The 54,279-nt window shown below is 38.8% G+C and overlaps 4 protein-coding genes and 1 non-coding gene across 6 annotated transcripts; all 5 read right to left on the reverse strand.

Annotated features, from left to right (window-relative positions):
* Positions 1 to 1,982: 1,982 nt before the first annotated feature.
* Positions 1,983 to 2,843, reverse strand: LOC143889568 (uncharacterized). Its single transcript, XM_077393830.1, has one exon. The coding sequence runs from the start codon at positions 2,569 to 2,571 to the stop codon at positions 1,984 to 1,986; it is 588 nt and encodes a 195-aa protein (XP_077249945.1). The 5' UTR covers positions 2,572 to 2,843; the 3' UTR covers position 1,983.
* A 6,350-nt stretch (positions 2,844 to 9,193) lies between these two features.
* On the reverse strand, positions 9,194 to 10,146 carry LOC143890709 (PLAT domain-containing protein 3-like). Its single transcript, XM_077395388.1, has 2 exons — positions 9,966 to 10,146; positions 9,194 to 9,867 (listed from the first exon to the last, which is right to left on the reverse strand). The coding sequence occupies exons 1-2, from the start codon at positions 10,035 to 10,037 to the stop codon at positions 9,406 to 9,408; spliced, it is 534 nt and encodes a 177-aa protein (XP_077251503.1). The 5' UTR covers positions 10,038 to 10,146; the 3' UTR covers positions 9,194 to 9,405.
* A 1,978-nt stretch (positions 10,147 to 12,124) lies between these two features.
* LOC143889569 (plant/protein) lies at positions 12,125 to 25,228 on the reverse strand. The gene is made up of 4 exons (XM_077393831.1): positions 25,004 to 25,228; positions 24,788 to 24,914; positions 12,722 to 12,911; positions 12,125 to 12,482 (listed from the first exon to the last, which is right to left on the reverse strand). Exons 1-4 carry the CDS (start codon positions 25,193 to 25,195, stop codon positions 12,260 to 12,262), a joined length of 732 nt encoding a protein of 243 aa, XP_077249946.1. The 5' UTR covers positions 25,196 to 25,228; the 3' UTR covers positions 12,125 to 12,259.
* Positions 25,229 to 28,855: 3,627 nt separating this feature from the next.
* Positions 28,856 to 28,927, reverse strand: TRNAQ-UUG (transfer RNA glutamine (anticodon UUG)). The gene has a single exon. It is a non-coding gene; the product is annotated as a tRNA-Gln (tRNA).
* A 5,985-nt stretch (positions 28,928 to 34,912) lies between these two features.
* LOC143890710 (putative trehalose-phosphate phosphatase J) lies at positions 34,913 to 38,607 on the reverse strand. Of its 2 annotated transcripts, XM_077395389.1 has the most exons (12): positions 38,464 to 38,607; positions 38,043 to 38,345; positions 37,210 to 37,350; positions 36,802 to 36,873; positions 36,594 to 36,674; positions 36,404 to 36,460; positions 36,204 to 36,305; positions 36,042 to 36,119; positions 35,816 to 35,885; positions 35,623 to 35,693; positions 35,403 to 35,495; positions 34,913 to 35,280 (listed from the first exon to the last, which is right to left on the reverse strand). In XM_077395389.1, the coding sequence occupies exons 2-12, from the start codon at positions 38,343 to 38,345 to the stop codon at positions 35,212 to 35,214; spliced, it is 1,137 nt and encodes a 378-aa protein (XP_077251504.1). In that variant the 5' UTR covers positions 38,464 to 38,607; the 3' UTR covers positions 34,913 to 35,211. The 2 variants fall into 2 exon arrangements, with proteins under 2 accessions (XP_077251504.1, XP_077251505.1); XM_077395390.1 differs by lacking the exon at positions 35,403 to 35,495.
* Between the last annotated feature and the right edge of the window lie 15,672 nt (positions 38,608 to 54,279).

Raw genomic sequence — 54,279 nt, forward strand, 5'->3', positions numbered from 1 at the left:
ACCCCACTTCTAGCCAACCCATCCGCCTCCCCATTAGCACTCCTCCTCACGTGATCAAAGGTAATAGACGAACCCAATATTAGATCCTCAATTTCATCAAAAAGGATAAAAATCTCCAAGGAGGCAACACTACTCTTTTCAACCATGGAATCACATTGAGGGAATCACCCTCCACAATGGTATTATCCAAACACTCACTATCTAATCTCTTAATACCATGATACGCCGCCATCACTTCTGCCTCCGAGGCATCACATCTCCCCAAAGTATTTTTTACTTGTTCATATCAACATCATAGGCCAAAGAAACTACTTCACACATATTGGAAGATTTCTTCGTCGTTGCATTATTCAATAATGAATATAGTTCTATCCCGATGTATCGTATCTATGGATGATATTGTCATGTTTTCTTCCTTTCCTTTTTCTCTGTTGCTAGACTGCATTGCTAGCATAGGAATGCATTGGAGCAGAACTGTTCACCAAATCCAACAGGTCTCTGTAAATATCAACCTTAATTGTAAAGTGCAGACTTGGGGGTTTGTGATCGGAGCCATTGATCTAGTGGGCTCACACGATGTTTCATCAGCGAGTATTTTCAGCTACAGGATCCTAGTCAGATTCTTGTCTCATGTTGTGTCCCCTGATCTGGCATGGGGCTCCCAGCCTATCAGTTTCCTTACATTTGAAACTCTATCAATATGATTCCTCTTTCGAGGCCGGGATGATCTAGTAGGGCCTGGATGATCTGGTACAACTGGGATGACCAGAACCATTTATCCCTGTAACCTTACCACAATAGACGTTGCATGCTAATGGAAATTGATCTTTCTTGTGGGGCCCACTGTCTGATCTTTATTGTGGGGCCCACTCTGAAGTGTTTCTGCGGCCCTTTTTTTTCATTAGGCTTGGCGCAATGGTAAGGTTGCTCCATTGTGACCTGGTGGTCACGGGTCCGAGTCACGGAAACAGCCTCTCTGCAAAGCAGGGGTAAGGCTGCGTACATCTAGCCCTCCCCAAACCCCGCAATAGCGGGAGCCTCATGCACTGGGCCGCCCTTTTAGGCTGTGTTTGGTCGCTCCACCTGCCTTGGAAAAAGGAGGGAAAACAGTGAATTTTGCTGTCAAAACCTCTTTGACTGGTTGTTCAGTTGCTGTCAGTGTTAGGGCGAAATCTTTTGGCTTCCATCGGCTGATGTGGCAAGCATATTCTTTCAACCCCTTTCTGTCTTCTGTAAGAGGAAAAGGGGCAGAAATCGATGGAAAGCGCTCTCTCCTTTTGGAATGTTTTTAGAATCCTCCTTTCTAGGTCTAGGTTATCATCCATTTCGTTTTGAATCGAGCCGTCCCATCAGTGTCATAAGTCCTACTCATGTTGTTCACAATTAGAGCTTACGATTAGGGGAGAGGGTCATTGAAACAAAATGTTATTTGTTGTTTTAAGTAGGGTTTTTAAATGTTAGGAAAATATCCCTCATAAATAGACATGAATAAACAAAAATTATGAAAGCATTTTTGTGCATTGGTGCCATTGATTTGGAATCTCTATCACATTTTATGGCCACATAAAAATTTTTGGACCTAAGATATGGATCCATTAGACATGGTTCGGATCAGCTGTTGTTCCCAATTCTGATCCATTTACATTTAGATCATTTGGATCCATTTGGACTGTCTGGGTCCATTGACATCCTTACATTTAAGGACGGATCATATAACCTTCAAAACCCCGAAAAGGAAGAAAACATACCCATTTGAATGAATAGTCGAAAGGACAGAAAAATTACAACACATACTTGACATCAGAGCCTTTCCTTGATCCTTCCATCTTCTTATGAAAAGAAATGTACAAAATAAGAATCCCAAATCTCTTTAGAGCTTGGATTCTCCAGACAAATAGCATACCCAAATGAGGAAAACAAGGAAAAATCAAAGAAACGCAAATAACAAGAACAACAAGAACTGAAATACCATTATCATCACCATCATCTCTTCCAACTTCGACTCCTCGAGAAAGGATCTGTCCTTCCAACAATCCATCTTTCCTTTGCAATATCAGATGAGAGCTTGAAGAAATCAGGTGCATAGCTCATTAGAACCAGCTCCTCTCTCTTCTTCTCTTCCTCTAATATTGTCTTTGCACCCCTCCTTTCTTCTTCTTCTCCTTCTTTCTCTTCCAACCACTGTTTAGCAGGTGCAGAGCTACAACGCATGAGCAAAAGAGTATTGGAAGGAGCATCAAACCCTGCCACAGAAGACCCATCTCTCCTTTTCTCATCTTCTTTAATGAACCCGTGATTCGGGTTTTTTTGCTCTAGCATAAACCATTTGGAGAAAATCGTTCTTGAACCATCGCCACCCTCCAAACCCACCGCATTTCCTTCTTCTTCATCTGTAGAGCTATCAGTAACATCCACAGAGCCATGAAAGGATCCAAAACACCTCAAATTGAAACGTAGGCTTCTTAAGACAGTTAAAAACTGCATGATGTCCTTCTTAAAGCCAAGGGTCTCAAACCAATCAGGTCTCTTCCTCTGTTTTTGATGGCTGTGGAGCATTTGGAACTCTTCCATAACAAACTGCCAATTCTTGCAGTTATTGGGCTTGGGCCGGGCCCGACCTTGATCTGCCCCGAGCAGGCTACTTTTGGCAATGTGGGTTCAGATGTATTCGAACCACTGGACCTGGTCTGGGTCCGAAACTGAGGACTGGCTTGTCCTCTGCTGTTGGAATTAGTTTCAAATGGGTTCGAGAAGAGAAACAAACAGTAAGATCTGTTTGAGAATTTCCTCCTCATTCCTCTTCTTCCTCATGGTGTTTTTTATTTCTATTGTCTTCTTTGTTCTCTTTCTCTTGTGTGGCTTTTGGTCTGGTGTGTTTGAGTTCATGTTTTTTTATAGGATTTTGCCAGCCTTCTCCACTTTTTGCTACTTTTCTAGCTATGTTCCCTTGTTTCATCATCAAATCACACACCTACTTACATGAGATTTGATTACTTTAATGGATATTTTGATTAATTTTAGTTAGCTGCTATCTTGTTTTTGTAAGAAACTAATGACCCTTAATGTTGCATACACCGCAGCTCAATGTACAAACCATGTGTATTAGGTTAATTGTTGGGCCATCCATCTGCTGTTTACAGCCTATATTTCAAATAGGTTGATGATCTTAATCACTTTTTGGTGTGCAACAAATTGCAATTTGGGTGCAATTTGGCCCTTTTAGAGTGAGGTTTATATGCCCAAAAAAAAAAAAAAAAATGCAATCTAAAAACCCCGGATTGCAGTCATATCAGTGTGGCAAAATCCAGACTCAAGGGGAGTCAGACTCATGTGAGACAATGATGACACTGTTACATAACTCGGGCAAGTAGAAGGAGTTTTGATTCTTGATTAACTTGGTAGGGCAAAATGCAGAATCAAACAAAAACTCAGGCCAAATTAAAAGGGAGTCGACTTGGGCGAGTTGCATAGAATTTAAGTAGCCTGTGCTATTTTAGACTTTGCTTATATTTATTAAGAGTAAAGCAACATGACCCAAATTTTAAATGTATAAGATTTGATGAAAGGAAGGGTGCAATAATGGAAAGTATAATGCAATCAAGAGCATGGGAGGATGACCCTTCTTTAGAGTTGATTCCTACCTCCTTTCCGTGGGGTTTCGTACTTTTTTGCAATGTTTTCAGAGAAAGGTATAGGTAGATGGATGCCTATGGCTGGTGTGTTCACTGATATTTCCTCTTCATCTTCTTTTGTTGGAAGACTGAAATATGTTTGCCTTTTGGGTAATGATATATTCTCCCCCTTTTCTAACTTGGGACAGCCCCCTCTAGTGTAAAAGAGTAGTCATAAATACATTAGAAGGAGGCTGACCCTTGCGTTTTTAAGTGAATATTTTTTTGTTTATAGTAAGCAAACAGTAGGCCATAGATGATTGTGTAATGTTCTTACACTTAAGGAATAAGATTGCAAGGACCTTTTAACTTTGAGAAGAGAGTTTTAGAATGAAAAATTAATTTTCCTATTCACAAGCATTCACCCGTTGCCATGCCGTCGGGTACAACACTGCCATTGGGATGAAATTGTCGCACCCAGATTCCTCACTACAGGTAGACAGTGATGGGAACTGGCTTCTCTTTCTCTTGTGCCGCGGAAAGAGTATATATATATATATATGAGAAAAGTGTCGGTGTGCTTAAGTGAACTTATTTTTTGGTGCGCTTAAGTTGTTATAACGTCTTCCATTGGTGCACTTTAGCGGGACCCAACGGGACCTAAACATTTAAACGAATGGGAGGCGTTATAACAACTTAAGCGCACCAAAAAAATTGTGCACCAACAGTTCTCTCTCTCTCTCTCTCTCTCTCTATATATATATATATATATATATATATATATATATATATATATATTCGTTTTTCTAGTGTGCATGAGCCGGGGGGGTGCTGGGGATCTCTTTACAGCTTTTGAGATAAGAGAGTGACACTGATTGATGAATTTCGTTTCGTTTTGTCTGAAACAGATGAAACATTTTGTTCTTGACCAAAATCTAGAACTGAAACAGTATTTTTATCATTTTGTTCCATTTAATCTGTTTCTGATGAAATCCAAACGAAACTAGGTCCGAAACACCGCATTTTAGTGTTTTTCTTCTCTTCTTATCTTTTTTCAGTTTTCTTCTCTTCAACTTCTTAGTATTTACATGTAAAGTCATTTAAGTAGATGTATTTACTATTTTTAATTTTCGTTTACCTAAATGTCTTAAATTAGTCATTTAAGTAAATGAACATTAAAAATAGTAAAGACATTTAAGATTTACATGTATAAGGGAATGCCCTTCATATAGATTTATTAACAATAATTTCAAGACCCAATTCTAAGATGATAAAAAGACAACATTCTAGTTCTAGTAAAAAAATTGAAAAAATTGGGTCGGGTCTAAATCTTAACTTCCCAACGATGTGGTATTTTCTCAATTTTAAAAAGGGTGATGATAAATTTGCACCCCCTAAGATAATCCACACCCCTTTAAAGGAGGGTATGTGGCAGACAATGCTTTTTGACATCAATTCACGTTAAAAGGGGTGCAGAATATCTTACAGGGGGTGCAAATTGATCATCACCCTTTAAAATTCATAATTTCTCTTATGTCTAAACATTATTAAATTCCAAAAGTACAACAAAATCTCATAATTCGGTCTTAACAAATTTTCATCCAGTCGTGCATTGGTCTAACACATGCATTTCAATTGGTAGTATTTTCCTTTTAAGTAAATGCTGGATCTTTACAGTCTTGATGTTATGATAGTTTGGGTGTAGACTGTAGATGCTGATCCTATGCCCAAAACGAAACAAAACATAGCCCACACAAAATTTTGATCTAGATGATGGCTTGGGTGTAGATAATGATCTTTACAAATTCTCTCTTTTTTTTCTTCTTTTTTTTAAATTTTTTTATTCGTATTTTTAACTATTAAAAAAATTCAGTCTTCATAGCCCACCGAAACGACCGAAACAACAAACAAAACAGCCGATATATCAAAGTATTCTGTTCCGGTGCCCAAAATGAAACAACAAACAAAACGAAATTCATAACTTAGGAGTGACATATCACATCTCTATTTAAAAGGAGTTTTTTTTATATAGGGAAATGATTTCAACACAAACATGTTTTGATACAAGACGCTCATGTTTACTTGTCCTTTATAATTAAAGACCCATAAGAGGGTTTTTACTGTCCCTAAAAGCACTTACCTCACAATTAAATGCTAAAAGACAAGAAGCATGAGCGCATGTATCAAAACATAGTTGTGCTGAAATCATTTCCATTTTTATAATGTGGGCATGAAGTCCAGTTTTTTTCCAAAAAAGACAATGGGCCCATTTCATTGCATGATCCAAACCGTTAATTTGCCGGCCCACAACGCAAATAGGTTGTACCTTGCGGTTCATCTCTGTAAGGATAGCCTAATCCACCAATCTATGGAGGTTTCTATAACGAGCAATCTATTAATAGGCTAGGTCCTTTAAACCTGTCTCATACCAAATGCTAGTACCTAAATTATATGCCGTTTTGCTGAGGCCCTTTAAACCTGTCCCATACCAGGCTGGACCCACCTAATCTCGCCTATCCCTCACTTAGGATCATAACATCTGCATTGGTTTAGTACCTACCATTTGGCATCAAAGTTGATAGAAAAGTAAAAGAATACTCCATGAAATAATTTTTCATGGAATATTCTGCTAGGCCCTACTGAGGAGTCAGGAGTCAGGACCGGACCGAGCAGAATATTCCATGAAATAATTTTTCATGGTTGCCAAACATGTCCTAAGTGTCCATTTAAAAGCCATAAAAAATAGGGTTTTGCTAGGGCACTCGTTAAGAGCATTAAAAGCTCTCTTTTTTACTCGTTTTTAGATGCCAGCCTCTCTTTTCCCACGTTTCATTAAATACCCGCTACTTTTGTCAACATCAAGAAAAGATTGAAGCTTTAGAGGGGTGTCTATATCAAAAACAGCTTTCTATTATTAGCATAGTTAAATAGTAAGAATAGTTGCTTTGATATCGACACTCCTCAAAAGCTTCTCTTTTCTTACCCCTACCTATAATAGAGTTGGTTTAGGAAAAGACAAACAAAAGGATGGAAATTCAGGAAAAGGGGTAGAAAAGAAATCATGTGATGGGTGGCCATACACACCCGTATTTTTCAAAATGTACGGTTTGGCCCACTCCATAGGATGTTTCAAACCATCCATTTGTTGGGCCACAATGTAAATAGCATGTGCCCCAAAAATCATGTCCATAGGCTGATCATAACCCACTGATCCATAGGATGATCCTGAACCTTCAATCTATTGAAGTTTGCTATGGATCGGAGGGATATGATCATCCTATGGAAATGATTTTTGGGGCGCAACCTATTTACGTTGTGGTTATGTTGTGGCCCATTAAATGGACGGTTTGGATCATCCTATGGAGTGGGCCGCATCGTACATTTTGAAAATTACGGGTTTGTACTGCCACCCATCAGCCCATCACAACTAGAAAAAATGAAAAATAATGACGATAGATTTTTTGTCCATTTTTTTTTACTTTTACAGCCCCGTCCAGTGCATTTATGACTCATCTTTTACGCTAAAATGGGTGTCCCAAGTAATAAAAGGGTTGAATATGTCATCCCCTATATTTGAAACCGGAAACTTCTCGTTTAGGCACAAAAACCGCATCATCTTATTTTGTAGAACGAATGGGACATTGGGACCTAGACCTGGCAAACGCGACCTGTGCCCGCGGGTCGACCCAACCCACCCGCAAATTCGCGGGCACAGGTCGGGGTTTTAGTGACCCGCCAAAACCGATCCGCGGGTGACCCAACCCACAAAAACACGGGTCGGGTCGGGTCAACCCGCGGGCACACGCGATTTTTTGGATTTTTTTAACATTTCTTACTTTGAAATAGAAAATGAGATCAAGGGCTAAGAGCATCTCACTTTTTGAGCTGGAATAGTGCACTTGTGTTTGGAAATCAGCCTTTCTAATAGCATCTCACTTTTTGAGGACTCCCAACTTCCAGCAGCTCATGAGCATTACTAATTTACTATGCATGAATACACTCCCTATTTTTCAAAATGGATGATTGGAAGGTACAGCCCACACCATAGGATGATCCAAACCGTGCATTTGATGGGCCATAATGTAAAATAGGTTGTGCCCAAAAAATCATTAGGATAGGATGATTCTAACCATCCGATCTAAAGAGGGACTGAAAATATGGAAACTTCTATAGATCGAACGGTTGAGATCGTCCTATGGCAATATTTTTGGGGCACGAACTATTTACGTTGTGGCCCATCAATGGACGGTTTGGATCATCCTATGGTGTAGGCTGTACCGTCCATTTTGAAAATTAGGGGGTGAATTCATACATAGAAGGGGGTGAATTTATCACCGTTAAGAGTGTCAATTTTGGCTCGGGCTCGGAAACTCGCTCGAGCTCAGCTCGAATCCTTAACGAGCCGAGCCGAGCCGAGCCCAATTTAGGCTAGGCTTGGCTCGGCTCGGCTCGTTAAGAATTTAATATATTTATACATTAAAAGGGTTGTCCAGGGAGTGAGGGGGGGGGGGGGCAAAATATGTCACTTCATTTTTGGAACCTCATTTGTCACTCGGTCAAGTCCCCCCGACTCACCTTTCACTGTGGTAGAAAACTCCCTTAGAATATGATCCAGCTATATATATATGGGAGACCCAGCTATATATATGGGAGACCCACTTTTGTTTTGATATGGGCACTCCTCTCTTTAATAGGTAGGGGTAAGAAAAGAGAGGCTTTTGAGGAGTGTCGATATCAAAGCAACATTTCTTACTATTTAACTGTGCTAATAATAGAAAGCTGTTTTTGATATGGACACCCCTCTAAAGCTTCAATCTTTTCTTCATGTTGACAAAAGGAGCCGGGTTTTAATGAAACTTGGGGAAAGAGGGCTGCCATTTAAAAAACGAGTAAAAAATAGAGCTTTTAATGCTCCTTAACGAGTGCCCGCAAAACCCTAAAATATATGGTAAAGGGTTGTCCGTGGATGTTTGTCCCAATCCTAACTCCAATAAGTCCACCATAGGGACGGTCAAGATCATCTGACGACTATAAAGCTATATTAATAGCGATTGACCCGAGACCCACAGCCATAGAAATAGAGACTACGACAACGTAGAAATCCTTTAATATGAATTTATGGCCATTCATGGAGATCAGGACAAACCCCACCGACCTCCCAAATGATATTTGCACCCCAAGTCTCCCATCGCAAACTCAGCTTGTCTTTCTTTTTTCTTTTTTCTTTTTTTTTAATCGGCTTCCGAGAGCTTTTTGGGAAGGGAAATGTTATCAGCACCACATTATTTTGATATTTGCCCAAACCCAGCTGTCTTTTCTTCTTTAATCGGCTTGTAAAAGCTTTTAGGGAAATGTAATAAATAACCTTTTGACAGCTCTTTAAATAATAAATACTAAGACAAGATGGCCTGTGAAAATCATCAAAATATGGTTGTGCTGATATCATTTCTATTTTTGGGAAATATTTTTTTTCTACTGACAGCTGTTTAAATAATAAAAGACAAGACGAGTTAGTGCAATTATCAAAACATGGTAGTGCCAATATCAATTGACTAAAAACAAGCATACGTCACTTTCAGAAAGAACAAACAAAATATGCGGGAATGCAATTATCTTTTGAGAAGAGACAAACAAAAGGGGGTGAAAATATCATTTCCACAAAGACCAACTATAACATCACAGACAGAAAGAGTCTAAAGATATGTCTTATTCTCAGACGTCTTAAAGTCACTAGAGAGAGAGAGAGAGAGAGAACCAAAATCCCTTACCATACAGAGAGACCATCATCTTTTCCTCAGACGTCTGAGAATATCTCTGAGAATATCTTAATCTCAGACGCAGCATCAGTACTGTTCCCACAGAAATCTCTAATGGCCGTGAGCTGATACGGTGAGACGTCTCGCCCGAGCCACTGTTCCACCGTAAAAAGTTGCTGCCCACATGGCACGTGTGGGCCAGTCCACGTCACCTCCACGTAATTACAATACCACCCATGGTGTGAGCCCGACCCATCAGAGGTAAGGTTCATTACACACGCGGGAGAACCCAAGCACTTTCCCCGGCCGGCAAAAATGTCGAGATTACCCCTCTCAAAATAGTCATGAGTGGGCCCCATCAGACCTCCCCATGTCTCCAAATTTGATATCTCCACACTCCCCCCCTTTGAATTGTTTAGGGTTAAGCTGATGATCGAGTCGGTCCCACCTTTGAAGATAGATCCTGTTCGTATGTATACTACGTAGACACAATCATCTCCCTGCAAAAAAAAAAGAAAAAAAAAAGAATGAATAGAGGTTAGTAGGGAAAAGGGGGTGTAGAGGGGGGATTTGGGGGGTGGGTTTTGAGTATTTTTACAGTTGATTTGGTGAAGAGGAAGGAGGAGGAGATGAGTAAGAGAAGGAGAGAGATGGGTTTGACTCCAACCATCTTTTCCTTCTGGTTTTTCTTCTTCTTCTTCTTCTTTTGGAGCTTTTGTGGGGATTATGAGATGAAAGAAATATGTTTGGATTAGTCCTTATAAATGTTAGGGAGGCGTGGTACTGGTGAGAGAATTGATATCTAATGTGTTGTGGCCCTGTTGGGTTGTCTTTTTCCTATGTTTTACTTATAAGGGGAAACATAGAGTGACGCTGTTTTAATGTGAGAATACAGAAGCTTGACTTGGGCCCACGAATTTTAGCATGGTCAGGATCCTTCAACTGGGGCCTTCCTTATCATGAAAATCCCTCCCTTGAAACATTTACAACCCTTTGATTATAAGAGATTTTATATGTTTGTTTCAAAAAAGTAATGTGGGGCCCACTTCGTAGGGTGATCCAAACCGTTCAATTGATGAGTCGTAATGTAGATAGGTTGTTCCCTATAAATCATCTCCATAGGGGACGATCCTAACCCTCCGATCTATAAAGGGACTGCACATTATAGAAACCTCAATAGATCAGAGGGTTAGGATCGTCATATGGAGATGATTTATATGGTACAATCTATCTACATTATGACTCATCAAATGAACAGTTTGGATTATCCGAAGAAGTGGGCCTCACTATACTTTCTGAAAAATACTGAAATTCAAGCTCACATCTAAGGGTGTCAATTTTGGCTTGGGCTCGGAGGCTCGCTCGAGCTCGGCTCGAAAAAAGCTCAGCTTGAGCTCGGCTCGAATCCTTAACGAGACGAGCCGAGTCGGCTCACCAGGCTCGTTAAGCTTAACGAGCCGAGCCTAATTTAGGCCAGGCTCGGCTCGGCTCGTTAAGGCTTGTTAAGAATTTAATATATTTAAATATATATATATATATATATATATATATATATATATATATATATATATATATATATATATATATAATATATATAATATATTAATTTATACATTAAAAGGGTTGTCCAGGGGGTGAAAGGGAGGGCCAAAATATGTCACTTCATTTTTGGAACCTCATTTGTTACTAGGACCACCCCCGTAGTGTAAAAAAAGTAGTCAAATTACACTAGTAGGGCTGTCCAGGGAAGATAAGGGGTGTGAACATAATATACCCCGAGCTCGGTAAGGCTCGTGAGCCTGGCCGAGCCTGACCGAGCCAAGCCTGGCCTGGCCAAGCTCGGCTCGTTTTACACCCCTACTCACATCATATAAAATCTCTGATTATAGAACTAGAATTATGGAGTTGTTACTTCTCCTTGTCTTAAGATCAAGTGGTTTTCTGATCATGTCATCTTCATCATATAGTGGGGCCTACAATTGAAGGAAGGGTCCAGATTATGCTATTATCATTTGAGTGGGCCCATGTCAAGCTTCTCATATTAAGCCTTGTCATTGAATCATTCTCTGTTTTATCTTTTCTCATGTTTTGTTGTGGACAGAGATCTAGAAAGGAGATGCGGGGATATTTCTCCACCCATGTCCTTGATGTTTGAGTTGGTATTTGTACCCACGTGCATTGATATTTCCACCCATCTTTATTACTAAATTTTCTCTATTGCTTGCCGACTTCCTTTTTGTTGTGTGCAAACATCAAAAGACAGAGAACCGATAGCACAACCATATTTTGATATTTTGCCTAACCCATCTTGTCTTATTAGTGTTTAAAGAGCGGTCAGAGGTTATTACATTTCCCACGAACCACTTAAAGAACAAAAGACAGCTTGGTTTGTGCAAATATCAAAATAAGGTTGTGCTGATAACATTTCCCCTAGAAAAAAAAAGTGAATTCTTACAAAGAGACACGTAGAGGCAGCTCAATGTAGGCAAAAATTTGTGTTCTACCAAAATGGCCATCAATTCCACCCGTTGATTCCATTCATTTTTTAAGCAAATGTTGGAATCAAGTGGAATTGGAATCAGATCCCACCTCCGGCGCCTGATTCCGGCAACCCAAAAGCAATAGAATTATCATGCAGAGAACTGCCCAATTTATTATTTTTGCCTGTCAGTTATGGTGATCAATCTATTGCTTGTTATAACATACAGATTCAAGATCTGAAACTAAAGTGTTTCTGCTAAGTCTAGAATTTGATCATTCTGCAAGTGGTAATGAGCAATTAAAATTATTTGAAGTACAACAGCAAGCAAAATTAAGTTAAATTCAGAGAAACAGTTAGCTAATCTAACACTTTACATACACCACTATTTCGGCAATGCTCTTTGAACTCTGTTAATCAAATTGCTGCCGCAGCTGCATCTCAGTCTCGCTCTTCCAACTAGCGTGACTTGACTGGCCTTTCATCCTCTTGCTCTTCTCTTTGTCTTTGATTGTTGATCCCTTCTTTTTTTCGGCCTCTTTGTTCGGGTCTACAGGAGGGCGATCCCCACATATAGGGCAGACCATACCTCGTGCGCTGGAATATGTCTTCGGTACCCCACACTGTAGGCACATCCTGAAATAGAAATTTCTTCTTTAGATAAGTCGGAGATATGGGTGCAACTTGGGTCGAATCAGGTTGAGATTTTGCTAAAAAAATGAATTGGAATCAACCCAAACCCGACCCGTACTTATGGTAAAAACTCAATCCAAATTCCCCAAAAGAGAAAGATAATTAAGACAAACAAACAAGGAATATAAGAAGTTTCTGGGTTCATTGGGTTGAATACCATCTTGAAAGAATAAGAGGTGTACCTGAGGAGCTCTGCGGCATCTTTTGGTTCAGGAATTGTTGCAGAAGCCACACGTTTGCTTTCCCCGGTTATTATGGATATAGAGCTCTTTGGAGGTGGCATTGCTGATGAATTGGGTAAGTTCCCCTCCACGTCACTTCTTACTCGGTCACGAATTCCGACCAGTTGAGCTTTGGCCTCCATAACCACGCCTGAAAACAAAAGATGATGGAGTTGAAGAGACTATTTACATATAAGCAAAAGGAAATATTCAAATACAGAGGAAAGCATAAAAGTTCAAGATCAAGGAAATATGTGAAGAGGCTGTTTGATGAAGGATAGATTGTTCTGGATAAGATGTAGTCCACAACAAGAGCTATCCATTGTTTGTTGCACAAATATACAGTCTATCCCCATAAAAGCACTTCACCTTCAAAAAGGAAAGATAAATCCAATTCCAACCAAAATGTGAGATTCTATTTATCTTTGTTTCTAAAGAAAAATGGATGAGAATCCTATGGGCTAAAACCTACCCAGAACAACCCTTAGCTGTCAAGGAGATTAAAACTTCTAAACATGTAAAGCTTGTTGGTCTTGTAGTTAGAGAAAGAGTTAGATGTTACAAAACATGTACTGCTTTTGGTTCCCATACCTAGATTAGAAGCTTTAAGGACACCTATAAATATAAATGAGTTAAGATATAATTTTTTTGTGCGTGTTTCAATTTTACCTCGTAATCTTTGGTCGAATATGACATTTTTAGTAGATTGGTTGCACATTATATAGTTAGTTCTCCCTCACTGATGGAATTCATTTGTATATGATAATACAAAGTGTATCCATATCTTTATAATAAGACTTCTATCCATTATCATCAGCTCATCGGCCACACAAAAATAAAGTACTTTATGTCAGTACAACCTACCTTACTTATGTGGTTGTGCTATTGTGATCGTATTAGTTATAAATTTTAAAAGTAGTATGAGTCACACATGCATTCAGAAGTTCAGACAGATCAAAGATGTCAAAAGCTCTAATAAATAATGGATCATGGTTTGAAATTTCGGCCGACACCGAAAGTACCTAAATCGGAAATTTCACCTGCGACGAAATTTACAAGATTTCCACTGATATTTTAAAAATTTCCACTGAACTTGCCGAAACTTCCAAAATTTCCACCTAAATCTTGTAAGACACCGGAATTTTTTTCTGAAGTTTTACATGATTTCGGCCGAAACCGAAATTTTCTGTTTCGGTTGTGGCTGAAACCGACATTTAAAACCTTGAAATGGAACATGAAAAGCATTGTAAGGGATTGGCATTTTAACAACATGAAGTCAGTGATAGAATTCACTTATGGATTTTTGAGGACCAAAAGGGGATTGAAATTTGAAATCAAACTGAAACATAAATATGATCAAACGATTCATTGTGATAGTAAAGTGAAGAGAAACACCGAGAAATTGATATCAACAAACAGCTTACGGTGTAAAAAGAAAAGCAGCACATTGGGATGGGAGGAGGAAACCATTGATTTTCTGATTCCCAAATGGAAGAGAAGGGGAGGGCTAATGGAGATGGAAGAACCTAAGAAAATTCATGTGCCCACATGCACAACCATCTTACTTGGGTAAGTTTTCTATCTCTCTTCACTCTTTACCATCACTTTCAATCAAGATGGATAAGGATAAGATATTGTTTCAATCAGGCCAATACATTGTGCAGCAGATTTTTCTTCAATTTTCTTTGGGGCTTCGTGGAGTTACTCTTTATGGGAATAGTCCTCATTTTTCCTTACTCTCTATGCCAACAACAATTGCATTTTTCTGGTTGATAGTGAGAAGACGAAACCACCCACAGGATGAAGTAACATTAAAGTACAGATCATATGGGTAACAATCAAAATATAGAGGTTAAGAGGATCATGGGAGTAAGAATCGCAAGATGATTGATTTCCAAAAATAGTAATTGCATATAAAATGAGAGTCACTTTTTTTTTTCTGCACACTTTTGGCCTAGCAATGCAAATTGCCTTATTCTGGTGCCATCCGTGGACAACTCATAAGCTATGAAGCACCGGTAAGGGTACGACACGACACGGGTACATGGGTACGTGACTTTCCAAAACTTTGGGTGCCGATACGTTCGGGTACGCCGAATATAATAATATATTTTAAAATTTTATTATATATTTATAAGAATTCAAAAAAAAAATTGGAGAGCAATCAAATAACAATAACATCACCAAAATGGAAAATTCTAATATTACTCTTCATTTCATAAGTGATTAAGTTCCATATTTTTCATAACACGAGGCATCAATACATCATTCATTAGAAAAAAAGTTTATCGCCAGTGTGTTGACCGATGTATTGACCAGTGCCTGATAAGATGAATAATTTTTAGAGACCAAATTATGAGATTTTTATACCGGACTTTTGAGATTTAATAATGTTTGGACATGATAGATGAATCTTTAAAATTTGAAAAATACCCAACCGTTTGGAAGTTAAGAAAGTTAAAATTTTGACCCGACCCTTTTTCTTCGGATATTGTACTAGAACAGGAGAGTTGACTTTTTTTCCTTGTAGTTTTGGGTCTTGAAACTAATTTTAATAAATCCAAATGGGGGGTATTCCGTTATTTACATGTAAACCATTTAAGTAAATGTCCATTTACTTAAATGGTTTACATGTAAATACTAAGTACAGGAGAGGAGAGAGAAGAAGCACAGGAGGGATTTACACAAGATAAGAGAAGCAGGAGGTGTCAGGTACGCGTGGGTGCGCACCCTAAACGCACCCGACACGCACACAACAACAAAAATTGGGGTTTTAAAAACAAAAACAAAATGGGGTACGTACCCAGGACGTACCCGGGGCGTACCCGAACGTACCCGCACCCCATACGCGTCGGGTACGGGTACGGGTACAGGAGAGTACCCGTGCTTCCTAGCTCATAAGCATACAAGTTTGCATGAATGTGAAGCATGTCTTCCAACAAGTACCAAACTGAGACCAACTAACCCAGAAACCGAATAATAACTTGCAAAAAAGTCCGAATATAGAAAACTAACTACCACAAATCTGTAGCCATGAGCAATGCTCAACAAGAGTAAGAAATGAACTATAATTAGTAAAAGGGAAAAAAATAGCAATGTCATTAAAGCTAAATGCTAAAATTATCATCGTTATGTCTGTTTCCACGCGATAGTCAGGTTCTGCAATACAAGAATTCCATACCATCATGAAATCCCAATAAACTATTAAACAAATAAATTCTAAACAACACATCAAAAACTACCAGAAAATTTAACTGATACAGCATACACCTACAATTCTTTATCTTTTCAATGAAATCCTAATAAACTTTGAGACAATTAGATTCTAAGAAACTATGTTTTTAAACAGATAACTACAAACAAAAGTAAACAAAAATTACAACCTAATCATTCAAAAAAAAAAAAATTACAACCTAATAATAAGCATATATGTTACCCGTGGGTAGAGGTTTCCCAATGACAAGATTAAGTCTATTTACACAGGATTTTACTAATCTGTAAGTCACCAACATTACGAGGAATGCGCATCAATGTACTCTTCTCGTCCCTGCATCTGTCCCTAATTTCATCAATAAAAGGAGCCAAATGCCACGGACCATGACTTTCATCTTTTTCCCAAGCGATGACACTAGCCGAGTTCCCTTCAACTTCCAATCTACAATTGGGCCTCTCTAGTGATTCTCAAAGCGAAAAGGACATCCCACACTTGAGCTTCATTAGAATCAGTCTTCACTATGGGCCCCGGAATAGGAGTACGTGATGCCATCATTAGCGTTTCTGATCGAGCTCTCAAATGCCATCAGATGGAATGTCGACTGAACAACCATCAAAATTCAATTCCAACTACCCTTCCGTGGTGGTTTCCAGTGGGCCCCAATGGTCTTTTTATTTTCGTGAGACCATAAGTATTTCATCCTCTAATCAGCTCAGAAAAAGAAATTCCCCAACTATCTCGTCTGCAGTTCACACACCAAATAATCAGTAATTTGACTGTCAGCAACATTATGCCTTTAAAAGAAGCCTTGCCTTGAAAGTTTTGATGTTCCTCTCTATCCATATAGACCTAACAATGGCATATGGAGCAGAGAACCAAAGGATCCGAAAGCCCAAACCTTTAATGTTCCAGCTAAGGAGGAGCTACTTAATTGATTTAGGAAAGACTCAGCTTACTCCAAACCATCTGAAATTTTATGCCAAAGCCAAACCCATTTGTTGAATTTGTGGACAGGATGATGGTTTGGCAATTTCCCCATCAGCTTGGCACCCCTCCTTCAACCATAGAGCTTTTGAACTTTGTCTCCACTTAGTTTCCTCCCTTCTAAGAATGGTTTCTAACTCTGTTATGGGCTTATGGCTTTAGCCCTTTGAGCATTCTGCTGCTCATAAGAATACTATGGCTTCTACCGCCTCAATTTATATGGGGCAATAAATTGCTATCTTTGTCGTGAAAAAAAAAGGATACCTATGGATTCCTCCTTGTCCAGCTCCTTGATAGTGATCATAAGTTCACCCCAAATTGGAAACCAGCCCAACCATTGCTTTATCTTCCTCCCACCATTTTTTCAGCTCCTTTTAACACCTGGTATGCTCAGCCATAAATTGTAAAATTTGAATGGTCTCTTAACCTTACAACTTTGATCACATTCTAATAAAAGAGGGTAGTGATCAGAGAATAATCCACGCAAGATTCTCCTTAGAATCAGCAAAGGCTTGACTCCAATCAGTGGAAAGCAACACCCTGTCCAATCTAGCCAAAACTTGAGTGCTTCTCTTGTTAGTCCACGTGAAATTAGATCCACCAACTGGGAGATGATCAGGTTCTACTAGTCCATGAAAATTTTCGCTGATAAGAACTTTTCTCCTACAGTGTTTCCTCTTCAAGAAATCTTATTGTGTTGATATCTCCCCAAAAGCACCACAATTTATCATTCCATTTTCTAGCATCCTCCAGCTCCTTCCAGAAGACATCTATAAGATCTATTATTTGGACTATAAACCCCCAAAAGTTTCCATTGGAAGTCAAATTGTATGTCCTTGAAGGCCACTGAGAGCATAAATCTTCTAGTTAGGTATCTAACAGCACCCATTGAAATACCTCGCAAGGACCCAACCATTGGAAACAAAATCTACTTAACATGATTGTTACCGAAGATGAAGTTTGCCAGAGCTTGAAGGAATTCGTTCAACTCGGTTTCCTGCGTAATCAAAATATCCCCTCTGTGAGCCACTGCCTCCTTCACCATTATTTTCTTTTCATTCGCCCCTGTTGCTACCCCCTAATGTGACATGAAATCATCTTGAAAGTAAGCAAGGATCATTGATTTTCACTCAGATTGGATTAGTCTTTCTAGTAGCTATCCTTAATTCTCTCATCTCTTGAACCTATTCGGCATTTCCCAGATCCAAAATTGACCCCTCCCGCGAAAGAGTTCGGGTTGTGAGACACATTCAAATTCAATATGAGTCGAGTACCCCACTACACTCCCGCTCCAAGCTACACTTGCTGAGAAAGATGCATTGTGATTTCCTCTTCTGTAGACGCACCAGAGCCTCAACTCACGATGACCTGAGCCCGGGACGGGAAAAGAAACACTTTTTTTCTCTGGCGGGCTTTCTCTCTTTTCATTTGTCCCGTCCCTACCCCTTAATGTTCCACGAAATCATCTGGAAAGTAGCATGGATCATTGATTTTCGCTCTCTTCCCCCTCTTCTCGTAGTTCACAAGTGTGCTCATATTCTTCATTCCTCTGTCTAATTTGATAGTCTTTGCTCTTGTGCTCCTTTTCTTAGGTTTTTTTCTCCTTCCCTCTTTCGTAAGCTTTGTTGAAAAGCCTAGCAGCTTCTCCCACTTTTCTACTAAAATCGGTTCTGAGATCACTTCCCTCCAAAACTTTCCCCCTTTTTCCATTTGAAATCTCTCCTTGAATGAGTATCATCTTTGTTTGTCACCTCATCATCAAAATAATTGGTATCCCATTTTCCTGAGCCTGAAGATTACATGACCTCCCCTTCCTCTCTGCAAATCTAAATGCTTCTTGAAAAGCATGGCAGCTTCTCCCACTTTTCTACTAAAATTGATTATGAGATCACTTCCCTCCAAAAATTTCCCCCTTCTTCCATTTGAAATCTCTTGTTGAGGGTATCATCTTCGTTTGTCTCCTCGTCATCAAAGTAATGGCTATCCCATTTTTCTGAGCTTGAAGATTGCATGAACCCTGCCCTTCTCTCCCCCCACCCCCACTTTTTCCCCCCTCTCGTCGTCTCTGTAAATCTAAATGCACTCTTCCTAAAAAGCTCATTAGCTTCTCCCACTTTTCTACTGAAAGTTGAAATCGATTCTGAGATCACTTCCCTCCAAAACTTTCCCCCTTCTTCCATTTGAAACCTCTTGTTGAGACTTGAGAGTATCCTCATCATTTGTCTCCTCATCATCGAAATAATGGCTATCACATTTTTCTGAGCCTGAATATTACATGACCTCCCCTTCCTCTCTGTACATTTAAATGCACTCTTCCCAACTCATGGAGGTCTTATTTTCACGTCCCTCCTTAATTTCAATCAAGTTTTTCATTGATTCGAAAGAACCAAACAAACCAATTGACTTCAATTTGCTCCGATTGGTCTCTCAAAGGCTCAACTCTCATGGTTGATGAGGTAGAGTCGTACCTGCCCGGGCTACCTGTGAGCAGATTGAGTCAAGGTATAAGTCATCCGCCGCAAGTGTTTCATATTTCAAGTCCACGAGCAACTTTTTCATAGCTTCCATGTATTCCTCCATCATGTTGTTATCTTTGTATTTGGATGGTCTGAGACCACTTGCTTTTTCTTCAAAAGATAGTCATTCGAAAGTCTGTCCCCCTTTCCTGGTTAAATGCGAAATGCCTTTAATGACAACCATCATATCTATCTGCATTCTTCTAAGCTCCTTGGTGATTCCTCATGAGTTAGGAGGTTGGGGCAGTTCCTTATGAGGAGTTGTGTTTTATTTATACCACCCCCAACTTGGGGACCAGCATTTCCTCTTTTTCGTCATTTAGTTGTCCCACCAAAGGCCCCCTTGATGACTTTGGGCACCCCAACCCTAAAGATCTCCAAATAGCTATCACCCATCCTCTGTGAGGTTTGCATCCTGTCGCCCAACTTCAACGAAGCCTTGGGAGATGCAATCAATAGCTTATGACTATTATTAGCTAGTTGTACCCATTTGACAATTGAAATTTGAAAATTTCCTCCTCTTGTGACACTCCCCTAGGAACCACTGGAAAAGAGCATATTAGTATTTGATGACCCCGCCGCCCTTCTTTCCTAATCATTGTGTTCCTCCTTGCCCCTCATAGTTTTTTTTTTTTTTAAAAAAAAAAAATGAAAAGGAGAATATTTATAAAGAAAAGAGGTCTGCGGCCGAGGTGGTTGAAGCAATACAAAAGAAAAAAAAAATGACAAAAACTGTAAACAATGATGGGAACTCGTCTAGAATCACAACTCTTAGTCTATCAACACCCTCACGAGCTAGACGGTCTACCTCCCCGTTAACCTATCTCCGGACATGCTGAAATTGAAACGGCCCTCCACCCTATCATGAATTTCATCTATTAGAGGGGTGCGTCTTCAAGGGTGGGAACTACTCTGATGCAGACTAGGGAAGATAGAAGAAAGAGGAGGAGGAGGAGAAGAAGAGGAAGGAAAGGGGAGAAGAGGAAGAAGAGAAGTAGTGAAAGAAAGAAAGTAGAGAGGAGACAAATCTGTACTTCAATATCATTCCAAAAGCTAAATCTCCAATACACAAGGCCTCCATATATATAGGCAATAAAATAACATGGAAAATAAAATCCCTAAAATAACATTGAAAATAAAATCCCTAAATCTAAATAACATGGAAACAAAATCACTAAAAGTCCTATTGGGCAAATATGCCACATATTGGGCCACAATGCCACATAGGTTCCTACGATCTTCATCATTCTCCCTTTCTTGAAAAGAAGTCGTCCTCGAGTTCCCTACTAGCCTCGTTGTCATAGTAGTCCACCTGATCCATTCTAGTACTAGGAGTCATAATCCGTCGAAGCCACTCACGCTATATAATGTATGTGACATCCATGAAAGTAGCCTGAAACGCTGGCGAAGCGAATGAAGAAATCGCCCATGTAGAATCATAAGAACACAAACCGCTCTGAAGAAGTAAACTGGCTGGGAAGATAGCACCCTACTCCTCTTAGACCAACGTGATAGTTGTGGGCAGTAGCAATCCATGACCAACCTCCATAAGGTCATCATCCTCTGGTATCTCATAAGGCCCAGTGAAATCAGCAATAAAGTCATCCATTGGGACTGTATCTGGCTAAGTGCTGCCGTACGGTGTGCTGGAATCCTTTGTCTGAATATCTACGACAACGTCAACACTACCATTATGCTCCTGTCCGGATGTGGAGATGGCCTTCTCAATGGAATGCTCCAGCTCTCCATGCTCTTGCAACGGCTCATCAGTCACTATAATCTCTGCCTATGTATCTGTCCTCTTTGGTTGTGCTAAAGGATCTGGCTGATTAATATTTGACATAGTCTTGCGCTCAGCATCGACAATGGTCTCACAAACAATGGCAGTTGAATCATCATGAGGCTCCTCAATAGTGTTAGCAACTTCCTTCTCCGCTTCTTGAGAACTAACATCATCAACAAGTGGTAGATGAGAAGAAGTAGCTAAGCGGCTCCTACGCAAATTTGATGCAGACCAGGGAAGAGATATAGAAGAAAGAGGAGAAAGAGTAGAAGAAGAAGAATAATAATAATAATAAGAAGAAGAAGAAGAAGAGAAGGGAAAGGGGATGGGTCGTCAATCATATATAAGCACATTAAAAGGTTTGCTAATAGTGTGCGGAAAGACTAGCGAGGTTAGGTGTTTCTAAGGAGGGGTAGGAGATGTTCGATTTCTTTCCCCCCTGATTTGTTTTTTCCTTCTTGTTTTTTCAGCCTTGATTTTTACTTTTGGATTCTCCATGTATGCTTCTCGGATTGACCATCTTGGTCTCTCCTTCGATATTAATGAAAAATTGGCAAAAAAAAAAAAAAAAAAAAAAAAAACAGAGAGAACAGAAAGGGGAGAAGCGGAATAGAAGTAGCAAGAATATAGGGATTAAAAAATCTGAATTTCAATATTATTCCAAAAGCTAAATCTCCAGTACATCAGGCCTCCATATATATATATGAGGAAACTGTTGGTGAGCTTAAGCTCACCAAACTTACGGTGAGCTAGCTTGCCCAATCACATGGGGGCCCAGTTTGTTAGGATGATCCAAACCATTCATTTGAAAGTCCCTTACATAGATGGGGAGTGTACCAAAAATCAGCTCCATAGGATCATCCTAACCCCTCCATTTGTGGAGGACAAAAATGGACAGACACAAATCTGCCCCATTTTTGTCCTCCACAAATGGAGGGGTTAGGATGATCCTATGGAGCTGATTTTTGGTACACCCCCTATCTATGATAAGGCCTTGCAAATGAATGGTTTGGATCACTCCCCAAAATGTGGGACCCATGTGATTGGGCAAGCTAGCTCACCAACAGTTTCCTCATATATATATATATATATATATATATATATATATATATATATATAGAGAGAGAGAGAGAGAGAGAGAGGAAACTGTTGGTGAGCTCAAGCTCACCAAACTTATGGTGAGCTAGCTTGCCCAATCACATGGGTCCCACCTTTTAGGGAGTTATCCAAACCATTCATTTGCAAGGCCTTATCATAGATAGGGGGTGTACCAAAAATCAGCTCCATAGGATCATCCTAAGCCCTCCATTTGTGGAGGACAAAAATGGGGCAGATTTGTGTCTGTCCATTTTTGTCCTCCACAAATGGAGGGGTTAGGATGATCCTATGGAGCTGATTTTTGGTACACCCCCCATCTATGTAAGGGACTTTCAAATGAATGGTTTGGATCATCCTAACAAAGTGGGGCCCCATGTGATTGGGCAAGCTAGCTCACCATAAGTTTGGTTAAGCTCACCAACAGTTTCCTCATAATATATATATATATATATATATATATATATATATATATATATAAAATATATATATATATATATATATATATATAAAATATATATATATATATATATATATATATGAGAAAAGTTTCTCTAGTCGGCCGACTAGAGAACCTTCTCTAGTCAGCCGACCCAAAACACAGTGGGCCCACAATGTTTGGATGATCCAAAGCATTCATTTGATAGGCCCTGACATAGATAGGGTGTGCCCAAAAAATCAGTTCCATAGGATCATCTTAACCCTTAAATTTGTGGAGCTAAAAATTGGACAAATTAGTGAAGTTTTATACCCATCCATTTTAACCTCCACAAATCGTAGGGTTGGGATGATCCTATGGAGCTGAGTTTTTGGGCACACCCTATCCATGTCAGGGCCTATTAAATGAATGCTTCGGATCACACAAAAACTGTGGGCCCGCACTGATTTTTTGGCAGACGGACTAGAAAACTTCTCTAGTCGGCCGACTAGGAAAATCAACCCCTATATATATATATATATATATATATATATATATATATATATATATATATATATATATTTATATATATGAGAAAAGTGTTTCTAGTCCGCCACCCAAAAACACATGGGTCCCACATATTTGGGTGATGCAAAGCATTCATTTGATGGGCCCTGACATAGAGAAGGTGTCCACAAGAAATTAGCTTCATAAGATCATCCCAACCCTATGATTTGTGGAGCTTAAAATGGACGGCTTTGCATCACCCAAATCTGTCCATTTTTTAACTCCACAAATCGAAGGGTTAAGAAGATCCTATGAAGCTGAATTTTTGTGGACATCCTATCTATGATGAGGCCTATCAAATGAATGCTTTAGATCACCCAAATATGTGGGACCCATGTGTTTTTGGGTGGCGGACTAGAGAATGATCTCTAGTCGGCCGGACTAGAAACACTTTCCTCATATATATATATATATATATATATATATATATATATATATATATATATATATATATATATATATATATATATATATACGGAATAAAATAATATGGAAAACTATGTTGCATGGATTCTTTGCCCCCCTCTGCCGAATCAGAGTCGACACGTCACCGCATCCGAATCGGACATGGATTCACGTGGGACACAACTGTCAGATAGTCTGATTCTCTACTGCAATAATGCCATGAGTTCTGCTTGTTAGAGTCCTTAAATCCAATTGGACCCAAGAAAGCCCATCTGATTGATCTGCCCTCATCTCTCAACAAACCCACTACTCTAGTCCAAGGTTATCAGTACTTGAGCCATCAAAGTTCAATTTTAGCTAGCCAAGTTAGGGAGAAGGGGTCCAACTAGGGGAAGCAGGCTCCCCCCTCTCAGTACTCAAGCAAATAACCTTCCAAGTTCCAACATCGATTAAGGACAGAGGAAGAAAAGAACTTAAAGTAGGGAAGAACTCTTGCCCAAGAAATAACAAGGGAGACACTTTTCAAAAAGAGAATTGGGGACATTTTACGACATTCTTGAAAAGGCCACCATTTCTCCCCTTCCAGATAACCCAAATAGTAGCCACTAGAGCCAACTTCCGGAGGAACTTGCCTTTCTTGGGCCAAGGAGAATAGCACCAATTATCCAAGAGGTCAACTAAATGAACAGTGACAACACTGACCTTCCATCACCAACAACTTGATAAAACAATTGGCTAAGCAAACATTTTCTTCCATTGACATACTTTTCTTAGAAAGCAAGATTATGAAGAAATTAAACAACTCATCAAATACCACAGGAAAATTTTGTTGGAGTTCCATGCAATAGCATAAACTGAATGGATGTGTATGGGCTTATAAGGAATTGGGCACCCTCCCCTTAACGGCACGAGTCCCAGCAAATTTAATTGATAAAGCATGCATGTACAATTTTCATTTTTTTTTTAATATCCATTCGGTAATGAGAAAATGTTATTATCAATCATCTCAGCAGACCTATCTTTCTTGAATATTAGGGATTTTTACCGGCCGGTAGGTCTTTCTTTTCTTTCCGATGCTTCCGGCCACCGTGTCTCCATCTCCGATCAAATTCTACCGGAGAAGATTTTTCGGCGGTGACGGAATTGTTGAGGAATTCCGGAGGTCCGGCGACCTATAAAAAAAACGGAATAGGAAAAAAGAGATCGATTTGAGTGAGAACTTAGAATTAAAAAAATAGATTCTTTTGGAGAAGGAAAATACCTCGGAGAATGCATCGAATGCGGAGGGAAGCAATGAATTGACGGATGATTTGGGAATAACATCGAAGAAAGAGTTATCTTCAGAGAAGTGTTTTCCCCCTTCATCGCCCGAAGAAAGTGATTCTTCGTCTGAAAATCGCTCCTCTTCTTCTTCTTCTGCGGAAGAGTAGCTCTGTATTAGGGCTAAGCTCATGGCTTTTGAAGTTTTGAGAGATAGATTCAAAACACACATGGGAAAGCCTGCTTAAATATGTACTTACTACTTAAGGGCGAACCTTCATCATAGACACTGATTGGGCGCCTAACCTTAATCATAGCCGTTGATTTTGTGAGTTACAAATGTTCGGATAGCGGGCCCTAATCCAACGGTAATCCGTTGCTTGATCAAGGGTCAGATCTATCAATCAGGTTTTATCCTTGTCTAAGACTTGCTATCCTCTGTTCACATACACACCTCTACCATGGAGACCGAACTAATAGCTTCCTCCGTTCCAATAGGATGATCCTAACCCTCCGATCTATGAAGGTTACCATTTAGAAGAAAAATGAAACCCCCCGTCATAGGACTTCTAAACCCCTGAAGGTTGAGAAGTTGAGGAAGAGCATGAGAGCAAAGAAATTTAGCCAAAAGATTAAAAAAGTCTGTGATCACTAGGGGCTAAAATGGGGCCTAGCTCTAGAGTTAACGTGTATTCTCTCTTGTTGTGCTTGTCTTAAGTTTTGATTTCAAGAGTATCATGTCCTTGTTTGTTCAGCCCCCTTCTTTAGCCATTGTTCTAAGGTTTGGGGCATTGTCTTCTCCCTTTTATTGTAACATCTTTCTTTAATCAATATACTGGTAAGGGGTCTGCCTAACGCCAACTTACCGATCAAAAAAAAAAAAAAAGGGTTTCCATAATGTGTACTCCCTCTATAGATGGGATGGTTACGGTCACACTATGGAAATGTTTATTTGGGGCATAACTTACTTACGTTGTGGCCCAACAAATGAACGGTTTGGATCATCCTACGAAGTGGGCAAGTACAGTACTTTTTGAAAAATATTGGACTATATGGCCACACATCATATAATTTCTCTATCATCGACATGGTTATTTGAATAATCAATTGTGTGATCATATAGTTGGATGAACTCTCCATACGGTGGACATTATAGTGGAATTGTAAAAGCAATGTTGCCATTAAAACACATGTGGAATGCTTACAATGAGAAGCATGGCTAGCTGTAAATTAGAGAACCATGTGACTATGTGAGCCAAGCGTTCATCGAGGTGCTCACTATGTCGATGGTATAACTTAAGCAAAACATTCAATTTCAAGTCATTCGATTTAAAATTACAATTGTTTGATCTGATTTCGTTAAGCAAGGTATCCGATTTCAAGTCATTCGATCAATTGAATATTACAATTGTTTGATCGGATTTCAACTATCTAATCTACATCGTGGAGGGCCCAGATGAAGGGTCCAGATCATGATGGCATAGAGAGAAAGGGTGGGCTTTGTTGACAAAGTCAAAGATCTAAAAATAGTAAGGAGAGAGGGTGGTTGAGAGAATTCGGGTTGTCTCTACGTGCGATTGACCCTCAACCAGCTCTCCCAATTCTCCCCCATGCCCTTTCCCATGCACAAACATCTCCTCTTTCTTCTTCTTTTCTTCCTATAGCACCCCCTCCTCCTCCTCCTCCTCTCCACCCCTCCCCCATCTTTCCATGGCGGAGTGGGTCCCACCTCCCAATCACCCGCGGCCCGACCTTGACATCGAAGCCCGGCACCGCTCCGGCACCTATGTGGTCCAATTCCCTAAAGACCAAATCTACCGCGTTCCGCCCCCACAAGACTCCTCCATAGCCAAAAGCTACGGCAACCCAACTCGCCGCAAAAACCCTTGTTGCCATTGCTTGTCATGGCTCTTCGGCATCATCGGAATACTCATCCTACTCCTCGCCATTGCCGGAGCCATTTTCTACATTGTCGTAAATCCTAAGCTCCCCATATACCAAGTCCACCATGTGCGAGTCAGTAACACTCCCGCCCCTCACAAGCATCATTCAAAACCCGAATATCAAATCACCTTAACGTCCAAAAATCCGAATTCTCGAATGGGTTTTTCCTACCTCACGGGTGGTAGTGCAACTCTATTATACAAGCGACAACATTCGATAGCTACCGGAAAAACCCGAAAATTCGATCAGGGGTACAAGAATTTGAGGGAATTCAAATTAATTCTTACAAGTTCCGACGCCGCATTACCACAAGATATCGAAAAAAGCTTGAAAGATAAACATTCAAAGGTTCGCATTCCTCTCTCTCTATCTATCGACCTCCCCATGAGGATAAAAATCGGGGCTCTAAGGACGTGGAACATGAACATGGTTGTAAGGTGTGATATGGTCGTGAGCTCGCTCGCGAAGGGCGCGCGTGTCGCGTCTCAAAAGTGCCAACCCAAGCTCAAGCCCTAGGGAATGTGGTGGTGGTGATAATGGTTTGGAGATTTTTTTTTAATGGTTATAATGGTGTGGAGATTGTGGATACTCTTCTTCTTCTTCTTCTTCTCTTAATTTGTCTCTCTCCTTATTTTCCCATTTTTTAAACATATATACGGCCAATATATGACAATGGTAGAAGGGCTTTATCTCTTTATCTTTTTTTGGGTTGGAACTTTGATAATGTGTAAGAGTTTGTGCTAAATTGGAGGCGAAGATGATTCATTCTTTCTCATGTTCTTCTTTTTTTTTAAAATTTTTTCCTTCTCTTCCAATATAAAATGTATGATCTTTGATCATTTTATGATACTGTACAAGTGACATATTTCTTCGTCTACTTGGATTTCTCTTTTATTTTTATGGATATTGGATCCTTGAAAAATTACTTCGAAGCATATACTGGATGATCCTAACCGTCGGATTGCATGAATTTTGCTTCTCTCTCGAATCGTATGGTCAGGATCATCCTATTATATATCGATTGTTTCGGCAATGGCTATCATCCACTTTGGTCCCATGGATGAACGATTCAGATCATCCTGATGTCATGTTGGTGGCAAGAATCACTGGGGGTATTGCTTATGGTCTAATGATTAGACTTTGCTTAGTATCGACCCTGATCCCATATGGCCATGGTCAAAGTAACACTTCATGCTGTGTTTAGGTGGCAAGTGGGTGGGCCTAATGTGCTAAAACGAATCTAAGGGCGTCTTTTTCCTTTCTGGGTCAGACGAGTCTAATTATAATATTCTACCCGGTCAAACATTAAATTTACACGCTGGGCTTTTTGGGATTTCTTTTAAAAGAGAAATTGTAGGGGTGCTTAATGAAGAAGGCTAAAGGCTGTTGCACTTCACAGAAAAATGGTCAAAAACCAATTGAAAAGGTGTTTAATAGTTTGTAGAGTGCAAAAGTGAAGGGTGCCCTTGCAGAAATGGGCTGGAAGGGCACCCCATGGATGGTTGTGCATTTAAGACACTTAGACTTGCAGCCATAATAAATGCACATCCGTCCATTTCAGCCAATGGGGGCACCCTTTTCAGCCCATTTCTACAAGGGCTCCCTTCAGTTTAGAATACCGCTTACTATTTAAAACTAAAAGGATGACTCCACAACTCTATACTTATTTTTGATGTTTGCACTCTTCTCCCTTTTGGGAAATGATAAATGCACCCCTTCTCATCACTAGGGACACCCAGCAGCAGTGTATCAATGACCGCGGAGGGGCTGACATACTTCACGTCAAGGACTCAGCAGATTTGATTGCCATATACACTGCAGTTGGGTGTCCCATGTGACGAAAAGGGGCGCATTTATCATTTCCCTTTAAGTTTTTACAAAGTTAAAAAGAGGGAAAGTGTGTGAGTGAAGGTCCTACCGGGAGTCGAACCCAGGTCGCTGGATTCAAAGTCCAGAGTGCTAACCACTACACCATAGAACCATCGGGTAGAAATCATTTTTTATTTCACTAATTATTAGTTTTGTTGATTAGAACAAGGAAGGTGGAGTGTTGTTACCAAAACTAGAAACAGCCTACAAGATAGTTTCAAGATAAATTTATGTCCATGCAGGATAGTCAATCCTATTAACAGCTTATCCAAGGATTTCTATCACCATACGGAAGAGACCCATTAGATTAATTTTAATGAGATTGTCAATAACTACACTAACAATATAGAGATGATCAAATGGGGGACCTATGTAAGAAATCTACCTGTTGCAGCATGTGGGATCCCCTTTGATCGATCTGAACTACCCACCTCGGATGGCCAATTCCAGTAAAGTATCTTTGATCAGACAATCTTGACCATCTAATCGACGTGTTTTACTTGAACACCCATTTGTAGGGTGTTGATCTGATGGTTAGAAATGTCATAACAAATTTTCGCCTACGGGGAAATCTATGGCGCAAAAACTATCTAGACGCATAGAAAGATAGGGCCCATCTTATTATCATCAAGGCCCTGTAGGGATCAATCCTAACCATCAATTTTTTGGGTCACACAAAGGGACACGCATATGTAATCAGGACTGTGGATCTTGTGGACCATCATGAGGAATGTGGACGTGAATGAAAGTTCAGTGCTTTTTCACGTTTTTGAACATCTCAATTTGTTTGCTTTATCGCCCCCCCCCCCCCCAAATGGATAAAATCCCCCTCCTGAACAGTAAGGTTTCTGTGAGAATGGTTCACTGCTTGTGATAAATTCACCCCCTTTAACGTTTTTCTTTACCTTTAAAACTTACCGAATAATGTTAAAGGGGGCAGGGGGTGTGGATTTTATCCGTCGGAGGGGGGGGGGATGTTATATCATTTTCATGTATATATTGTAAGCCCTACCTATGTCATATAAGCTAGGTAGGACCTGTTAAATCATAGACCAGGAGTTCGATGGAACACAAAATAAATGAAGTAAATTTAATAAGCATTACGTGAGAACACAAGTGTGAACTTTCTTTGGTAATCCTAGTAGAAGAACGTTATTGGATCTAGCAAGAGAGAGATGATGGAGTTTGAAAAGAGATATTAAAAATAAATAGGGGAATGATATCACCCCCCCCCCCCCCCCCCCCCTTCTGACGGTTTACAATATATACATTGTTTTAACAATGCTGATCCACTAATTATTTTATGCTTTTCTAAGGGAAATGATATTTCCCCCCTCTGACGGATAAAATCCCCCATTTAACGTTATTCGTTAAGCTTTAAAGGCAAAGAAAAACGTTATAGGGGGTGAATTTATCCACACGCAGTGAACCATTCTCATAGAAATCGTTAGGGGGGGGGGGGGGGGGGGGGTTATCAATCCCTTTTCTAATTAGATTATCAGAAATTCCAAAAATACTAGATCTATTGAGATGTATATTATTTGAAGGGTAATCTAAGAACGATTGGTACTAAGATAATTTTATAAGAGGAATGATAGATGCAAGGTCCCTTGAGCAGTTCCACTCATTAAGTACAACCGAATTCAGTTTCTCAACCGACTTTAAAACTGAAGTGGATCTGTTCAAAAGCCCTTCTCCGGCTCTTGCATAAAGAGGGCCCTTGCATCTATCATTCCTCATTTTTATAAAGGTTCTTTCTTTTGAATGTTTAATTTCGTTACGGACTTAGGCGAGGTGTCATAAAATTACAAACCTACTAGACCCTAAATTTTTCATATTTTATTTTTATCTACCCTTAATGTATGATTTAATTTGGACATGTGTTTCTTAACTACTTCAGCCTCTATAATCATTTTGAATTGTGAAATCATTGGAAAAAAATCCACAAAATAGCAGGTCTTCTATCCTGCTATATAGTGATAGATAACCAACTTGCTGGGAAATTTTAGGATGTTATTTCCAGCCACTTTTGATAGTCTCTACTCTCCATCCATCTATGAGTGGAAGTACCAAAACAAATAGGTGACAAAAGTAACCTCACTTAAAACTTATGATAGGCACACATGACAACCAACGTGAAAAATGAAGTGACATCAGCACTGGAATTATGTGCCAACATCAAAGGCCGTGGTTAGCGTGGTGTGGAACACAAATGTGCCTTCAAAGGAATGCTAAACTCAAGGGTGCCCTTGCAAAAATGATTAGCGATGGCGCTCCCATTGGAACCAATGTGAGGACAATTATGGCTGATTTTCACAATGGTGGCCTTCACTTTAGCATTCCTTCTTCAAATATACAGACTTAGAAATCCCATAAAATGAATCCTATCAAATTTGATTTGAAAGGGTATCTCTCCCCCTTTGTTTTGGAACCTTTCCACCCGTTATTTTAATTAAATTTCCTTTCATTTGCTCGGAAAACTCCAGTGAGTTGTAGGATACAAGAAAATGCAAACAATAACGGGGCCTAGTCACGCGAGATTTTAAATCCCCGGGGAAATTCCTAGACTGCACATCACTCATGGAAAGTCCAGCGGATTGTTGGTCACTCTAGGAATGCCTGGTTCTCCTCAACGTGAAACTCATGCTCCTCAACGTGAAACTCATGTACTAGCTGGCCATCACTCTTTTAAAGAAAGAACACAATATAGGATTCATTTCCCTCCTCGTTCCGTACACGTTTCAAATTTCTTTGGTTTGAATGTTACATTATGAAAAAAATAAAAATTAAAGTGTTGGGTTTGAAGTTTTAACTCTTTACAGTGTCTGCACTTTCCACAACAACAGATATAATCTTCCTAATACACACACTCTGTGTGTATGTATGTATGCATGCATGTATATATGTACGTACATACGTATTTTTGAGATGAGAAATCCTTTATTGCTTTTATTGCTTGCCATCCTTGTCACATGAGAAGGATACATGTGACCAGGGCTGGATGCATTGGACAAACCCATATTTTGTATATCAATACAAGGGTTCCCCCTCAATAATAGGGCCCCACATGGCTCAGCCCTATATGCGGGGAGCGGTCCCCTAGGTTATAAAATTGATTAATTTACCAGTTCTTCTTGATCGACACGTGTTATTGAGGACCATACTCAAATGGAATGGGTCATTATAATTTTATTCTTTTTGGTAGATAATATGGGATCAAAGTTGTGACAGGTCGAGACACCTGCATACTGCTCGGACACCAGGGTGGGACCTAGGTTTCATTTCTTTATAACTTTAAAGATGGCATGGGTCTAATTAAGTTTCACCCGATGTGATGTGTTAGATGTATAAATAATCAAGGCAATAGTAATCTTTAATTTGTTTTCGTGGGATCATGGGCAACTTAACTGAATTTGTATCTAATTTTACATAAATGTACATACACATATACATGTTATAATATTTTTATAATGGCACTACTCACTTCGTTTAACACTTTCTTTAATGGTTGGATTTTGATAGCATCTTCAGTGTTGAAGAAAAGCTAATTTACAAAGTGTAAAACAAAGTGAGTAGTGCCATTATCAAAATATGGTTGGATATTTTGACAATGGGGGCAAACTCACCTTATTCTACATTGTTTAACTGGGTGTGTCGAGGCTATTAAAGTTTACAAAAAGCTCTCAGCAACCAATCAGAAAGTGTAAAATAAAATGAGTTGGCCCCTCAGTGGCTCATTAAAAAAGAAAAAACAAGGTGAGTTCACCCCATTATCAAAACACGGTAGTGGAAATATCATTAGAGCGCACACACATATATATGCCATTGAATCTCTATAGACAACATACAAAATGTAAATCCACTAATCAAGGATACTTTTCTTTGAAAGACTCGAAGGTTCTTTAGTGTGCCTGGTGAGGATGAGTTGTTGCTTTGGGAGATCCCTTCCCACCAATTATTGGGGCTTACACGACATAGTTTATTTGAGTTGATGGACCAATGATGGGTTGAATTTACTGGACTCCATCTTTCCACGTTGGTAAGAGCCGAGGCTCCCAAAGCTTGGAAGCATGTTAGGACCCTCTTTCTTTAAAAAAAGAAAAAACATGCATGTGTTCTTCACATCAAACCCTAAGTGGAATCCAACTCCTCATTAACCATAGATTCCTCCCAACTAGTGGGGTTTCCCTTTCATGATCTGACTAAAAAAGGATATCCCAAAGTCTTCAGACCCTAGAGAACACTGAGATTCCCTTCCTTTCGGATGTGGGCCTGCTAGAAATCAAAACCTCCAATGGCACAGCTCTTTTTTTATGTTTGAGATCAATCCCTATTGGCTATCTCCCAAGGGGTTATTGAGGTCAAATAGGAGATGGGTTTGTCCTTGTTTCATGATTCAAGAGGGTTGGAACCTATGTTTTAGTGTTTAAAATATCTACAAAAAGGGAAAAACCATCAGTCAGTTCCTTTTCTAATGTATATATGTTGTACCCCATAATGCTGTCTATTCATATTCTATTTCAATGGCTCATTTGCACATTTGAGTTGGGTATCTCAAGGACAATACCTAGCAACTAGCTGGTCACACAAATATAAAACTCATTGGGTGTGTTTTGTCTTGTCTGAGAAAAAGGTGAAGTGGGTATCTGTGAAAGTAGGAAGCAACAGGGAGGGACAATTCAAATTGATTATATGATTAGTTTGGATCCCATCTTCCAATTAATTTGATATGCAGTGACTTGTACTAGATATGCTAAAATCCTGTGGTATAAGAAGGTGGTTTTCATTAAAAAGGTTGAAGATAACAACTTTTTATACTGCATTACCCGAAATTTGTCTTTAATCTATATGATGCCTCCATGTATTTTGTAGCTGCAACTAGTCCTATACTCTCTTTTATGAATAGCTCTTTGGAATCTTAGTTGCCACTTTAAAGTGGAAGATGAACATATGAAGAAAATGGGTTTAAACAGGTCAGCTAAAAGAATAGCATTACAAGCAAGTTTTATATCTTTGGATCATCTTCAAAGATTTCAAATGTGTATATTATTATGATCTTGAATATATATGATATAATCATCTCGACCGTTGATCTGTACGCGACTTCAATTATCTGAACGGAATCTTCTTCGTGACAGTTATTGGACCTTCCAGCTGTTTGCAACCAACCAATATCAGTCCATACAATCATTTTTTCTTTTAATGTCAGTAACCATAGCTTGACGACTAATATCCTTGTCAAGCATGTGTATGTATGTGTGTGAGCTTAAGCGCATTCGTGTGAAGTCCAAAGTAGCCCTAAAAAAACGTTTCAATGTCAGTAACCATAGCTTGACGACTAACTATATAGAGAATTTGATGCTTCGAAAATTATTTGTATATGATCTTATAGGCAAATGGTTTGCATTATATTTATATCTCGAATTCTATTCCATGTATTTCTTTGCCCACCTCTGACTATAACTTGGATCCGTTTGTTGTCAGCTAGAAAGGTCGGAGTCTCGGCCCCCTTCAGGCACAGGATTAAGATCAATGCCCTCGAAGCACAAAATAAGAATATTTTTGCAGTAAGAAAATTGCATAGGGTTGGGATATTAGACAATGTCTTGGCTGTCTAAAGTATCTTGCACTTGTTATTTTTGCATATAGTGGAAGCTCTTAGAATGCCCAACTGACCAATCTCAAGAAAAAGGCAAAAATACATAAAAAAGAAAAAGAAAAAAGAAGGAACCTGACTACTTACAGCCCATGACAGTGTATTTCTTTTGACTTCAACAAATCAGACTTCAAGTTGCATGAATTGTTAGGAGGAATATTATTTGGTAGAAAACGTGAGTAGAAAGAATAAATGACCTTCTTTTAGTTGAGCATAAATGACCATTCTTATATAAAAATATTCTCAAGAATCCAATTCCTTCATCGTCAAATCAAAATATGAAAAATTTAGAATGGAGAATTGGGTGAAATATTTCCCATTACTTTCTCATGTTAAAAACCATCACAATATAGTTTAAGGGGGCTGGTAAAACACCCTCCAACTTGGCCAGGACACCCTTAAATCAAATAAGACAAACTGACATGGTGCAAAAAGTCTAAATTTATGGGGTTAAGCTTATACTTTAATAAAACTTTCTTCCATGTATAGACAAATGGACAAGATTACATTTCCTCTTTCTCATTATACATAACACTACTTAGAAGATACTTTGATTCTTGTCTAGGGGCAAGAAAGCCAAACTTCCAAAGCTTTCAAGCCAAGTAAAAAAGGAAAAAGAAGAGGTGAGAATACAAAAGGTTCTTTTCTTTTCTTTCTTCCTTTTGTTGCTAGAAATTACATAAATTCCTCCACCAAAAAATACATTTTCTTTGGTGTAGGCAGTGTTTTTCCCTTCTCAGTTACACCCTCGAATGTCCTTGCAGTGACAAACGTTTCCACTCCACTAGGCGATGCAAAAAATCCATAACCTTAACCCAAAAATGAAAACCCAATTAGACATTAATGATCAAAATAACATTCATAAAACAAAAAAGGGGTGGAAATAGCATTTCCCTATGTATGGTATTAGAATATGGTGAATAGGCCTTGCCTCATGGGGATCTTGAAGCGAATAAGAGGCATTTGTATCCTTTGGAAACTTAGAAACTAGAATGCCAAAGCCTTGTCCTCTATCTCTCAAAACCTAATACATAAATATATTTATAGTATCATCTTCTCAATGACTGATTAGGTTACAAAATATAAAATTATACTAAAATATGATGTATTTCTGAGGAAACAATGGAAAAAATATACTAAAAAATGCTTACCTTGAAAGCATCTTCATCTGTCCGATCATCTCCGATGTACACCGGCAAGGCGTCGTTACAATTGGCGAGTCCTACAGAATGACACATCGATATTTATGTATTTATCTTTCGCATTTTCAGTATTTTTTACTATTAAAACCCAATTAGCAAAAGAATAGTTATTATTTTTTTTCAAGTTTGTTGTATCACTTACCAAGAGACTCTAGCAAAAATTCAAGGGCTTTGCCCTTGTCCCATTTAATGATAGGACGAATCTCAAACACCTGAAGTAACAAAAACAAAAGGCCAAAAGAATGTATCTCTCACATATTCATGTCCACATATTACGTAACTCAGAAAAGGAAAAGAAAAAAAAAAGGAAGATGAACAAATAGTCTGCAAGGACAAGTGGGCCAATAAGATAAGGCCATGTGTGATACCTTTCTTCCTTGAGTAAGCTCCAACTTTGGGTACTCTTTCAGCACTGATCTGACCTGCTCTGCAAGTGCATTCCATCTCTGAAATACATGCAATGTATATGATCAAAACATAGAACTTTGTATATAAATACAGAAAGTATACATAAAGGGTTTTGTCTCAACCTCTTCATCAACACAACGGAAGTGAACAGATAGGCAGAATTTATTGTTCTCCACTTTTGCACCTGGGGTGGATTTTGTCTTCTCCACCAATGCTTTATAAGCCTAAAACCCATTTTAACAGATTAGAGGAAGAAACTCATTTATTAAGCAATTGAAGAAGGGTGTATCAATCAAAACAAAGGTAAGGGTTGAAAACCCACTTCATCTATCATTGGTAGGAACTCACTGGCCGGTTGGAAGAGAACTCCTTTATTACCCTAGTAAAAAAAACATTAAAGGGACCTTTATATACATTTCAAGAAAACATCTATTGAAAGGGTAAAAGAAAAGGCTTTCTTTCTTTTTCTTTTGATTCTTTTCTCCATTTTCTTGCTCTGTAGTAGTTCTTACTTTCTTGTATTTTGGACCTTTGATGTCCATTCCATGGCTACCTGCATAGTAAACTTCTGCTAATCGTACAAAGCTGTAAACCTAAAAACAAAGAAGAAGAGAGTTAAAAAAAGAAAAAAAAGGAGAAAAGGGGGTTTTAGTTTTAGTTTAAGTTTTTCTTGGATTCTTTGTATTAAACGTCAAAAACAATAAGATAAAGGGAATGTACCTTGTCTCTACACCTCCCACTCACAATAGCAGTTGGAAAATATCTAGCCACGTCCCGAACAGCTGCTCTCATCTGATTTTTTAGGACAACCCCACCATTGACAAAAGTAAAAAATCCATTAAAAAGACAATAATAAGGAGAGTGATAGAGGGAGAAGTTTGGGTGGAGGGGGGGTGCGAGTATGAAAAAAGGGGTGTACAAATATCAATCTTTTATGAATATATTAAGATATTGCACCCATCAAAAAATATATATATTAAGATATTGTTTAAGCATAGATAATTTAAAAATACCGACTCTAAAAGCTTAAGCTGTTGGAGCAATTGGTTGTTTCATATATGCTATTTATTGCCTCAACAACTCCTAGATATTAAAAATTCAGTGTGTATGTCGGTTATAGATACTCACGGCATCAGACATGAAAGCGCGATCTGGGTCCTCTACGATTGGTGAAAGGGTTCCGTCGTAGTCTAAGAACATAACGATTTGCTTCCCTTTGGAAGCATGCGTGATCTGTTCGAATAGCCTCAAAGCAGAAGGATGATGAAGCTGAACCATAACAAGAAAACAGAAAAAAATATGTCACTTTTAGTTGAATTATGATATGTGCATGTGTTACTATGGTAGTTTGGAGTATATGCGATTAACTAAAATGAAGTTATTATGTAGTTATGGCTTATGGGTTTAGGGTAGTGGGAGTTAGTTGTTGATGATGTGTCTTGTTAGTGAGTGTTGGTTTCTTGTTATGTGTTATGTAAGTGGATTAATGGGGTACTTATGTGACGCTATCTTTATGCTTGTATTTAAGAAGTTTATGTTAATGAAAATGAAGGAGAATAAAAATCTACTGCACAAAGGAAACTTTGTTCTTGGAGAGTCGTGGTTCCTCTTGATTGAAGCCATTAGGAGGTCTTGTTGCCTCAAATCAACCATCCTCTTCTCTTTTCTCTATGTTTTATTTTTTTTATTTGTGTTACAGCCAATTAGGCACGTAACAAATTATAAATGATCAAATAACACCAACTCTAATAGCTAAAGCTTTGAGAGCAATTAGTTATTTCACATGCTATAGAACTATAGCCTCATACCTTAATAACTCCTTAATATCAAAAAACCTCATGTATCAAGAAAAAGGGTCAAACGTGAGAGGGAGTGTGAAAGTAAAAGCCTAAAAATGATTAAATAACACCCACTCTAAAAGTTTAAGCTTTTGGAACAATTGGCTAATTATTGAAACTTACAATCCAAGAGCTCTGATCTTGGTTTGTCCCGGTGGATTTGATGTGGGTGGGAGAAGAAGCTTTCATTGAATCAACATCGACCCATGAACTGATTCTTCCACCACCTACTTCTACTTTCTTCAAGTTCATCAGCTTCTTCGGAGAGATGTCGATACAACGACGGCCACCGGATTTCTTCCCAGCGGCCACCGGAGTATAAGGAAAAATCGACGGGTTTGATACCGCCACCACCGTTATCGTCATTTCGATGTTAGATTTCGACAGAGCTCCGGCGTCCGAAACTACCACATTTTGCTTTGTCATCTTTGAGACAACCCACCAAAAAATCACATTAAAAAATTAATAAAAACAAAAAACCCAGATCAATTTTACCCCAATGCCTGAGAAAAACAATAGAAGAGAGCTATATAAGAAAGAATACCTTTCTATGCTCAGTTTGCTGTGGTTTCTAATGAAAAGAGAGATCAATGAAATGGAAAATGGGTAGGAAGAAGCAATAGAAAACAAAGCTTCTTTTTCTTCTTCTTGGGTTAAAGAGTGGTTAAAATCTAACAAGGAAGGGTTAAACTTGTTCGGTTATGGTTTGTGATAGGCATAGTGAATTTATAGTTGCTTGGGACACAAACAGACGAAAGTCTGACTCGAGGTGGGTCCCACTATCTTTTTGGCCCTAGAAATCCTGAGGGCCCACCTCGTGGGCCCTGTTAATCTGCCTTTCTTTTCTCTGGACTCTTTCGCCGTTCACGCAGTCACACTCACACCACAACCACAGGACCACAACCCACACGCTCACACGTGTCTGTCCCACTCATGACTCATCCCACATCGATTTGACTATGTGGTAAGCTCCACACTACAATCCGCTCGGTAGCACTTTGTTTTTTATAAAATCAACATGTATGTTTGCAGGAAAAAATGTATCTGGCAGGGAAAAAAAGTTCTTATTCTCCTATAATATATGGGGAAACGATACGAAGGTACATCTGACTTTTGAAGTTATATATATATATATATATACCAGTAAAAAAACCCGTGCGATGCACGGGCCGACAAAGAACTGTACGGACCACGTCATAGGTTAATCCAAACCGTCCATGTGATAGAACACAACATAAATATGTTGTGCCCCAAAAATCATTTCCATAGGCTGATCCTAGCTGTCCAATCTATAGAGGTTTTCATAATTCCTCTTAAATCGGACGGTTAAGATCACCCTATAGATTTTTTATTAAAAAACTATAAAGGAGAGGGGGTAAGATTGAAATTACGTGGCTTTCAAAAATTCAAAACATTCTCTTCTTTTCTCTTCTCCTATATATATATATATATATATATATATATATATATATATATATATATATATATATATATATATATATATATATATATATAGAGGGCAGTGTTCCTGCGCAGCTGCTCAGTTAGCTTAACTGAGCAGCTGCCCCAAAAACTCATGTGGCCACATTTTGGGTGGGATCCAAAGCATTCATTTGATGGGCCCTTTCATGGGTAGGGTGTCCACCAAAAATCAGCTCCATTGGATCACCTTAGGGTGTCCATTTGTGGGGCAAAAAATGGACAGATTTGTGGACAAACAGTATCTGTCCATTTTTGGCCCCACAAATGGACACCCATTGGTGATCCAATGGAGCTGATTTTTGGTACACACCCAATCCATGGAAGGGCCCATCAAATGAATGCTTTGAATCACCCAAAAAATATGGGGCCACATGAGTTTTTTGGGGCAGCTGCTCAGTTAAGCTAACTGAGCAGCTGCGCAGGAACACTTTGCTCATATATATATATATATATATATATATATATATATATATATACTAGTAAAAAACCCGTGCGATGCACGGGCCGACAAAGAACTGTACGGACCACGTCATAGGTTGATCCAAACCGTCCATGTGATGGAACACAACATAAATAGGTTGTGCCCCAAAAATCATTTCCATAGGCCGATCCTAGCCCTCCAATCGATAGATGTTTCCATAATTCCTCTTATCTTAAATCGGATGGTCAAGATCACCCTATAGTTTTTTAATTAAAAAACCATAAAGGAGGGGGGTAAGATCGAAATTATATGGCTTTAATGGGCGCCTTAGTTAAAAGCATAAAGGATGGGGTAGGATTGAAATTATATGATCTAATGGGTGCCTTTGTTAAAAGTATAAAGGGGGGTAGAATTGAAATTATATGAGTTGAATGGGTACATTTGTTGAAAAAAGTCAAAAAATGTAACGTGTAATTCTCACCTGATTTTCAAAAAAATCGAAAAAACTCTCATCTTTTCATCCCAGCTTATTGTATTACTAGTAAAAAAACCTGTGCGATGCACGGGCCGACAAAGAACTGTACGAACCACGTCATAGGTTGATCCAAACCGTCCATGTGATGGAACACAACATAAATAGGTTGTGCCCCAAAAATCATTTCCATAGGCTGATCATAGCCCTCCAATCTATAGATGTTTCCATAATTCCTCTTAAATCGGATGGTTAAGATCACCCTATAGATTTTTTATTAAAAAACCATAAAGGAGGGGGGGTAAGATTGAAATTATATGGCTTTAATGTGTGCCTTTGTTAAAAGCATAAAGGAGGGGGTAGGATTGAAAATATGTGAGTTGAATGGGTGCATTTGTTAAAAAAAGTCAAAAAAAGTGATGTGTAATTCTCATATAATTTTCAAAAAAATCAAAAAATTCACTTCTTTTCCTCCCTTACATAGAGATCATTCTCTAGTCCGGCGACCAAAAACACTTGCGTCCCACATTTTTTGTGGTGATCTAAAGCATTCTTTTGATGGGCCCTGACATAGAGAGTGTGTCCACAGAAAATCAGCTCCATAGGATCATCCCAACCCTGTGATTTGTGGAATCACATGAAATTCTGGAAAAGTTTAGAACAAACATGGTTGGATGTAGGAATTTTATAGAAAAGTTTGAAAAGTAATGATTTTTTTCAGCATTTTTTACTTTCGCATTGCTTGATTACACATGAAAAAAGTAAATTGAACCCCTGCAGTTCAAGTTTTGTAATTATATCACTATTTTTTTTTCACTACTTTCTAAACCGTGCACAAAAAAATTTCTAAGAAAAACTTTTCCATGCGAAACTTTTTTCTGTTGTCCAAACAGCACCTAGGCCCGTTTTGGAAAGAAAACATATTTCTATAAGTTCCTTATTTTTAACACAAAAAGATAAGTTGAGTCAACCCTGTTCAATTTTTAATTAGGTGGTACTACAATTTATAAAGATATCCCTCTAAATTAACCATATTCACATCATTTTCCTCTAAATTATGGGCAGAAAAAATTCCCGAGAAAAAAAATTCCATAAGAAATGTTTATTCTTGCAATCCAAACGGGGGCCTATGTGTCTATACTAATCATAACCAAGAAAAATTAGATAGTAGGGATGGCATTTCTCTTACTGTGTGTTTAGCAACTATTCTGATTCTCATAGAATAAATGGGGGTAAAAAGGAGCATCAGAATCCTTCAAAAGAAGACTTTCAATCTTTTAAAAACTGGGTAGAAATCATATTCTCCCACGTTTTTTTGACGGGATTTTTTTTTCCTTTTTTCTCGTTCTGCACACGGAAAACAAAAGAATTACGGTGGAGAATGGTTTGGAATTGTTACATGCCACAAGAGAAGATTTAAAATAGACGTAGAAGGGTGCTAATATCAAAGGTGTATGTTAGAGATTACCAAAAGTAGGGAGTTTTTGTCGGAGAAGAAAACCAAAACGCCCCACTTCAAAACTCACCCAAATAAGCTGCCATGTTGGTTGCACAAAAGCTCAGCCCCGGTCGGAACTTGTCTTGGATTTGGTTGCCAAAATAGCATTGCACTCCCTTTTAGACCCGGCAAAATGGCACCCGTACCCGCGGGTACACCCGGCCGGCATCTAAATTCGCAGGTACGGCTTCCTTACCCGTCAAAAAAAGACCCGTACCCGTGACCCGCGGGTGGGTCTGGGTCGGGCCATGGTACCCGCGGGTTACCCGTAGACTTAGGGATAGGAATCAAACAACTAAACGATTCTCTATTTCTCTTTCTACTTTCTTCGGTTTTCTCTCCCTCACGATTACAAAACCCTAGCCCAAGTGCCCAACTTCCCTCTCCCATCGCCGACAACCGGTCCATTGCGCCCCGCCGGCCATCAACTTTCCCACCACGTCTCTCTATTTTTTAGGATTTTAGGGGCTACAATTAAGAGAGAAAAAAATCCGAGAAGAGATCAAAGCCCTCAACAACATACAGGAAAGGCAACCATTTCTAACCCTCTCCTTTTAATTTCTGTTTTCATGATTCGTTGTCACCTGTATCTATTTTTGGGATTATTCTACTTTCAATTTAATCTCCTATTTGCAAGAATTAGAAAGGTGTTTATTCTGAGTTTATTTCTGAATCCTGTTTTTCCTCCCTATTTTCAAGAATAAAAAAATTAACAGACAGATCATAATAAAATAATTAAAAAAATTTGTTGGGTTACCCGCGGGTTTACCCAACCCCCCCCCCCGGGTGGGGTCTGGGTTGATGAAAAAGCTACCCGCAGAATTTCGGGTATTTTTTACACATACCCGCTGGGTCCATACTCATGCGGGTCGTACCCGTACCCGTACAAGTTACCCGTTTGCCGGGTCTACTCCCCTTTGACTCCCCAGGATGTCTCCCATGCAATAATTGCATGTCTGCTAAGGTTCCTGTCCCTCCTTATGATTTTCAAACCAAATTCTCCAAAAACCAAAGAATTTTTCTTGAATTTTCTAGGGAATGATGTTCTATTGCTCTCTCTCTCTCTCTCTCTCCTTATATTGGTAATGACACCCCCTACTTATTCTCCTACTCTCCAAGTATAGGCCGCGCAACCAAACACTACTTACACTATTCTTCGAGGTAATTCTAGACAAATCAAAATGCTTCTCTCCTCCATTTTGACTTCTTATTCCACCACCCCCGCGCATCCAAACCAAACACTACTTACACTCAAGGTTTTAAATTTCAGTTTCAGTACCGATTTCGGACCCCACAGAAATCCGAATTTTTGGGCCGAAATTTGGTATTTTGTCTCTAAATTTCGGACCTAATCTCCTAAATTTCAGACCGAAATTACTGAAATTTGGAATTTCACAAAATTTCGAATTTCGAGAAATTTCGGATTTCGGCCGAAATTTAAAACCTTGCTAACACTATTCTTCGAAGTAATTCTAGACAAATCAAAATGCTTCTCTCCTCCATTGTGACTTCTTATTCCACCACCCCCGCACGTCGAAACATAGCAGGGTACCAAAGTCCTTATAAGCACTTCCACATCCACTCACTTTCCCGATGTGGGATCTTTTGCTTTTGCGTAGAACTCCAAACAGCCCTGACTCACCTAACCAGATACAAGAAAACCAGAAGCATTATTGCTTCACTCGCAGAGATGATTCGTTGATTTTGTCTTGATTTCAATCTTATGGAGAATGAAGAACGATCTGATGGAGTCTTCTACTCTTTCCACTTCCTTATATGTATTCCAATATGGAGAAATAACCACCTTATGTGTGAGAGCAGGGACCAATCCAATATTTATAATAATTGAAAGGCAACCCTAGAATCCACTCATAACAGACTCTTATTCCTCAAATGAGCCCACTAATTATAATGCCCCTTCCAACGTGAACACACGTAGATAAGGTGTTCCCGACTCAAAACTTTATTGATCACTAAGAGCCAATCTGGATTACTCTTTACTAATCAAGCATTATTTACAGTCCGGTTTAAGCAAAAGCCAACACAAAAGTCATGCAAGTCCATTAAAGTCTAACAGGATAGACTTTATTAGGATGTAAATGTGGGGTTTTTCTTTGAAACTAATGAGAATATGTGATTTATTGAAAGGTTTCAGAATATCAACCAGCTCTATTAGAAGTGAACCTCTTCATTCATTATATCTCCCTCTTTCTAACTTTCTGATCTCTCCCCAACTTTATTCTCTCTTTTTTCTAAATTCTTTAAGAAAGCATGAGATTCTCTCTTCTCATAAACTCCCATCTCTCCTTCAATTTGTTACACCCATCTCTTGCGTCACATGCAATCCCATTTTGCTTTTAGTCAAAACCTATGGCCTTGGAAAAGTGCCATAAAAAAAACCAGTGGTTTGGAATTTGGATACAGAGGAAAAGAGAAACTGCACCCCCCCTATTCTTAATTAGGAAGTAATCATCTTCATTAGCATTAATACGCCCTTTGATTTGAGCTTTAAGCCTTTGTTATCTCTCTCTCTCTCTCTCTCTCTCTCTCTCTCTCTCTCTCGTTTACATGTTTGCAGGCTACCAACAAGCAACATCCACTAAAAAATGTGTCTGAAACCGGTCTGAAGTGTTTTCTTCTCTTTTAAAAAAGTAATACAAATGCGTGGTGGAAATAGTGGTCCACATCATCAGAAGGGTCCCACAATTGGGACATCCCACTAGGATTGCCGGGGTTGAGACACACATCCCGCACGTGTGGGGACATTCTCGCTTTACGTTTCTTTTTGGGCATCCACGTGGCAATCTGTAATTGGTGGATTGGATCTATTGTGGGTCCCACAAGGGCTTAAAGAAAAAAGGGTGATGGCGTACAAGTCGTAAGGGATGACGGTCGGCAGGATTCCGAAATGGACCACCATATGACAGGCAAATGTAAAAATTATGGTGCCCACTAAGGTGCGTTTAGAAAACAAGAAAAAGGCCAAAAGGTGATCTCGTGAAATATTTCCCATATATAATTCTTCTAGTTGATGGAGGAATGCATGTTCTTAGAATAAATTGCTAGCGTCACTCTTCTGGAAAAAGAGTTAGGTCAATGGATCTAGCCACTTAGACATGTGGTCGAGTATTCTAGTTGCCTTGAGGGTCTATAAGGTACACCATTCGGATCCAGCTTACATAGGATGCTTAGAGGCATGAGATGCTTCCGTATGAGAATGAGATGGTCAACAAAATTATTAGTTTGGGGGGGGGGGGGGGGGGGGGGGGGGAGGGGATGGTGGGGCATAATATGTAACAGTATGTCCGTCCGCAAAGTGCCTGCTGCGATGGTCCCTAGCAAATCCCATACATAGGATACTATAAAGTTCTAAAAGGATTTTTACATTCCAATTCTTACAAATTTCCCAATAAGTTGGGGGATAGTTCTTGGTCCTTGTCTATAATGGCTGGGAAAAGTCCTAGGTCCACAGTGACCTATTTCCCTGATGATCGGTATTCTAAAACCGGCCCATGAAGAACTTGCCCATCAAAGCTCGAGGTCCATCAAGTCCATTGCGACTCATATTTCAAGCGACACATCTGCAGCGTCAATCATCATAATTAAATTCAGCAACAAACATCAATTATTCCCATCAATGAATGTTCGTCATCAACCTTCGACAGTGTGCTTCAGTTGTCTGATTCAAACTTTTTTTTTTTAATTTAAATTCTTTTATCGTAATCAAACGTATGTCAATTTGCTATCCACAGACATTTCATGTGGCATATTAGAGTATATCAGATGTAGTAGATCCGACCATTGGTTTTAGATTTCATGATTGTAGTAGGTAGTTTAGATTAGGAATTCCATTCCCATGCTTATCCTTATCTTTTACCATGTTTATCTTTAAGTGCTTTATATAAGCACTAATTATTATTAATGAAGATCACCTAAGGTAAGTGAAATTCTCATAATTTACTGCCCACATACAAAGGACTCCTGGAATGTCCTGCTAACACTCCTCTTCAAATACTTTTAGAAATAATCGGTTTGGTCCACTAAAAGAGGAGTTTTCTCTTAAGTGACTATGTTTTTTAGGTTTGACCGTGGATTACTCAAGGCATGTCTTGTCGTAACAAGTGATATCAGAGCGACAATGTTATTTGTGCATAGATGTCAGTTAATTTGCTTGTACGAATAAATATAGAGAACTGATGAGTAGGCATATTGAGTTGGAAAAATATTTTTGTTGAAAAATTTTTAATTTTGAAATATGAAGGTTCGTGAATTTTTCGATATGGCATTGCTTGGGAAAGATAAGAAGGATGACCAAAGATGCCCAAAAAGAGATGGATATGAAGGCATTATCTACAATTTGCTTGTCTCTTAGTTAATATTATGTTTAACATCTTTAGGGCATGTTTGTTTTAGATTATTATAATCGTTTTTGGAGTCCCCAACTGATTATTGGACTCAAATCTAGTGCAAATTTCGGTCCAATAATCGGTTGGGGACTCCACAATTGGTTGTCAAAATCTAAAACAAATAGGGCCTAAGAGAAAAGACTGCCTCTAGTTTGTGGCAAAGCTAGAAAGCTTGTATCAATCCAAATCTTTCAATAATTTTTTTTTTTTTTAAGAGAACGTTGTACTTTACGAAGATGAAAGAAGACAAAGATCTCCAAACAGTTCAATACACTCAACAACATGAATTGTTAACTTGATAGATTGATGGAAGAAGAGGTTAAGACGGTGAACTTATGAATTGTGAAAGATCTCGGGCTAGCCCATCAAATTTTTGCCATTGAGATTCAATAGGATAGGCAAAATGAAAATTTGTCACTTTCGCAAACGAAAAGCTGTTGAGAATGAACTTGAAAATTTTGGAATGATCAATGAAAATAAGATGAAGACAACACTAGTTCTCACTTCAAATTTCCTTCTAAATAATTTCTAAATCAGAAGAAAAAGAAAAGAAAATGATAGTTTGGGCCCATTATGCAAGTGTTGTGAATTTTGAAATTTACTATGGCATGTAGTAAACAGGATATTGTTCATCTGATGGTTGTTCTAAGTCAGTTTATAAAGAATTATAAAAAAAAAAAAAAAAAAAAAATTTCATTGGAGCGCCAGTAAGCAAACGCTTTGATATTTTAATTGCACATGTGATCATTCAATCACATATATAAAATTTTGAAACACATTCATAGTTTCATTGATGCTTTCATCCCTATAATACCTTGAAGTCAAACGCGCGCCTTCTTTGGCTGTCATTTATTTGTCTTAAATAGTCAACGATGTTACCCTTGGGAAAGTTTTTACGCGTCTAAGGCCTAGTTCTTCTCAAAATTAATGTAATTTTGATTCTAATAATCAGTTTTGGACTCAAAATCAATTCTCAATATCCAAAACAAACAGGGCCTAAACTACTTGATAGATGATGAATATGACAATGGGAATTGTTGCTATATTTTTCACCCTTCCTCTATATTTCTTGTAACCAAATTATTTTGAAACAAGTAGCAGAAAACAGCCGAGGGCGAGCCTTGGCGCAATGATAAGGTTGCTCCATTGTGACCTGGTGGTGACGGGTTGGAGTCACGCAAATAGCCTCTCTGCAGAGCAGACTTAAGGATGCGTACATCTAGCCCTCCCCAGACCCTGCAATGGCGGGAACCTCGTGCACTGGCAGCCCTTTTTTAACAGAAAACACCTAGGGAAATGATATATTCATCCCCTTTTATTCCCAGGGCCACCCCTTTGTAGTTTAAAATGATCAGTCATATATAAATACACTATCGGGGTTACTCGGAGATGAAAAGGGGAGAAATTTATCTAATTTATACGTGTGGACCATTAGAGAAGCTCATAATAAAGGCTGTGATGGCAATATAAAAATACAGGGTTGTTAGTATCACTTCCTTCAACTCTTACAAATGTCTTGCACTCTCTTCCTCGTGAGATTTTAGTCAAATTTCTCAGTATATAGTCTCTCTCACTCCTAAAACAGCTAAAACTGCCACCAGAATAAAGAAAATAAAAGAATATGGTGTGGGCCCGGATTTTGGCCCCACACTAGGAACACTTGCGACGAAATGCCACGCAGGACTAGACACACTTTTTGCTTTGATGTTGACGTGGCATGTTCTTCAGATGACATGTCTGGACCCACCTCTTTAGTGCTATCAGATCTTCCTTACTCCCTCCCAAAATCTGAATATTCTCATCTCCCATTATTTTTTATGATCTCTCCCCTCCCATTATTTTTTTATGATCTTCATTTTAATATTGAGAAAAGGGAAAAGTAAAGAAAGAACATATGATTAAGAAGATCAATCCGATAGAAAAAAGTTAATAAAAACCAAACTTACATGTTTTTAAGGCTATCTTTTGTAATCTCTTTCTAATCAAAACAAAGAAAAGATTATCAAAATCCAACTTACATATTTTAAAGCTATCTTTCTTAATCTCTTTCTAATCGAAACAAAGAAAAGATTATCAAAAACCAACTTACATGCTTTTAAAGCCTTCTCTAATCAAAACAAAGAAATTAGATTATCAAAATCCAACTTACATATTTTTAAAGCTATCTTTCTTAATCTCTTTCTAATCATAACAAAGAAAAGATTAGCACAAACCAACTTACATGCTTTTAAAGCCATCTTTCTTTATCTCTTTCTAATCACATCTTTCTCATATATTCCAATTCTCTTCTTTTCATCATTCATCTCTATTTCTATATTAACAACTTATTAAACCTTTCTCATCTACAAAGTTTCTCTTGATATCTTTCATTTGCATGATAAGGACATCATTGGAAAAATTATTCTTGGAATACTTTTTCTTCTTTTTATTTTCTTGATCAATGAAAACATGATTAGCTACCATTAATTTGAAACGCTCTTAGAAAATAATAGATTAAAATGGAGGAAAACCATTGTTTTTTATTTTTTTATGGCAGGAGGAAAACCATTTTTTACATTGCTTATTTGCCACAGAATGTATTTGCTACTGATATATTGGCACTACCATGTTTTGATAACGAGCCAAACTCAGCTTGTCTTTTATTATATAACCACATGTCAAAAGCTATGGCAATTCCCACAAGGGCAAGTTTGGGTGCATATCCAAGCTTTGGAGGATTGAAACGAGATGTTATCATCTGAAATCAAATCAGAATATTTCTACCGATTGGGTGCATATCCAAGCTTTTTGTATTGTAAACAATCTTTAGCATGTGGCTAATAATAAAGATCAGCAATGTCTTTGGTTTTTTTCTTTTGCTTGCTTGAAATAGAGCACCATGTAAATGCCAAATTAAATTTGAAAGTGATAGACGTTAACTTTTTTCAACTGAAACCTTATGTATTGAGAGGACTAGACTTTCTTATCTTAGTGCTAGTTGGGAAGGGGGTGGACTTTCACATCTCTCTCTCTCTCTCTCTCTCTCTCTCTCTCTCTCTCTCTCTCTCACACACACACACACACACACACACATACCGGCAGTGGAAGGACCTTCATAAAAGGTCTAGGGGCACTCTATATACGATGTAACTCTTTGGGCATCCCTAATATTCGTTGCAAGTAATTTTCCTTTTAGTTTTGGTTTCAGGTAAGGTGGTATGCACCCCTCTTCTACTTCTTTTATTCGTCAATAAATTTCAGGTGAGCCAGGGTTCCAAGTTAAATTCTGGGTAAAAAAAAAGGAAAAAGGAGCTCATTTCTACAGCAAAAGGTCCAGGAGCGAAGCCAGGAATTTACAATTGGCGCGTGTGTGTTTTAGTGGTTGGTGGTTGGGGTAACTAATTTACACTTTGCCTGCATTGGTCATTGGGGGAGGCGCTTACTAACTTTCTGGAATTTTGGTTAAAAATTTCCAAGGAGACTCCTTGAAAGATAGGGATTTTGCAAGTCATTGCGGGGCCATGGCCACCCCCATGCTATATGTAGCTCCACCCTAATATGATCTGTTTCAAGGTGAGAAAAGGGATATCTACTCGGTAACACAATTAAGTCTTGTTATTTCTTATTCCATAAGATGTTATTATGGTTTAGTCATCTTTCTTGCCGGTAACTATCTAGTTTATTAAACAGAAAAAATAATAGGATTCTGTGTCGGTGCTCTTCGATTCTTATTTGTCTTAGGGTCTTGAACCTGATATAATGTGGTTGAATTTTCTAACTTGAGACATCTTTCACATTATGTGTTTTTTTTAAATTCTTTTGGATATAAGAAAATCCTAGTAACAATATTCTGTTTGAAGATGATTTATATTGCTGCAAATTGTGAGGATTGAAGGGGCATCATGCACACCTTCATTTTTATATCGATTAATGGCCATGGATGTGTCTTCATGGCCAAGATTTTGGCAGTGGCATGTGTTCTTAGTCTATTTCTCTTTCTACTTTCTTCGGTTTTCTCTCCCTCACGATTACAAAACCCTAGCCCAAGTGCCCAACTTCTCTCTCCCATCGCCGACAACCGGTCCACTGCCGCCTGCCGGCCACCAACTTTCCCACCACGTCTCTCTATATTTTAGGATTTTAGGGGCTACAATCAAGAGAGAGAAAAATCCGAGAAGAGATCAAAGCCCTCAACAACATACAGGAAAGGCAACCATTTCTAACCCTCTCCTTTTAATTTCTGTCTTCATGATTCGTTGTCACCTGTATCTGTTTTTTGGATTATTCTACTTTCAATTTAATCTCCTATTTGCAAGAATTAGAAAGGTGTTTATTCTGAGTTTATTTCTGAATCCTGTTTTTCCTCCCTATTTTCAAGAATAAAAAAATTAACAGACAAATCATAATAAAATAATTAAAAAAATTTGTTGGGTTACCCGCAGGTTTACCCAAACCCCCCGCCACCTGGGTGGGGTCTGGGTTGATGAAAAAGCTACTCGCAGAATTTTGGGTATTTTTTACACATACCCGCTGGGTCCATACTCATTCGGGTCGTACCCGTACCCGTACAGGTTACCCGTTTGCCGGGTCTACTCCCCTTTGACTCCCCAGGATCTCTCCCATGCAATAATTGCATGTCTGCTAAGGTTCCTGTCCCTCCTTATGATTTTCAAACCAAATTCTACAAAAACCAAAGAATTTTTCTTGAATTTTCTAGGGAATGATGTTCTATTGGTCTCTCTCTCTCTCTCTCTCTCTCTCTCTCTCTCTCTCTCTCCTTATATTGGTAATGACAACCCCTACTTATTCTCCTACTCTCCAAGTATAGGCCGCGCAACCAAACACTACTTACACTATTCTTCGAGGTAATTCTAGACAAATCAAAATGCTTCTCTCCTCCATTGTGACTTCTTATTCTACCACCCCCGCGCGTCGAAACACAGCAGGGTACCAAAGTCCTTATAAGCACTTCCACATTCACTCACTTTTCCGATGTGGGATCTTTCACTTTTGCATAGAACTCCAAACAGCCCTGACTCACCTAATCAGATACAAGAAAACCATAAGCATTATTGCATGTCTTTCTTCAACTGCTAATGTTTTACAGCACAATGTTCTCTCCCATAAACACAAGCATAGAAATATTAGTTTTCTCCACCTCTTCATTTCATTTTCCTTTCTTTTATTTCTACGGCCCCAACTAGTTTGGGACAAAGGCTTAATTGAGTTGAGTTGAGTTTATTTCTACAGAGCTTTCACTGCACATCTCTTTTAGGCAAATGATACATGTTTTGATAATTGCACTAACTCATCTTGTCTTTTCTTTAAACAACGGTCAAAGGTTATTATAGTCTCCAAAAACCTCTCAGAAGCCAATTAAAACATAAAACAGAAACTGAGTTTATGCAATTATTAAAGGGAAATGATACCCCCCCACCCCCACCCCAAAACAAACGGATAAAATCCTCCCCTTTGACGGTTTCTATGAGAATGGTTCACTGCTTGAAGATAAATTCACCCCCCCTTTAACGTTTTTCTCTGCCTTTAAAGCTTAGCGAATAATGTTAAAGAGGAGGGAAGAGGGGGGAGACCTTCAGCCTCACTCGCAGAGGTGATTCCTTGATTTTGTCTTGATTTCAATCCTATGGAGAATGAAGAACAATCTGATGCAGTCTTCTACTCTTTCCACTTCCTTATATGTATTCCAATATGGAGAAATAACCACCTTATGTGTGAGAGCAGGGACCAATCCAATATTTATAATAATTGAAAGGGAACCCTAGAATCCACTCATAACAGACTCTTATTCCTCAAATGAGCCCACTAATTATAATGCCCCTTCCAACGTGAACACACGTAGATAAGGTGTTACCGACTCAAAACCTTATTGATCACTAAGAGCCAATATGGATTACTCTTTACTAATCAAGCATTATTTACGGTCCGGTTTAAGCAAAAGCCAACACAAAAGTCATGCGAGTCCATTAAAGTCTAACAAGATAGACTTTATTAGGATGTAAATGTGGGGTTTTTCTTTGAAACTAATGAGAATATGTGATTTATTGAAAGGTTTCAGAATATCAACCAGCTCTATTAGAAGTGAACCTCTTCATTCATTATATCTCCCTCTTTCTAACTTTCTGATCTCTCCCCAACTTTATTCTCTCTTTTTTCTAAATTCTTTAAGAAAGCATGAGATTCTCTCTTCTCATAAACTCCCATCTCTCCTTCAATTTGTTACACCCATCTCTTGCGTCACATGCAATCCCATTTTGCTTTTAGTCAAAACCTATGGCCTTGGAAAAGTGCCATAAAAAAAACCAGTGGTTTGGAATTTGGATACAGAGGAAAAGAGAAACTGCACCCCCCCTATTCTTAATTAGGAAGTAATCATCTTCATTAGCATTAATACGCCCTTTGATTTGAGCTTTAAGCCTTTGTTATCTCTCTCTCTCTCTCTCTCTCTCTCTCTCTCTCTCTCTCTCGTTTACATGTTTGCAGGCTACCAACAAGCAACATCCACTAAAAAATGTGTCTGAAACCGGTCTGAAGTGTTTTCTTCTCTTTTAAAAAAGTAATACAAATGCGTGGTGGAAATAGTGGTCCACATCATCAGAAGGGTCCCACAATTGGGACATCCCACTAGGATTGCCGGGGTTGAGACACACATCCCGCACGTGTGGGGACATTCTCGCTTTACGTTTCTTTTTGGGCATCCACGTGGCAATCTGTAATTGGTGGATTGGATCTATTGTGGGTCCCACAAGGGCTTTAAAAAAAAGGGTGATGGCGTACAAGTCGTAAGGGATGACGGTCGGCAGGATTCCGAAATGGACCACCATATGACAGGCAAATGTAAAAATTATGGTGCCCACTAAGGTGCGTTTAGAAAACAAGAAAAAGGCCAAAAGGTGATCTCGTGAAATATTTCCCATATATAATTCTTCTAGTTGATGGAGGAATGCATGTTCTTAGAATAAATTGCTAGCGTCACTCTTCTGGAAAAAGAGTTAGGTCAATGGATCTAGCCACTTAGACATGTGGTCGAGTATTCTAGTTGCCTTGAGGGTCTATAAGGTACACCATTCGGATCCAGCTTACATAGGATGCTTAGAGGCATGAGATGCTTCCTTATGAGAATGAGATGGTCAACAAAATTATTAGTTTGGGGGGGGGGGGGGATGGTGGGGCATAATATGTAACAGTACGTCCGTCCGCAAAATGCCTGCTGCGATGGTCCCTAGCAAATCCCATACATAGGATACTATAAAGTTCTAAATGGATTTTTACATTCCAATTCTTACAAATTTCCCAATAAGTTGGGGGATAGTTCTTGGTCCTTGTCTATAATGGCTGGGAAAAGTCCTAGGTCCACACTGACCTATTTCCCTGATGATCGGTATTCTAAAACCGGCCCATGAAGAACTTGCCCATCAAAGCTCGAGGTCCATCAAGTCCATTGCGACTCATATTTCAAGCCACACATCTGCAGCGTCAATCATCATAATTAAATTCAGCAACAGACATCAATTATTCCCGTCAATGAATATTCGTCATCAACCTTCGACAGTGTGCTTCAGTTGGCGGATTCAAACTTTTTTTTTTTAACTTAAAATATTTTATCGTAATCAAACGTATGTCAATTTGCTATCCACAGACATTTCATGGGGCATATTAGAGTATATCAGATGTAGTAGATCTGACCATTGGTTTTAGATTTCATGATTGTAGTAGGTAGTTTAGATTAGGAACTCCATTCCCATGCTTATCCTTATCTTTTACCATGTTTATCTTTAAGTGCTTTATATAAGCACTAATTATTATTAATGAAGATCACCTAAGGTAAGTGAAATTCTCATAATTTACTACCCACATACAAAGGACTCGTGGAATGTCCTGCTGACACTCTTCAAATACTTTTAGAAATAATCGGTTTGGTCCGCTAAAAGAGGAGTTTTCTCTTAAGTGACTATGTTTTTTAGGGTTGACCGTGGATTACTCAAGGCATGTCTTGTCGTAACAAGTGGTATCAGAGCGACAATGTCATTTGTGCATAGATGTCAGTTAATTTGCTTGTACGAATAAATATAGAGAATTGATGA

The sequence above is a fragment of the Tasmannia lanceolata genome, unplaced genomic scaffold (genome assembly GCF_043159265.1).
Source record: "Tasmannia lanceolata isolate RefF3 unplaced genomic scaffold, GAP_Taslan_0.1 ptg000013l, whole genome shotgun sequence".
Classification (NCBI taxonomy): Eukaryota; Viridiplantae; Streptophyta; class Magnoliopsida; order Canellales; family Winteraceae; genus Tasmannia; species Tasmannia lanceolata.

Coding starts and splice junctions, on each gene's coding strand:
- LOC143889568 (XM_077393830.1), bottom strand. CDS start 2,571: ATGGAAGAGTTCCAAATGCTCCACAGCCATCAAAAACAGAGGAAGAGA.
- LOC143890709 (XM_077395388.1), bottom strand. CDS start 10,037: ATGGTTGGAGTCAAACCCATCTCTCTCCTTCTCTTACTCATCTCCTCC. Junction 9,868..9,965: donor TCCTCTTCACCAAATCAACT/GTAAAAATACTC, acceptor TTTTTTTTGCAG/GGAGATGATTGTGTCTACGT.
- LOC143889569 (XM_077393831.1), bottom strand. CDS start 25,195: ATGAGCTTAGCCCTAATACAGAGCTACTCTTCCGCAGAAGAAGAAGAA. Junction 24,915..25,003: donor CATTCGATGCATTCTCCGAG/GTATTTTCCTTC, acceptor TTTTTTTTATAG/GTCGCCGGACCTCCGGAATT. Junction 12,912..24,787: donor AAAGAAAGACCTACCGGCCG/GTAAAAATCCCT, acceptor TTTTGTTTTCAG/GCGTGGTTATGGAGGCCAAA.
- LOC143890710 (XM_077395389.1), bottom strand. CDS start 38,345: ATGACAAAGCAAAATGTGGTAGTTTCGGACGCCGGAGCTCTGTCGAAA. Junction 36,120..36,203: donor TCCGTTGTGTTGATGAAGAG/GTTGAGACAAAA, acceptor CATGTATTTCAG/AGATGGAATGCACTTGCAGA. Junction 35,496..35,622: donor CAGATGAAGATGCTTTCAAG/GTAAGCATTTTT, acceptor TTTATGTATTAG/GTTTTGAGAGATAGAGGACA.